Source organism: Cherax quadricarinatus, chromosome 2 (genome assembly GCF_038502225.1).
Source record: "Cherax quadricarinatus isolate ZL_2023a chromosome 2, ASM3850222v1, whole genome shotgun sequence".
Taxonomy (NCBI): Eukaryota; Metazoa; Arthropoda; class Malacostraca; order Decapoda; family Parastacidae; genus Cherax; species Cherax quadricarinatus.
In genome coordinates this window covers 13308886-13380974 of record NC_091293.1, presented here as the reverse complement: position 1 = coordinate 13380974, position 72089 = coordinate 13308886, and the positions used below count along the sequence as shown (strand labels likewise).

At 44.5% G+C, this 72089-nt stretch overlaps 1 pseudogene; it reads left to right on the top strand.

Annotated features, from left to right (window-relative positions):
* Nucleotides 1-28852: 28852 nt before the first annotated feature.
* Nucleotides 28853-62210, top strand: LOC128703891 (uncharacterized; annotated as a pseudogene).
* Nucleotides 62211-72089: the final 9879 nt, after the last annotated feature.

Below are 72089 nucleotides of genomic sequence, written 5' to 3'. Positions count from 1 at the left end.
TGGCAAATGTAATACCTATTTACAGGGCAGGTGACAGGTCCTTAGCTTCGAACTCTAGACCAATAAGTCTTACCTTCATAGTGGGAACATTTATGGAATCAATAATTGCCGAAGCAATTCGTAGACATCTTGAAAGGCATAAATTGATAAATGAATCACAACACGGTTTACTAAAGGGCGTTCCTGTCTTACGAATTTACTAACTTTTTTCACTAAGGTGTTTGAGGAGGTAGATCATGGTAATGAATATGATATTGTGTATATGGACGTCAGTAAGGCTTTCGATAGAATTCCACATCAGAGGCTATCGAAGAAACTTAAAGGAGGAGAATTTTTTTCCTGGGTAGAGGCATGGTTGACAAATAGGCAGCAAAGAGTTTGCATAAACGGGGAGAAATCAGAATGGGGGCACGTCACAAGTGGTCTTCCGCACGGGTCAGTGTTGGACCCGTTGTTGTTCACAATTTACATAAACGACATAGATGAGGGAATAAATAGGGACATAAGCAAATCTGCTGATGACACCAAAATAGGCTGTCCAATTCATTCTAATGAGGACACTAGAGCACTCCAGGATGATTTGAATAGACTGATGCAGTGGTCGGAGAAGTGGCAGATGCAGTTTAATATAGACAAATGCAAAGTTCTAAATGTTGGACAGGACAATAACCATGCCACTTATAATCTGAACAGTGTAGATCATAATACTACTGATTGTAAAAAGGGTTTAGGAGTTCTGGTTAGCAGTAACCTGAAACCAAGACAACAGTGCATAGTTGTTCGCAATAAAGCTAACAGAATCCTTGGCTTCATACCAAGAAGTATAAATAATAGAAGTCCTCAGGTTGTTCTTCAGCTCTATATATATTTGATTAGGCCTCATTTAGATTATGCTGCACAGTTCTGGTCACCATATTACAGAATGGATATGAATGCACTGGAAAACGTACAGAGGGGGATGACAAAGTTGATCCCATGTATCAGAAATCTTCCTTATGAGGATAGGCTGAGGGCCCTGAATCTGCACTCTCTAGAAAGGCGTAGAATTAGGGGGGATATGGTTGAGGTGTATAAATGGAAAACAGGAATATATATAAAGGGGATGTAATTAGCTTGCTAAAAATATCCAGCCAAGACAGGACTTGCAGCAATGGTTTCTAGTTGGAAAAGTTCAGATTCAGGAAGGATGTAGGAAAGCACTGGTTTGGTAACAGAGTTGTGGATGAGTGAAACAAACTCCCGAGTACCGTAATAAAAGCTAAGGCCTTGTGTAGTTTTAAAAAGAGGTTGGATAAATACATGAGTGAGTGTGGGTGGGTGTGAGTTAGACCTGACTAGCTTGTGCTACCATGTCTGATGCCGTGCTCCTTCCTTAAGTAGAAGTGACCTGACTAGGTGATCATTGTTCTAAGCCGGGGGGTGGCATCTGTTTATCTGGAGTTTATCTGGAGAGAGTTCCGGGGGTCAACGCCCCCGCGGCCCGGTCTGTGACCAGGCCTCCTTAGGTCAGTGTCCCAGGATGCGACCCACACCAGTCGACTAACACCCAGGTACCCATTTTACTGATGGGGAACATAGACAACAGGTGGAAAGAAACACGTCCAATGTTTCTACTCTGGCTGGGAATCGAACCCAGGCCCTCACCGTGTGAAGCGAGAGCGTTAACCACCAGGCCACCAGAGCCTAGACCAGAGCATAGACCTGCTTCGCATGGGTCAGTAGGCCTGTTGCAGTGTTCCTTCTTTCTTATGTTCTTATGAGATACTTGTGCAGCCTTTGTGTATCTTCCACCGTTCTTCTTTGTACTGGACTCAAGAAGTCACTGGCTGGCGAAATGTTTCCACAGTAAAGATACCCGATTGACTCACGAAATCGTAATGATACGGTTGCAAACAAACCCTACCAAGGGCGGGTTCTATCGCCGGTTCTATCCCCCCCCCCCCCCGTGGTATTTTTTTTTTATGATACCCGATTGTTGCACAAGTGTCTCATTCATCATCATCTTCTGAGTCTACTTTCTCCAAAGATGAAAGACTTAACGTCTTATTCCATACTCACACAGCAAATTAGCCTGGCAGTAACAGCCTGGTTGGCCAGGCAGCAGTCTAGGAAATCTAGTCCCAAGCCCGACTGAGAGTGTAGAAGAACTTAAAATCATGGGCACATGTAAGAGGAAAGGTTGATGTGGGTGCTATAGTAGAAGTAGAGTGGAATGGACAGGTTTCCTTCCACAGACTGCCACTGTTTATTATTAGTCAGTACTCTTGGAGTCATCTTAGTGAAGAGGAGCAAACGTCCTCACTGGAAACATGCCACACTGCTTGTCGTTCCAGAGTAACTGGGCGAAGAAACTTAAAATATGACAGTGTTCGACTTTATTAGTCTATCCTCAGTTATATATACATATATACATGCGCACTGGGATAGCCTTGCAAATTTTTCAAGCATACCAGCTCCTCCCAGAGATAACAAACACTCCTATTGGGACAGTCCCATCGTAGGAAAAAAAAAATCACCCAAACAACGCTCATCAATGTCTCAGGAAAAGACAAAACTCCTCTCCTAGCAGTGAAGGTACCATTTTCTGGAGATTCTCTTTTGACTGTCCCTAATTCCTCAGGCCATTCGAATTGGTGTAGGTCTTCGCTTAGCCGCCTCCATACTCATTGAACACAGGTACACCCGTGGCAGGGCGTTAACTGATCAATTTGGGCTACATAGTTTCGTCTGTCATATATCAGAAGGGAAGTATACGAGGCACAAAGAGGTCAGTAACATCATCAAGTGATGACTCATCACAGCCCGTTGCCCAGCACAACGAGAACCTCAAGTACTGAGGCTCGAAAGCAGCCAAAAGTACCCGGATGCGCTTACCATTCCACCCTGTGAAAATGGTATCCAGACTTTGTGGTCTTTTACCTGTACGTCTACACTGGCTGACACCTACCTACAGTACTGTGAAGGTGAAGGGGGTGGTGCTGCCAGTTACAGGGAGACCCAGAGAATCAATAAATATTGTGGGCTGGAACCATGCTATAACTTCATCTGAATAGGATCGGAGACCCTCGGAGCGTTAGGTAAGTGTACTCTCAGATTTCTTGAAGAGCTGGGTGACAAACTCATCACAGAAACCTAGGACCTCAGAGTGACCAGCTTTCCATTCCAGAGACTCCGTGTTGCGATCCAGAGAGGACATGTCTACAGCATTCTGGGAACACGACCCCATGGTGGGGCGCTGGATGAAGTGTTGAAGATGTTGGCTCTGTAATGCTATACATGTTGTTCTTCCCAATACATTTCTTAAATGAGTTTGTTACTTAAATAAAGTTCAGTGACATAGGAAAAGAAAATACTCAAACAACTCAGGGAAGAAACCTCCAGATTTTTCCTGAGGAACGATTATTCTCATTTTTCCGAGGCTGTGGGCCCTAAGTCAGCACTATAGATGGTACTTTCCTTTATATGTTAATATATATTACGAAAGCAGGTACACAAATAAAGGCCTGTTGTACATGACCATAAATCAAGTCTCTAGATACGGTACAATCCAAGTAAATAAAGACAAACCCAAGAGGGTAGTTTTTCAGCACATTTACAGTCCCTTCATAATATTAATTTACAGTATGTACAAAGTGTATATTATCAGCATAGTAATAATAAGCGGGTGAGCAAAGAGTCTCTACATTTGATTTTATACTTCAGGATAGACCAGTGAGTATGAGTGTATTCGACCAGCATTAGTCATGCGTCGAGTATGCAACATTTTAATTCGAAGTGTGGCACACAGTCATTGTGGCAGGTCCTCTCGACCAGCGAACTAGCAATTAAGACTGCAGCAGTTCTGGGATCCCACTACCATGCTAATTACTGGTTCAAAATAACCAATTACATGGAAACACTCCGCAAAGTGACGTCTATAATACACCGAGCAGGATTAGTAGACCACCAGCTTCTCTGGTCTTGTCCACTATGCTTACAGTGGCTCTCACATGTACCATTCTAATCATGCTATTTTCTCTCTGTACACAGTGTACATAAATGAAGTGAAGGAATACACGGGTAAAGAATCTACTCCTGCTTGTTTGCATTTGCCCTCGTTTGCCCTGCTAAGTTTGTTTGCTTGCTGACTTATTTACGACCAAGAGGTACAGGTCATTTGACTACCAACTGTGTTCGTAATAGGGTTTGAAGAGAACAGCGAATAAAAGCAGTATGACCCCTGATAAATTTCTCTAACCTGACCACCAGTTTGGGTGATCTAGAGCAGTGGTTTTCAACCGCTGGTCCACGGACCGGTGCCGGTCCGCAAAAATTTTCTGCCGATCCGTAACAAAGTTATTGCCGGGGCCTCAGTCATGAGCGAGACAGCACAGCCTGCGACGACGAGCGAGATAGCACAGCCTGCGACGACGAGCGAGATAGCACAGCCTGCGACGACGAGTAAAGATACACACGTCGTTTAGCGTTTAGTCAGTTTTGTGTCGAAAACACGTATTAGTCACTTCCCGCATGTATTGTATTGTGGTACAGTCACACTTTTCTATAGCGGACACTGGTGAAGATGCAATAACTGTCCGTTATGGAGGCGTTGGTATATAAAAAACTGTTCAGATGAAACATTTATATACAATGAACATCTGAACATTATCCGAACAATTTTTTATATACCAAGGCCTCTATAACGGACACTTATTGCGTCTCCACCAATGTCCGCTATAGAGAAGTTTCACTGTATTTCGAAAAGCAAATTATGTCTTGTGTCGCTGTGTTGTAGAATTTGAAACCCTACAAAATAGAGACAAAAAAAGTCAAACAGCTAAACCTTGTAACTTTCTTTAAAAGCAAAAACAACAGTCATGAGAAAAGTAGTGACAACAGCGAAAGTAAGACAAGCACGAATGTTGCAAGTTTAGAAGAGACAAGAAAAGGAAATTTTGTTAGGCATTACGATACGGAGTACTTAAAGTTGGGTTTGACTGTAGCCGCTAGCAGTGAACCATCGTCATGGTCAGTGTGTGTAATATGTTCCGAAATTCTATCAAATGACGCCTTGAAATCTTCCAAAATTGCTCGTCATGGGCGTTCCAAGCCTAGCGATCTTACACATAAGCCACTGGATTTTTTTTTTTTTGAAAGATTACACAAACAGATGAAAAGTCAGAAAATTCGAATGGAGGAGATGACAACTAGTGACAAGTCGCTGCTTAAAGCGTCTTATATACTTGTTCCTCGAATATCTAAAGCGAAAAACGCGTTCGCTATTGGTGAATAGTTAATAAAGTCTTGCATCGTAGATGTCGCTAGGGAAATTTTGGATTCTCAAGCCGCTCAAGAACCAGAGGCTACACCACTTTCGGAAAACACCATTCAGTGGAGAATTGTTGACATTGGCACAGATATTGAAGATCAAGCTGTAGAGGATATAAAGAAATCGAAATGTTTCGCGATTCAGCTTGATGAATCAACTGATGTGCGTGATAATTCTATTCTACTTTGCTTTATGAGGTATATGAAGATGAAGACTTACCTGGATGGACCACGAGTTCAGAGATATTTAGTGCCCTTGATGAGTATTTTCAAGCGCAGGGTTGAGACCGGAGCAAATGCGTCGGAGTGTGTACGGATGGTGTTGCGAGCATGACTGGACATCGCTCAGGTTTAGTTGCGAAAATAAAGGACGTTGCTCATCCATAAATTTTGTCCATTCACTGTGTGATCCACCGGGAGAACTTAGCTGCAAAGAAGCTTCCTACTGAACTAAACGCTGTGATGAATGACGCGTTGAAGATCATAAATGAAATCCGTAGTCGAGTTATGAACTCTAGGTTGTTCACAAAACTGTGTGAGAGTATGGACTCGCCACACCAACATCTCCACGCAGAAGTCAGTCAGGTGGCTATCGAGAGGAAAGGTTCTTTCACGCCTTGTCGAACTGAGTGAAGAAGTAAAGCAGTTTCTTCGAGAGCGAAACTCTGCCTTAGTAGATGAAGAATGGATGACTACGTTTGCATATATGGCAAACATATTTAGCCTCCTCAGCGAACTTAATATTTCTCCTCAGGGGTCGAATCGAATCGAATCGAAGACGACGAGAGCTGTCGTGAGATGGGAAGGAAGAAGGATAAGGAAGGATGGAAATAACTGGAAAAGGATGGGAAGGAGGGGAAGAGGAGGAATCAAGGCAAGTGGCCCAAACCACTTTGGGACATGTGGTACCGAAGTACTAGAGGCGTAGATGGAGAGGCTTGAATGATGTTACTTGGCTCTCTAGGAGAGGATGGCGAAGGCAGCGGCAGGAGCTGAGAGTGTCAGTAGGCAGCAAGCAGGATGATTTAGTTATTCTCTTGATCCGGTTGTCAATGCTTTGAATTTTGTTTTAGAGAGTTGTGTCACACATATGGGAGAGCTGTAGAAGAGTTCGTTGGTTTGGAGTTGGTGGATTATCTGGTTGACGGTAGGGAATGGCTTTTCGTCGGTGGTGTACGTTGCAGTGTTGCCTTGGAGATGTTGGATAAGTTCTAGGCGAGTCATTGGGCTGGGGTATTGTGTCGTGGTGAAGAACATGAGTCCTTTGTGTTTAACCCATAGTGTTCCAGGTAATCGACGTGAGATCGAGAAGGCGGTGGTGGAGTTGGGGAAGGTGGTGCTGATGGCGGAGGTAGGGTGTTGAGTGGTGTTGAAGGTGGAATTGAAGATTCGTTGTCATCTTCAATAGACGAATAGGAAGATGTTTCTGGTGGCAAGGTTTCTGATTGGTTGGATTCAGTGAGGTGTGGTGGCGGTGGAGGCTTCTAATTGGACGTTGTTGGAATGACGTCACTAGTTGGTGGTGGTGATGGAGCTTCTGCAGCAGAGGTGGTGATTAAGTCCTTGGTGAATTTGAGAATTTCTTCAGAAGGTGGAGATGCTGGAAATGTAAATGATGGCATGTTATTTAATGCAAATAACTCGTTGATGGTAGAGTTAAAGGATCCAGGTACAGCCATGTTCTGCATGTGAGCGTATAGTAGACAATAGTGGATCTTCGTTACGTCACATGTTGGAGGAATGATGGTGATGGAGGCGGGCTGCGTAGATGCTTGAAGTAATTTTGTAGTGTCTGCTTGCAACTTTGCAATTGTGGCATACGTTGGTGTGTTGTTGGAAATTTTTTTCTTTGCTGCATCTTGTGTTTTCTTCATAATATCCTTTCTAGTGGGACATTTTGCTGCCAGTGTATGGTGATCATTACTTTTGCAGTTTAAACATGCTGGTTGCGTTGGAGCAGCAGCAGTACAGGAACTGAAGGTGTGTCCCTCACTACCACATGTAGTGCAGAACTTCTTGTCTTTTACTGGACATGCTTTGGTGGTGTGAAGATAAGAACAGCAGTTCCAGCAATGTTGGATGTAGTGGTATCTCTCTGCTTTTATGTAGGTGGGACTGATGTAGTAGTAGTAAACAGCAAGACCTTCGTTCAGAGCAGTGGCAGCCATGTTCACGTCGGTAAAGGTGACCTTGAGCATAGACGATGCATTCGGGATTTTGGTAATACTGTCAACAGTAGCCCGAGTATTTTGAGTTTCAGTAGATGACTTGAGTTCAGCAATTGGTTGAGAAGTCAGAATCTTATCCAGTTTTTTCAGGAATACTGATGGGGATGCCCGGGTGTTGTGCATGTGTCTTAATTTCATCTTGTCGGTATTATATACAATTCTTGTACTACTACTACTACTACTACTACTACCACCACCTCTTCCTGCCTATATATAGCCGTCCTGCTCCACCTCTGGTTAGTGTGACTTTGTCAATGGTCCAAGTCGGACCGAAACGTCGTCGTAAGCTTCTCTCTTTTATGTGCGGGTTATTTGTGTATCGTTCCAGTCACGGTATTGTGCCTTTTTGTTATTTGTGTACTGATTTCCTTGCCCTGAGGGCAAGAGAAGATATAACAGTAAACTCTTTAGCAGTAAGAGTAGTGGTGGCTTCTGTAGTGAGTAACTTCTCTGCTTCAGCATCATCTTAACACACAACAACGAATGCTTCTTTGAATGACAGAATAGCGTTCAATTTCACATGCAATGCTCCCTGCACAACAGTTGCAAGAGCAAGCTTCGTTGAATCATCAACGGTACCACTGTTTGGCTTGATCTTTACACGATTTGCGTAGCTCATCGTGCAAGTCAAGGTGAAGACAACGCTGGTAAAGGTTCCCCTCCCCAACGGGAATCGTAGGGAGACTGAGTAAGTAAGGAGAGTTGCTATGACCTGCCGAGGTGAGAGTCAAATATTTTTACGTGTTCAAAAAGAAGAAGGTGTTTTGGGATAATTTTTGGTTACTGCTGACATCAATAGAAAAGACATCTTCAGTATAATAAGTCAACATTTAAGGGCGTTAACCGAAAGCTTTAATGATTATTAACCTGCGAATGAAGAACCTGGTAAAGGCAACCTCTGGATTAATAATCCCTCCATGGACGATATGAACTCATGCGCTCTTATTACTCATAAAAAAGAAAACCTGGTCGAGTTGTCTTCTGATGTCACTCTGGTGTCCAAACAAAAAATACAATCATTGTCTCAGTTTTGGATATCAATGGAAAAAGAACGTCCATCTCTCAGTTATAGGGCTATTAAGTTTTTGGTCGTATTTTCGACTACTTATTTGTGTGAGAAGACTTTTCCAGCCATGTCAGTGATAAAAACCAGAGAAACCGAATGTATGTCAATACAGCTCTTCATCTTTCAGAAACAACGCAGGAGCCACGGCTGGAGCCACGGCTGGAGCCACGGCTGGAGCCACGGTTATCAAATATTCTAGGAAAGAAGATGCAACAGAGTTCCCAATATTTTTGCTTGAATTAAATAACAATAAAAATTTGAATTAAATATTGTTTTCTCAAAAGTTCAAGACGTTCTATTATTAAATATTATTAGCATTTTTGTTTACTGTTCGGTTTCTGACTATTATAAGTAGCTAAAGAATAATGGTCATTAATTCTGCCTTAGCGGTCCACGAAGTATTTCTCCCATTTTTACAGGTCCGCAGGTGTCGAAAAGTTGAAAACCACTGATCTTGAGAACCCACAAATGAATGTGTGGTGAACGCCACCTAAGGTAACGACACAACGTCTTAGCTTCTATGACGGTACGCGGGAGTTTCTTCCACTCATCCACAACTCTATTACTAAACCAGTGCTTTCTTATATCCTTCCTGAATCTGAACTTTTCCAACTTAAAACCATTGCTGCGAGTCCTGTCTTGGGTAGATATTTTTAGTATGCTATTTACATCCCTTTTATTTATTCATGTTTTCCTTTTATACACCTCAATCATATCTCCCCTAATTCTACACCTTTCTAGAGAGTGCAGATTCAGGGCCCTCAGTCTATCCACATAGGGGAGATTTCTGATACATGGGATCAACTTTGTCATCCTCTTTTGTACGTTTTCCAATCCATATATATCTATTCTGTAATACTGTGACCAAAACTGAGCAGCATAATCTAAATGAGGCTTAACCAAAGATATTAAGAGTTGAAGAACATCCTGAGGATTCTTATTATTTATGCTCCTTGATATGAAACCAAGAATTCTGTTCACTTTAGTGCGAATACTTATGCACTGTTGTCTTGGTTTTAGATTACTGGTGACCAGAACTCCTAGATCCTTTTTCCAATTAGTAATATTAAGATCTACATTATTTAGTTCATACGTGGCATGCTATTTTCTTGTCCAATGTTTAGAACTTTGCATTTGTTAATATTAAACCACATCTGCCACTTCTCTGACCACTGCATCAGTCTATTCAAATCTTCCTGGAGTGCTCTAATGTCCTCATCAGAATCAGTTAGGTGGCCTATTTTGGTGTCATCGACAAACTTGCTTATGTCGCTATTTATTCCTTCATCAATGTCGTTTATATAAATCGTGAACAACAAAAGGCCCAACACTGACCCCTGTAGAACACCGCTCGTGATGCGCCCCCACTCTCTGCTGCCTATCTGTCGACCATGCCTCTACCCAGGAAAAAAATTTTCCTCCTGTTCCTTGTGTCTTAATTTTTCTCAGTTGCCTCTGATGTGGAACTTTATCAGAAGCCTTACTGAAGTCAATATATACAATATCATATTCATTGCTATGATCAACCTCCTCAAACACCATCTTGAAAAATGCTCTTCTTGCCGAATAAGGCAAGCGAAAATTTGTGCATGTAATAATTTCGCAAAAATCATTCCGAACCTAACGAGAAAATATATTTCATTGTGTTTGTTTATTATTAAATAATTGCAAACTTATCTAAAATATATTTAGTAGGATTGGGCTAAATTAAATTGCGCTTGTTATAATAAGGTTAGGTAGGTTTTATAAGGTTCTTTTGGTACAAAATTATTAATTTTTACATTAACATAAATGAAAAAATGAATCTTTAAATGTATAAGAGAAAATTTTAGAAAAGACTTAATTTTAAATGAGGTCTTGCTAATTGACTAATTTCACCTATTCGGCACGACATAAATATATATATATATATATATATATATATATATATATATATATATATATATATATATATATATATATATATATATATATATATATATATATATATATATATATATATATATATATATATATATATATATATGTATATATAGAAACAAAGGAATCATAATACAATCATTTATTGACAACGTCTCGCCCTCACAGTGACTTTTATCAAGTCAAACACATTCTGTTTGTGTCTATTTCCAGGTGTTGGTATTTTTTTTTCCATTTCACTCCATCTGTAGCATGGGCTCTCAGAATCATGTCATGCATTTATACAACTCTCTGTAACTTCATATGTAGATTTCCTGAATGAAGCTTATCATGAGAATATCATTTTTACAAGGATTTACGCTATACACAGAGGTATGTATGTTTCTATCAGTGTATATGCACTGATATTCGTGTATCTCTCAGTATATATACAGGGTGTTTCAAAATTGATGGACCCGATTTGAAATATATACTACTCTGAAATTGGGTCCATCATTTCGAAACAGAATACACAGCGGAAGATGTGTGTCCTTCAGAGTATATATACTGAGAATTTGTTTTAAATCCAAATGTTACGGATTGAAAAAACATTTTTGACCGGCGGTGTACAGGCGGCACGCAGCCTTAATGGTTCTCGCGTAGTAAATAGATTTTAAAACCAATTAGCTAATGAGAGTATTTTTTTTCTTTCACTGACCTCCTCCTTCATGTTGGAAGTTATAGGGCCACTGACAGCTTGCACTGTATCGAGCCTTTAAACCCTGGCTCACTCTGACTTTCACTGCAACACTGGTATACACTACCGATGAGACGAAGAATTATGACACATTTGAAATATTTGGGTATATTTATTCGAAGACGTTTTGCCAACCAGTGTTTTTTTTTTTTCATTCAATGCCGGCGAAATGTCTTCAGATAAAGATGCCAAGGTGTTCCACATTCCTCTGATTTCTCAGGAATTCCCAAACATCTCACGCTGTGGTGTCGCCTCACACTTGTTCATATTTATACAGAATTATGTTTTTCCACTAGAGAAATTACCTTATATTTTCGCATAAATATTTACATTACGTAAATGCAGCTCATTACTTATATTAACGGAACGTTAAGCTTTAATAATGTCATTGGTCGACATTCAGTCTGGTCCTGGGCTCAAATTTTTTAATGATTCGTTCCGTTAGTGGCTCAGTGAATTCCCAACGTCCCATGATGAATAATGAATAATGATGTTGTAGTTAACTAACTAGTACTGACTCGTATTAACTCTTCATTGGTCGTAGAATGGTAGGTGAGTGAGTGGGACACAGTGACAGGTAGCTTCACTGCAGCTGAGATTCTCTGCTTCTTTATAAAATAGGTTGGATAGTTACGTGAGTGGGAATGGGAGGAGTGTGAGTATGACTTGTCTAGTATGGGCCAGTAGGATCATCCTGGCAAGAACCGGTTGTTCCCACTTATCCATATTTCGTTGCCAAACTGACCTTTAGTGTGGGTCTCTGTGAAGGCTGCAAACATCGCATTTGACTCCTCTAGAAGTCCACTGATAAAAGGTATTGTGTTGTTGGTGGATGGTTTAAGGTCCTGTATATTAGCAAATATAAACGTGGTTGTATTTTGTGTTTGTTAGGGGGATTTTGTTATTGGCATCAGTAGTTGTGATCCTGGAGGGCCATCGGGGGAGGGGGCCACTGGCTGTGTGTCCAGTCCAACAAGGCTCCAAGGTTGTGGCCTATTTTTGCTATTTCCTTTCATTTTCTTGTTTTTGTTTCCTGCCACTAAAAGAATCACTTGAAGTGGGGTTGTCATAACTACTATTGTTTGTCTTGTGAGGTCTGTACCTCCTGGTCCCTTTTAGATGGTATGCAGGGCAGCTGGTGTTGTAGCACTGTGTTTGGAGGACCGAAGAGTGGCACATTTCTGGGTGAAAGAATTTACAGGAGGGAGAACGACGCACTCCTTTAGACAGGCTGTCACGACATTTTTTGGGATGCTCAAAGTTGCATTTCCCATTTGTTTATCCTGATATTCCATGCTTACAGATGCCCCAAACATAGAATTTGTACAATTTCGCTTTTGGTTGGGTAGAATTTATGGTAGGTGTGTTCTCAATTAGTGCAGTTTCTAGGACTGCACTATAATCCTCAATATCCAAGCCAGGGCCACCCCGTCCAGCTTCCGGGAACTACTTTCCCCACAAGAAGAAGAAGACTCCTCTCCTACACTTGTAATGTGGGCTATGATCTTGTGCAATGATGGTTGTATATTTAAGGTTTTAGAGGTGACTGTGGTAGAGTTCCCAGCAGAGTTTGGACTGGCACTAAGGCTGGGGACTGAGTCTGAGTCAGCACTGGGGCTGGGGGCTGAGCCTGGGCCAGCACCAGTGCTGTGTGCAGTAGTGCTAGGACTGGGAGATGGGTCTGGGTTAGCACTATGTGTGTGAAGTTGCGTTAACTGATGTTTTTTGTTTCCTGTGTTTTTTCAGTGATTGATTATATAGTTTCGAGTCATATGTTGTGGTATGGGTATTCTGCATTTTTTGGTTCACTCCTCCTATCTCTTCCTCCCATGTTTTATATATCTTTTGTAATCTGTCCAAGAGTTGATCTTTATTTTCATGAATATTTTTTACTATTTATTACCCTCATCAGTACCTTTCTGATACTTGCCCAAAGTTATATATCTTTATTGCACAACCAGAAGTGCCTTGCTAGTTTGAGGTCATTTTTTGAGGCAGTATTTATTCTTGCACAAGAGATATGATGCTTGGAAAAGCACAGGTTGCATATGTTCCTGGATTTCCTGTAAAGGATTTTTTACATGTCCCACAGGTATGCTGTACTGACATCCTGCCTGTATCCTACCTCACTCTGTATGCCACGAAAAAAAATGATTTCCAGTTTACCTTTCTCTGCACTGGTGACACTGGTACACTAAGAGAAAACACCGTAAGTGCCTGGGGCCCAAGATTCTTCAACAGCCTCCCACCATGAATAAGGGGAATTACCGATAGACCCCTGGCTGCCTTCAGGAGGGAGCTGGACAGATACTAAAAGTCAGTGCCGGATCATCTAGGCTGAGGTTCGTACGTTGGACTACGTGCAGCCAGCAGTAACAGCCTGGTTGATCAGGCTCTGATCCACCGGAAGGCCTGGTCGTGGGCCGGGCCGCGGGGATGTTGATCCCTGGGATACACTCCAGGTTGACTCCAGGTAGCGTGGAACAGTAGGACCATCCAAGCATGGAACAGTGGGACCATCCTAGCATGGGACAGTAGGACCATCCAGCATGGAACAGTAGAACCATCCTAGCATGGGACAGTAAGACTATCCTAGCATAGAACAGTAGGACCATTCTAGCATGAGACAGTCGAACCATCCTTGGATGGGACAGTAAGACCATCCTAGCATGGAACAGTACGACTATCCTAGCATGGGATAGTAGCATCACCCTAGCATGGGACAGTAGTATCATCCTATCATGGAACAGTAGTACTATCCTAGCATGGGACAGCAGGACCATCCTAGCATGGGACAGTAAGACCTGGCTAGCATGACAGTACAACCATCCTAGCAAGGAACAATAAAGATAAAGATAAAGATTTATTTCTTTGTAAAAATTACAGTGTGTAATTACCAGTTGTGGGTCGGCTCCGTTAATCCTCTAACCGCTAATTAGAGGAACTAAATTTTTGTTTAATGGATTAGCATTTCCTCTAACTTTGGAAACCGTTAGCAGACCAAATAGCATCTGCTAAATAAAGTTCCGCTAACTTTGAGTCCGCTAAAAAAAATCATACATTGTTGGTACTCGCAGGGTTGCCAGATTGTCCATTTTATTGCATTTTTTTAGAAATTTGGCCATTTTTACAAATATTTCAGATCATAGGCATTATTTACTTTGTTTAATATTGTTATCACATTGTAAGGCTACCTGTTGGTATCCCTTGACGAGGCGTTTGGTTGGCGGTGACGCCGCTTGATGCCAATGATTGTTACTGAAAAATGTTTGCTCGATGACGTCATAAAGATTCTTTAGTAGGTGGGTTATAGTTTGTTACTGTGACTCCCTCAGTAACACCTAGCACGCTTGAGCTTCCTTCTGTACTTGTATAAAACAAGTACACAAAGCTCCCGCTCGCTATTGTTGCTATAAATTTGATCCAGTTTTGTTGATAAATACCACCAAACACGCTGCAGCTTCGTTTTGTACTCGTATAAAACATGTAAGCAACAGCCATACCGGCTTGGGTCTATGTCTGTTTTGATCGTCTCTAGTTAGTTACAGCGTAGACTTTGTGTTGCAAGTGTTGTTCTGTTGTGTGATACCAGATATTTGCTGATCTTTACTGAAAGTTCTATATCATAATCTTTGATACTGGAATATTTTACATAAATTTTACCCACATTGTGATACAGTACAAGTTATATATGTTCAATTTCGTAGGAATGTTGATTAAGTGATTTTAGGATAATTATTGAATATTTTTTTTTTAATGTTTATAAACTCGATCTTTATCTTTCTTATATTTTTGCTATTTTTCCTTAACCAGACTGTCGTTTGTTGTGCCAGATTAGTATTTGTATTAATATAATTCGTTTTTAGTTTCTTCATTTTCTGAATTGAGATATTTTTTTTTTCAAGCCCTTTAAAATGCCTAAGTACAAAAGTGATAATAGAGGTGGAAGAAAATATAAAAAAAGAGTGGGAAGTAAAATATTTGTGGGTGAAATGTACTCCCAAAATGCTACAAATGGACAACATCAAAACCATTTACGACTCGACTGCAGAAAAAGAACAAGATATTCATAATCTTGAAGAAGTACTGTCAGTTTAACAGCTGCATTTCACTGTACGGTATTTTAAGTTTAATTAAAAGTATTTTTGGTAATGCGTAATCGAATATATATGCATAATTTATGTACACTTAATTGTTGATATATTAATTCACGATTTCAATAATTTTTATCTTTGAGCATATTTTGGGCCTAATACTTTTCCAAAGTGCTCATTTTTAGCCATATTTTCCTTAAATTTTGGCTATAAGCTGTTGTGTTCATCTGGTATGGAATATTAACATTATCTGGATGAACCTCATAAGGTACATACCAGTAATTGGTAACAAAGATAATTATTCTTTATCAAGGTTACAGAGACATGTAGGAATTTTAGAACATCCTAGGTCGCAAAAAATGTCCCCCTTCGATACCTACCCCACTCATATCTCCACAAGTCACTCTGGACCCATATTAATCTCAAATGAAATATACATCACCAGGAATTCTGATAAAACATTAATATAAATATGTGGACTGTACATTAAATTTAAAAAATGACTACATATATATTGAAGGAGAATTTATCTTAATACCACTCACCAATTTGTCTGGAGATTACTTGGTGTGTCACCCAAACCCCTGTCAAAATTATGAAGAAAATACTGGCCAGAATTTCAACATAAAATATAGACATGACTTAGCTCGGGTTCCCTGATTGTCCTGTCCACTCGCCTTCCCAAGTTCTGCAGGACTGCATTTCCAACAATTTCTGCTCCTATTTGGGAGGTTTCAACCACAATTTAACCTCCAGAGTGACGAAATTTATGCACATTTCACTAGCGTGCCTTTGCCCAGTTCAAAACAATGGCGTCTCTCCCAAGCGACGCTAACCCACCGTCGCTGGTTCATTTTTCTATTTACAAATTAATTTTTATTACTACAATGTATTTCACTAATTTACATACAAAATGCACTGCATTTTCGGCAAATGTACAGTATTTTCCACACTGCGGCCGAGCGGAGTTCGTTGCTAAATGACTCAAGTTGCTCCTTCCTCTAGGAGATGATTCCAGCCAGTTCTGGCTTGAGTGGCTGTTCTCCTAGTAGGCCTTACTACAATTTCATCTTTTTGCATCGCTTGGTCAACACTATTTTCAATATCACTCGTGTCACTTTCCCTTAGATTTTCATTTACATTTGATTGAATACCATTTAATTCCAAGGAAATCAATTTATTAATCATGCATAAACTTTCCTGGCCACGACACAATACTTTGACATTCCGGACAACACCTTGTGCATCTGGATAAAATGTCAATTCTTTGCCCAAAGGCCACAGTGTTCGATGCTGTTCAGTATCAATTAATACAATGTTCTGTTGATTTACTGCCTCTGTCACACAATAAAAGTGTTCACATTGTGTAAGAAGATATTCCTTATGCCACACATTAGACCAATGATCAGTTACTTTATTTAACATCTTAAATTTATCACACAACACTGCCGCATCATTGTAATCTTCATCACTTTCTTCCAGATTATCTCTATAGACAGGGACAGCTTCCAATTTCCCTCCACATATTAGGTGAGAAGGTGTTAATACATCTGCATCAGGTGTATCACTCATGTACGAGAGAGGCCTATTATTTATCCGATTCTCCGCCTCCACTAACACTGCACGGAATTCTTCCCAATTAATTCTCTTCCGGTGTAGTACTTTACGGAGACACCTCTTCACTGTGCCTATCAGTCTTTTGTACGGCCCCCCCTGCCAAGGGGCTCTAGGAGTAATAAACTTCCAGGTACACCCTCGCTGGGTTAGCAGAGACTGAACATTGTTACTCTTATTTAATTCTGTCAAATGTTGAACACCCGCTTCAAAATTAGTGGTATTATCCGAAATCATCAATCTTGGACAGGATCTCCTAGCTGCAAATTTTCGAAACAGCTGTATAAGCTGTTCTGCAGACAAGTCTGAGCCACTTCTCAATGAACTGCCATAGTAGCAGTACAAGTGAACAAGCATACATACGCTTTCAGTTGAACACCATCTGAAGTACCTGTTAAAATGATTGGACCACTATAGTCTACACCTGTTACATCAAATGGTTTCACTAATTGTACACGCTCCTTTGGCACTGGTGGAGGACCTGGGTACATATAGAATCTGGCATCCACGTGGCAACATATTACACAAGATTTAATAACCCTTTTTACACTTTGCCATCCTTGTGGAATCCAGAAAGTTTTCCTAATACAATTTAAGGTATCTTGTACCCCACCATGCATTACATTTTTATGGGCATTTAAAACAATTAAAATTGTTAGATGATGAGTTTTGGGCAGTAAGATAGGGTGTTTAGCATAATCACCCAATTCAGCATTTTGTAACCTACCTCTGCACTAATTACATTGTTCTCTAAATACAGCCCCAATTTCTCTATTATGGAACCTTCCACAATTTTTCTTTCCATCATCAGTTTAATCTCATTTCCATAGATTTCTTCTTGTACCCTCTTTATCCAATATTCAAGAGAATGTGAAAACTTATATGAGATATTCATCTTGTTTAGAAATTTAAACACCACCTTAGTTACATTGATTAGTTTGGGTAAAGAAGAATATCTATTTATATCAATGGCTAAGGAAGGACAAATTATTGGAGCGGTGGTCACAGTAATTTCAACAGGAGCAATATACGCCTTTTGTACAGGCCAATTAACTTTGTTGACCAGCCAGCTCGGTCCTTTAAACCATGATACAGCATTTACAAATTTAGCATAAGGTAAACCTCGAGACAAGAAATCAACTGGATTCTCCTCACCAGGTATATGATTAAATGTTAACATATGCTGACCCAAACTATTATACTTCTCTTGTATCTGATTAATTTCCGCGACTCTGTTTTGTACGTACACAATTTTACTGTTTCCATTACGAATCCATTGTAAGGATACCTCATTACCAGACCAAATTACAGTGTCGCTAATATTTGTCTCCTGCAACTTATTTCTTATATAATTAGCTAATTTAACACCTACATAAATGGCTGTTAATTCCAACTGAGGTAAGGTATGTGATTTAATTGGAGACACTTTAGCCTTAGACATAACAAGAGAAATAACACTATTACATTGAAAGTAAGCAACTGCTCCATACGCCAATTTTAAAACATCGCAAAAAATGTGGAGTATATTTTTCCCATCTGGATTTACCACCTGGCGTGGGAACTCCAACATTGGATTTTTTTTCATAATCACCAATTAATTCATCCCACCTGTTAATGAATTCCTCAGGCAGAGTTTCATCCCAAGCACATTTAAGCTTCCATGCTTCTTGTATTAACAATTTCCCTCTTATAGTAAGGGGTGACACTAAGCCTAGTGGATCAAAACATTTGGAAACTTCAGCAAGCAAGACTCTCTTGGTTAATTTATTGGGCATACTGTAATTATTAGGTTTTAACATTAACGAATCTCTCTCAGTATCCCAAGTTAAACCCAATACATAACTACATTTTGGTACTTCATCTCCAGGGTAATCTTTACTTATTTTGTCCATTAATTTGGAAGAATTACTATTCCATTCCCTCAGAGGCATATTTGCACTTTGCATTATTTTATTAGCCTCTCCATAAGCCATTAACAGTTCCTCTTCAGTTGACGTCACACCCAGGAAATTGTCAACATAAAATTGTTTGCTAATTATTTTACTCAATGGACTTTCCATACATTTAAGGTGTGCATTTATCATCGCTTGAAGTAGGAATGGACTGGATGTAGCACCAAATAATACGCTCCTAAAGCGAAAGGTTTTCAGAGGGCTACGTGGGTCACTAGGAGTCTCAGGCCATAAGAAGCGAGTACAATCCCGGTCAGCCTCTTGCAAACCCACTCTTAGGAAAGCTTTACTTACGTCAGCTGTAAAGGCATAATTCTTCACCCTGAAATTTAATAAGACATCTCCTAATTTTTCTGTAACAATGGACCTGTCATCAAACAGTCATTTAAACTAGGTACATTTTTGTTACTCCTGGCACTACATTTAAACACAATCCTCAGAGGAGTGGTCTTAGAATCCTTCTTCACTCTGTGATGTGGCAAATAGTGACCCAAATTTTGGCTTGCTCAGGTGGTACCTCTTCTATAAATTTATTAATTAATTGTTCAGTAATTATATCATTATAGGCAGTCAACAATTCTGGTGTCTTACTCAGTTCATGGAGCTGAGCCTTTAATTGTCCATTTGCCATTCTGTAATTAGTGGGCAATTCTGGATGGTTCAGTCTTCACGGAAATCGTACCCAGTATTGTCCAGACTCAAATTTTACATCTCTCAGGTACTGTTCCTGAGTAAAGATAAGATAAGATTTCGTTCGGATTTTTAACCCCGGAGGGTTAGCCACCCAGGATAACCCAAGAAAGTCAGTGCGTCATCGAGGACTGTCTAACTTATTTCCATTGGGGTCCTTAATCTTGTCCCCCAGGATGCGACCCACACCAGTCGACTAACACCCAGGTACCTATTTGCTGCTAGGTGAACAGGACAACAGGTGTAAAGAAACGTGTCGAAATGTTTCCACCCACCGGGAATCTAACCCGGGCCCTCCGTGTGTGAAGCGGGAGCTTTAGCCACCAGGCCACCGGGCCACCTGTAAAAGAATCGTCTGGACTTTCTTCATTTACATTTATTCCAATGCTGTCTAATACCCACAATTTATGCACTGGCTGAACACCATCCTCTATGGAAGAATTATATTGGGGCACGATTTCATGAGTAAGACACACAGTGATAGTATTTATAGTTTCCTCTAGTCATGCATTGTTATTACGAGGAATCCTGCCATACATTACACGGCCTCCTGCAGTCTTTAAAAGGTTGACACCACATTTCTTTACCATACCCTTTACAAAGGAGGCATAATAGTCACTACCTATCAAAATATTTATTGGGCCTACAGAATCATCATTTACACCAGAAGGTGCTAAATTTACATTATGTGAAAGTCTTTCTGTAGCTTTACTTAGCCCTATTGTAGATATTTTCTCTGGGAGCCTATCTACAATTACTGCTTTAATACGTTTTTTCTCATTGCCCAAACTGAGAGTTACTTAAACAGTGTCATACAACTGAGCCCTTTGATCTGAGAGAAAACCAGATAATTTTAAAGTTGTAGGATCTCTCATTTGTACTTTCATCCCATTAAGACATTTACATTTTATGAAAGTACGCTGTGATCCCAGGTCAAATAATGCAGTTACATTTTTTATTTATGCCCTTTATCATCAATTTTTACCTGTAACACAGGTAAGGCTACTTCAGGAAAGCCATCATTATTAACATTAGCAGCAATTTTTACATTAGCTACTGTTGTGTCAGGATTGTCAACATTATCATTATTATCAACATTATCATATAGACCCTTACACATGACTATATGGTGTCTTCCTTTGTGACATTGATAACAGTTGTTTAATTTGGCATGACAATCCTTTACATTGTGATTACCTAGACATCTGATACATCTGTCAAGTTCTTCCAATATTTCAACTTTATCATTCCATGAATTGTATGCATTGCAATTCTTAAAAAAATGAGTACCCTTGCAGAAGAGACAGTCTCTCTTTTCTTTGACTGGTTTCTTATTAACTGGGCTAATCTTAGGAGGGTACTTATTCTTCTTACCTTGTGGAGAATCATTATTTCTGATTCCTGCTACTTGATATGTACCTATGCAACTCTTTTTAGGAGATGAATTTTGATTATTAACATTGGGATAATTTTTCTCTTTGTGAAACTTGACAGATACCTCAGAGTTATTATGTGTTGGATCTTTAAAATGAGTTTGTTGGCTGGTCTGCAACTGAACAATTAATTCTTGCAGACCTAGTCTTATTTCCTCCAGACCAAAATAACCTTTGTGATACTTGTTTGAGAACCACTCAACTGTTTTACAGCTTAATTTACTCTGTACAATGGCACTCAATAACCAGTCTGATTCCTTCAGATTATATCTATTACTTCAAGTTTTGTGAGTACTCTCTAGTTTAACTCTAAACTGCTGTAAACCTTTGTAAGTGTGATCTGGAGTTTTTAAATTAACAATAATAGTTACTAGATCCAACCTACTTTGTTCTATATTGCCATAAGTGACCTTCAACAAGCCAATTGCTTCCTTGTAAGGGTCATCTACATTCTCAAAGACTTGTATGAGCATGTGAACATCTCCTCTTATCTGCCCTTTGAGGTAAAATAATTTAGTAACACATGCTAGATTACTCCTATCATGCACACCTGCTTTAAAAATTGACCAAAACTCTTCCCAATTTTCTCCAGGATTAAATACAGGTAAACATAATTCTTGGAGTTTTGGCAAAGACATCTTATTTATTGGAATAGATTGATTAACTGCCTGGTTTACACTTTTTAATTTATTCAAAGCCTGACTTTTACAAGAAAGATTTTTTTTCTTCTAATTCATAATACTGGTTAATCATAAGATTTATTTCTGTCTCATCTGCACAATTTACTAACAAATCTCCTTCATATTTTTTTATAATATAATTTGTATGAATCATATCTATTCCCTAAAGCATCTAAATACAATTTTAAATCATCAGTATTCACAGTCCCCTGATTCATTAATTCCAAACATTTATTGTATGCCTTTGTTACGTGACCCTTTCTAGCCTGTAATGATGCTTTCTTGGCTCTAAATTCCATGGGCTTGTCCTCTACATTAATTTCCTCATTTTCACCCATGGTACAATGTATTAAATTCAACTTAATTAATAACACTGATTATGTACTTAATTATGCACTTTATAAAGGTAAATATTACAATTTACCTTTGAATAAATCCTAGCTACATTTGAGCTTAGCAGTTACATGTAAGGAAATTATAATATAAATTTTAAATACATTAATATAAATCCTAGCTACACTTGAGCTTAGCAAAATTATTATTGTATTAATTATAATCCACTACACATTTAGTAAATCTGTGGACTTAACATCCACCTCCTTCTGTCATTTCACATATAATTATTAAGTAATTAATTCACTAATTAATGGCTTCACTAATTACATCTGGTTTGATCAAGGACCAACGGGCAACTCTATGGAATATTAACATTATCTGGATGAACCTCATAAGGTACATACCAGTAATTGATAACAAAGATAATTATTCTTTATCAAGGTTACAGAGACATGTAGAAATTTTAGGACTTCCTAGGTCACAAAAAATGTCCCCCTTCGATACCTACTCCACTCATATCTCCACAAGTCACTCTGGACAAATATTAATCTCAAATGAAATATGAATCACCAGGAATTCTTGTAAAGCATTAATATAAATATGTGGACTGTATATTAAATTTAAAAAATGACTACATATATATTGAAGGAGAATTTATCTTAATACCACTCACCAATTTGTCTGGAGATTACTTGGTGTGTCACCCAAACCCCTGCCAAAATTATGAAGAAAATACTGGCTAGAATTTCAACATAAAATATAGACATGACTTAGCTGGGCTTCCCTGATTGTCCTGTCCACTCACCTTCCCAAGTTCTGCAGGACTGCAATTCTAAGAATTTCGGCTCCTATTTGGGAGGTTTCAACCACAATTTAACCTCCAGAGTGACGAAATTTATGCACATTTCACTAGCGTGCCTTTCCCCAGTTCAAAACAATGGCGTCTCTCCCAAGCAACGCTAACCCACCGTCGCTAGTTCATTTTTCTATTTACAAATTAATTTTTATTACTACAATGTATTTCAGTAATTTGCATACCAAATATTCTGTATTTTTGGAAAATATACATTATTTTCCACATCTGGCAACCCAGGGTTGCCAGATGTGGAAAAGCAATGCCTTTTCAATGGCGCACATGTATGTTCCTATTTGTTCTGGGTGTTTTCCCGACAGTAAGTCAGGCACGCTATTGGCTGACTATGTGTAAACATAACTTGTCATCGCAGCAGCAGCAGCAGCAGCAGCATCTGAGCAGCATTGTTATAGTCTTACAGTTCACAAATTACCAACTAATAGGACTCGTACTACCACCTCCTACCCCGCTGCCACTGAAGTGATACTCCACAACATTCACCCATCGCCTATTATTCACCCGAAGCCACAGCCAATGGACAAGGGTCAGAGCAATAAAAGAAGATCCAGTAACCAGCTAAGGACTCCTAACATCAAAGGTGAGAGCAGTAATAACACGAGGAAAACTTGTGGTACTGCCAGCCAGGACACAACCCTCATCACCCACCGGCATCACCACAACACACGACAGACAACAACAAACATGGCCGCCGCCACAGTCCAAGATAACTCCTTCCCAGTATTTGATGTCAAGAAGATCACCGACCCAGAAATAGCTAAACTCCTTACGATTCAGAACCAAACGATCACCAAACTAACTCAAGAAATGCAGGAACTAAAAGCTAGCAATGCAGATTACCTCAACAAGATCACTGCTCTTGAACATAAACTAGACACTCTGGAACAACAAAGCAACACCCACACCCAGTCCCTAGACACCATCAACACTCTAAAAGACCAAGTCACCCTACTTACTACCAACATTACAGAGGAAAGATCAAGAGTGGACCAACAACTTACCAATGTCATAACCAACTTCCAAGACCATAATGACCAACAGCAGCTATCTGACGCTGTTGTAGTTAACAGCAAACATCTCCCATCCACAGTCACCCAAGAGACCTGCATGGAGACCACCCTATAGCTTACCAAGAACCAACTTCGCCTTAACATACGTAGTGATGACCTAAAGGATTGCAAACTGATGGGCTACCAAGCAGGTAAAAAAACAGTGCTGTTAAAATTCCAAACTAGCCTACAAAGAAACAATCTACTAAAAACATCTATTTCTATGAAAACTGATGTTTACGTCAATGAGTGCCTTACCAAAATAAGACAAAACCTTCTTTATCGGCTAAGAAAATTACGCTATGCCCAAAAAATCCACCAGTGCTTTGTGAGGGATGGAAAAATCGCAGTTAGGAAACAGCCCACTGGGAAGAGATACTTCATCTCTACATGACCTTAAAACATTCCTAAGTGAGGCTGGACTAACAGAAGCAGAGTAAAGTGCAGATAATACCCACAGTCCACAGTTAGTGTTATATTGTCATAAATTTGTGCCCCCCCTAAAATTCTAATGCCCCAACTACTTTTGATTGTCATTGTTGTATTCAACGACCATTCTACCTCATAGTCTTAATTTGTTTAATATCTACAGAATCTATCTCCTTTTTTTACAACTTACCGCATCACTGTTCCATCTTATTTTATTATAAACTAGCCGTAACTTGTCCTCAATAATTCTACCTCACTTTAAGAAATACTCAATTGCCCAATTATATTCTAAAATCCCTATTATTGCCCAATTTTGCTTTAAACTATATTGATCAAACTTATTGTAAACTTCTTTTATTGACCATTTTATTCTATACTTTTTTAAACTAGTATTTCAACTACAACTTTTATACTATCCTGACTACCATCTTACTAGCATATTATAACCAAGTCATTGCCATTTTTATTTTTATCATTTTTTTATTATTATTCTTTTGCTACCTTAACTTGTGTATTTTATCTTGTCAATTTAAATCTAGTTATACTCTAATTCTTGTAAACAACTTATATAACACCTTAGTGCAATTACAATTGAGAGTCTTGTGCCTTTTTTATATTATTAGATTAAACTCAATTGTACTATAGTCAATACCAAATTCATCATATTAGACCATAGTGCAATTACTAGTGAGAGACTGGTGCTATTTTTAATTTGTATTTTTATATTATTAGATTAAATCTAGTTGTACTATAGCTCATTCTAGCTCAAAACATAGACTCCACAAAAGTCATTATATTAGACCTTAGTGCAATTACAAGTGAGAGTCTTGTTCTATTTTAAATTTGTATTTTTATATTACTAGTTTATACCTAGTTGTACTTTAGTTCATTCCAGCTCAACGCATAGACAACATCAACTTCATTATGTGTAGTAGTGACTATACTCTATATGACCAAAATACTCTAGCTATATACTTATCCAAACTTCCCACCACTACAGATATCAGTACTAGAACTCAACACATAACTCAGGATATAAATAACCATAATTTAAACCTAGAAGATGATCACGTTGACCCTGATCTAAACCTCCATAATCTGACACCCAATCAAAACCTATTGGAAAGTAACTGCCTTTATTACACAGCATCACAAGCCAGCACTATCCTAAACAATGCTAAAAGTCTATCAGTACTTAACTACAACATCAGGTCCTTAAGCAAACACTATGATGACCTCCTGGCACTCCTTGAATCACTAAAGACACCCTTCTCCTGCATTATTCTTACTGAGACATGGATTAAGCAGGACACAATAGATATCTACCCTCTACCAGGATACACAGCAATTCACAACTGCAGACCAAACCAAGTTGGGGGTGGTATTGCAATCTATTACTCTAACCAATTATCTTGTATTAGCACCACTTGCTTTAGTGATGAATATGGGGAAAACATTTTTGCTAATTTTACTGTAAAAAACCTTAAGACACCTATAACAATCGGTGCCATTTACTGGATACCTCACACAAACATCCCAAATTTCAGTGAGAAATTAAAGTCACTAATAACAAACAGACAAATGAATAAGCACCACCTTCTCTTAGCTGGAGACTTCAACATCAACCTTGGCTTACTAGATGATCAGCCTGTAACTGATTTCATCAACAATATGAACAACACACTTCTCATACCAACAATAACTAAACCAACCAGGCTCACTGAGACAAGTGCAACCACAATAGACCACATATGGACCAATATACTAGCCCCCCTTAAATCAGGGATAATCACAGATAGCACTAAAGACCACTACCCTACCTTCCTCCTGACAAACATTAGTAAACCACCACTTGAATACAACAAAGTCTCATTTAGACTCCATGACGAGGCCTCAATAAGGAAGTTCACAGCTGACCTAGAGATTGTTGACTGGCCTACAGAATTCTCCAAGGCCAATGGTATTGATGACTGGACAGACATTTTTCTTAACAAATTACTTAGACTATACAACAAACATTGTCCTATAAAAACGAAACAGATCACAAACAAACAGCTTGGTTGCCCATGGCTAACCAGCACCATTCTGAAATCCATTGACAAGAAACACCAATATGAAAAGCAATATAGACAGGGCTTAATACACAAAGATATTCTTAAACACTATTTATCAGTTCTCACCAAAGTAATAAAGAAAGTCAAACAACTATACTACTCCAGTAGATTCACAGACACTAGAGGAGATATAAAAAAGACCTGGAAAACACTCTCAGATTCTAGGGACCCACAAACTGAAAAAAAACAAGAATATTGTCCTAACTAAACCTAATGAAACACCACTACATCCCACTGACACAGCTAACAAGATAAACGACTTCTTCTCAACCATAGGATCTAATTTCACCAATAAAATCCCACATACCAGTGCCCATGCCGGGGACTACCTAGATGGGAATTTCCCAAATTCCTTCTATCTTGCACCAACTGAGCCCTCGGAAGTCACCGAGATTATAAAGTCACTTAAAAACAACTCAGGGAATCTGTCTAATGTCCCACCATTACTGTACAAGCGAGCGGCCCATATCTTTTCGCATGCTATTTCATTACTTTTTAACAAGTCACTAGAAACTAGCACCTTCCCGAAACTACTCAAGATGGCAAGGGTTACACCAATACATAAAGCTGGTGACCCTACAGACTTAAACAACTATAGGCCAATATCAAACTTACCATTGCTATCCAAAATCTTTGAGAAACTCGTGCACAGGAGACTATATTCATTTATAACAGCACAAAACATACTCAACCCCTGCCAATTTGGATTTAGGAAAAATAAAAGCACTAATGATGCAATCATAAAAATGCTAGATCTGCTTGACACAGCATTGGAAAATAAGGAATATCCACTAGGAATTTTTATTGACCTAAGAAAAGCTTTTGACACAGTAGACCATGACATCCTACTCCACAAACTGGACCATTACGGTATAAGAGGCCATGCGCTTGCTTATTTCAAATCTTACCTTACTAATAGGTATCATTATGTTACCATTAAAGACACAGCATCAACAACACGGCCACTTGATACTGGAGTTCCGCAGGGAAGTGTCCTTGGTCCCCTGCTCTTCCTCATATACATCAATGATCTTCCAAACGTATCCCAACACCTGAAACCCATTCTCTTTGCTGACGACACGACTTATGTCATCTCTCACCCTAATCTTGCCACCCTCAACACCATTGTTAACGAAGAGCTGATCAAAATATCGACTTGGATGACAGCCAATAAACTTACGCTTAACACTGACAAAACCTACTATATTATGTTTGGTAGCAGAGCAGGAGATGCACAAATTAACATTAAGATCGACAACACTCTAATTACCAGACATAATGAGGGCAAATTCCTAGGCCTATACCTTGACAACAACCTGAATTTCAGCACCCATATCCAACACATAACCAAAAAAGTATCCAAAACAGTTGGGATCCTCTCCAAGATACGATACTACGTGCCGCAAAATGCCCTTCTCACACAATACCACTCACTTATTTATCCATACCTCACCTATGCTATTTGTGCTTGGGGATCAACTGCAGCAACACACCTAAAGCCAATAATCCAACAAAAAGCTGCAGTAAGAATAATCACTAAATCCCATCCCTGGCAACGCACGCCCCCCACTCTTCATAGATCTAAATTTACTCCCTGTTCAGTACATCCACACTTACTACTGTGCAATCTACATCTACAGGACCTTAAACTCCAATATCAACCTTGACCTAAAACGCTTTCTTGATAGTTGTGACAGAACCCACAGGCATAACACCAGACACAAACATCTCTACGACATTCCCCGTGTCCGACTAAACCTTTACAAAAATTCAATGTATGTCAAAGGCCCTAAAATCTGGAACACCCTACCTGAGAACTCTTGAACTGCAGACACATTCATCACCTTCAAAACTACCTTTAGAAAACATCTTATCTCCCTGATACACCCCATCAACTAACTACACGAATACCACCTGGTGGTTCACACTTTCACTCACCCATTTGACCATAAACAGAAATATTAATCTCAATCTTAAAATAATGAATCCTATGATACTCCAATACTGAAACTATGTACTGTGCCAAAACAAAAGCATTCACATTGCTAAACTCACAAACTAGTATTTAGTCACTTAGCCATAATACCAACTTACCTCATAATTTGTAATATTTTAAAATAAAGAATTAAACTAAGTCTGCCCGAAATGCCTAGCCATGCTAGGCGCTCTAGTGGTACACTCTGTAATCATTATTTAACTACCTGTAAACCACACAACAACCAAATTCTGTAAATTCAACATTGTAATCTTTATAGAGAATAAACTTTGAATTTGAATTTGAATTTGAATATCAGCGATCACCGTGGTGCGTTGTCATTTAATGTTATGACTGTTTTATCCTCAAGTCAAGGGATACAAAGAACGCCAATGTTTTGTACCTCCTGTGCGTCATGTGCCAGCCCAAGGAGACCATCATCAAGGGACAGGTGATGAGCCTCTACAATTTGAAGTTGCATGTTAAGAAGAAAGAAACACCCAGCGCATCAAGTTGAGGAGAGAATCAAGGCCGGATCTTTCCGTGGAAAACACGGGCAATCTTCTTGTGGCAGCACCACTAGCAGAAGCAGCAGCCAGTCGTCACAGCTGCCTTCAAATAAAGCACGCCACACCACCATTGGCGAAACGTTTGTTGCTGCTGGCACTAGCGTCCGTCAGTCTGTGGTGGACAAAAAGATCGTGAACCTATTCGTATGCAACATGATACCGCTGCATGTAGTGGAATCCCCCACTTTTATCAGCCAGATCAAGACGCTGAACCCCAGCAAGACGTTGATATCCCGCTGCACCCTAGGCAGGAGGATTTTGGTCAGCCATAAACAGCTGGAGGAGAATTTAATAAGGTATTTATGATTTATAAGCGCTTGCTAAACTACTACTATAGGTTTCTTTTATATTTTCATAATTTTCGTGGGTATTGAAAGTTATGACAGTATAGAAGTACAGTACCTTGCCCAGTGTTGTAAAGTAACCAAGTAAAACTACCGGCGTACTGTACTTGAGTAATTTTTCTCGGTGTTTAGTTTAAAAAATTACTGATGATGTAATAAGTAACATATCGTTATCAGATTGTAGTGAAGAAAAAGTAATAACAGACATCTGTACTTAAATAAAAGTAAAAGTAGTGAGCAATTTTAGTACTTTTTTAAAAATAAATACCGAAAAAAAGTTAATTAAGTACAGTATTCGAGTAGTTTTACTTCGTTAATTTACAACACTGGTACTTATACACGAGTATTAAAGATGAGTGCTGTTTGCAATACTTGTGAGCCCGTGGCCTGCTGGGAAAACTCTCGCTTCACACACGGAGGGCCCGGGTTCGATTCCCGGCGGGGTAGGAATATTTCTACGCTATTCCTTACACCTGTTCACCTAGCAGCAAATAGGTACCTAGGTGTGGGTCGCATCCTGGGGGACAAGATTGAGGACCCAAGTGGAAATAATACAGACAGTCCTCGATGACGCACTGACTTTCTTGGGTTATCCTGGGTGGCTAACCCTCCTGGGTTAAAAATCCGAGCGAAATCTTATCTTATCACTGTCCTTTTCATTGGCCTACAAAATAAACAAAATTTTACATTTTATTAGGAAGTTCTCCAGGTCTGTTCTAGAAATGTTAAAAGACCAAAAAACTAAACTGAATATGAATTCATTTGAAAAAGTTAGCGGATAGCGTTAGTTTCTACTAATTTTTTAGGTTGTTTAACGGTTTAGCGTTAGCAGATTAGCGGTTAGCGAAGCTAACTTTTCGGTTAGCTGTGCCCACCAGTGGTAATTACAATTCTGGTTTGCCTTTGCTAAGTACAAACAAAGCCACTAATAATGCCGGGGCTTGATAGTGGCATGGGACAGCAGGACCATCCTAGCATAGGACAGTAAGACCTGCCTAGCATGAGCCAGTAGAACCTTCCTGTCATGAGCCAGTAGGTGAGAGGCTCTTGATTCGAGGAACTGGAACTGCCTTCCTCCTTCCTCGGATGGAATTTAAATGTCTCCCATTTCCACCTCCTCAGGCACTGTATGATCCCTACAAGTTTAGCGCTCCCATGTTAGTGTAATTCTTTCCGTCTTCTTCTTTCCTTTCTTTTCCTATTTTCTTCTTTTCTTCTTCTTACTCTTCTCTTTCTCATTCTTTTTCTTTTACTTGCTCCCCTTTCAACATATTTACTTTAGTTTCCACCTAAAATAAACATCGTTTTCTTTGCTTCGTTGACGTTAAAGAAAACTTAACTAAATATTGATTTTTTATTTCTATGGTAAGTAAGTTAGTGTATTGGATATTATTTAATATATTATAGGGATAATATAGTCTGTTTAGAGTACATATAATATAGGATTCACTTCCAGGTAATAACTGGATTTAGAGCAGCTGAACTGATGATAGAAGAGTATATAAACTGTTATCTGTACATATACATGGTATGTGCATGACACGAACATGTTACAAACATGTGCAGATCGTGGAAAAGCAGATGTCAATTTAGGCACCATCACTTCATTGGCCTTAGACTAGTTATAAACATCTCTTATATAAAAGTTTCAGAGATTTCGTTTCTTATGAGGGATGACAAATGAATATAATAAGAAGACTTTAAAGTCTTATTAAAAGACGTCTGGAATAAATCAAGAAATATTACTGTAAGTAAGTTAGGTTAGGTGTCAGGCCTCTCACTGCCTGGGTGACGAGTGTTCACGAGACTGCCTGGGTGAGTGAGAGTGTTCACGAGACACTGCCTGGGTGAGTGAGAGTGTTCACGAGACACTGCCTGGGTGAGTGAGAGTGTTCACGAGACACTGCCTGGGTGAGTGAGTGTTCACGAGACACTGCCTGGGTGAGTGAGCGTGTTCACGAGAAACTGCCTGAGTGATGATAGTGTTCACGAGACACTGCCTTGGTGATGAGAGTGTTCACGAGACACTGCCTGGGTGATGAGAGTGTTCACGAGACACTGCCTTGGAGAGTGAGAGTGTTCAAGAGACACTGCCTGGGTGAGAGTGTTCACGAGACACTGCCTGGGTGATGAGAGTGTTCACGAGACTGCCTGGGTGAGTGAGATTGTTCACGAGACACTGCCTGGGTGATGAGAGTGTTCTCGAGACACTGCCTGGGTGATGAGAGTGTTCACGAGACTGCCTGGGTGAGTGTGTTCACGAGACACTGCCTGGGTGATGATAGTGTTCACGAGACACTGCCTGGGTGAAGAGAGCGTTCACGAGACACTGCCTGGGTGAGTGAGTGTTCACGAGACACTGCCCGGGTGATAATAGTGTTCACGAGACACTACCTGGGTGAATAGAGTGTTCACGAGACACTGCCTGGGTGATGAGAGTCTTCACGAGACACTGCCTGGGTGAGTGAGAGTGTTCACGAGACACTGCCTGGCTGAGTGTTCACGAGACACTGCCTGCGTGAGTGAGTGTTCACGAGACACTTCCTGGGTGATGAGAGTGTTCACGAGACACTGCCTGGGTGACAAGAGTGTTCACGAGACGCTGCCTGGGTGAGTGAGAGTGTTCACGAGACACTGCCTAGGTGACGAGAGTGTTCACGAGACACTGCCTGGGTGAGTGAGAGTGTTCACGAGACACTACCTGGGTGATGATAGTGTTCACGAGACACTGCCTGGGTGAGTGAGAGTGTTCAGGAGACACTGCCTGGGTGATGAGAGTCTTCACGAGACATTGCCTGGGATATTGAGAGTGTTCACGAGACACTGTCTGGGTGAGTGAGAGTGTTCACGAGACAATGGGTGAGTGCGAGTGTTCACGAGACACTGCCTGGGTGAGTGAGAGTGTTCACGAGACACTGCCGGGGTGATGAGAGTGTTCATGAAGCACTTCCTGGGTGATGAGTGTGTTTAAGAGATACTGCATGGGTGATGATTGTGTTCACGAGACACTACATGGGTGAGGACAGTGTTCGCGAGACAATGCCTGGGTGAGGAGAGTGTTAGAGATAACTGCCTGGGCGAGGAGAGTGTTAGCGAGACACTGCCTGGGTGAGAAGAGTGTTAGCGAGACACTGCCTAGGTAATGAGAGTGTTCGTGAGACATTGCCTGGGTGATGAGTATGTTCACAGGACACTGCCTGGGTGACAAGAGTGTTCACGAGACACTGCCTGGGTGAGGGAGTGTGTTCACAAGACACTGCCTGGGTGAGTGAGAGTGTTCACGAGACACTGCCTGAGTGATGAGAGAGTTCACGAGACACTGTCTGGGTGAGTGAGAGTGTTCACGAGACACTGGGTGAGTGAGAGTGTTCACGAGACACTACATGGTTGACGGAGAGTGTTCACGAGACACTGCCTGGGAGACGAGAGTGTTAACGAGACACTGCCTGGGTGAGTGAGAGTGTTCACGAGATATTGCAAGGGTGAGTGAGTGTTCACGAGACTCTGCCTGGGTGAGTGAGCGTGTTCACGAGACACTGCCTGGGTGATGAGAATGTTCACGAGATACTGCCTGGGTGATGAGAGTGTTCACGAGACCCTGCCTGGGTGATGAGCGTGTTCACGAGACACTGCCTGGGTGAGTGGGAGTGTTCACGAGACACTACCTGGTTGAGAGTGTTCACTAGACACTGCCTGGGTGAGTGAGAGTGTTCAGGAGACACTGCCTGGGAGATGGAAGTGTTCACGATACACTGCCTGGGTGAGTGAGAGTGTTCACGAGACACTGTCTGGGAGATGGAAGTGTTCACGTTACACTGCCTCTGTGAGTGAGAGTGTTCACGAGACACTGCCTGGGTGAGTGAGAGTGTTCACGAGACTGCCTGGGTGAGAGTGTTCACGAGACACTGCCTGAGTGAGTGAGTGTGTTCACGAGAAACTGCCTAGTTGATGAGAGAGTTCAGGAGACACTGTCTGGGTGAGTGAGAGTGTTCACGAGACAATGGGTGAGTGCGAGTGTTCACGAGACACTGCCTGGGTGAGTGAGAGTGTTCACGAGACACTGCCGGGGTGATGAGAGTGTTCATGAAGCACTTCCTGGGTGATGAGTGTGTTTAAGAGATACTGCCTGGGTGATGATTGTGTTCACGAGACACTACATGGGTGAGGACAGTGTTCGCGAGACACTGCCTGGGTGAGGAGAGTGTTAGCGATAACTGCCTGGGCGAGGAGAGTGTTAGCGAGACACTGCCTGGGTGAGGAGAGTGTTAGCGAGACACTACCTATGTAATGAGAGTGTTCGTGAGACATTGCCTGGGTGATGAGTATGTTCACAGGACACTGCCTGGGTGACATGAGTGTTCACGAGACACTGCCTGGGTGAGGGAGTGTGTTCACAAGACACTGCCTGGGTGAGTGAGTGTTCACGAGACACTGCCTGAGTGATGAGAGAGTTCACGAGACACTGGGTGAGTGAGAGTGTTCACGAGACACTGGGTGAGTGAGAGTGTTCACGAGACAATGCATGGTTGACGGAGAGTGTTCACGAGACACTGCCTGGGAGACGAGAGTGTTAACGAGACACTGCCTGGGTGAGTGAGAGTGTTCACGAGATACTGCAAGGGTGAGTGAGTGTTCACGAGACTCTGCCTGGGTGAGTGAGCGTGTTCACGAGACACTGCCTGGGTGATGAGAATGTTCACGAGATACTGCCTGGGTGATGAGAGTGTTCACGAGACCTTGCCTGGGTGATGAGCGTGTTCACGAGACACTGCCTGGGTGAGTGGGAGTGTTCACGAGACACTACCTGGTTGAGAGTGTTCACTAGACACTGCCTGGGTGAGAGTGTTCACGAGACACTGCCTGGGTGAGTGAATGTGTTCACGAGAAACTGCCTAGTTGATGAGAGTGTTCAGGAGACACTGTCTGGGTGAGTGAGAGTGTTCACGAGACAATGGGTGAGTGCGAGTGTTCACGAGACACTGCCTGGGTGAGTGAGAGTGTTCACGAGACACTGCCGGGGTGACGAGAGTGTTCACGAGACACTGCCTGGGTGAGTAAGAGTGTTCACGAGACACTGCCTGGGTGATGAGAGTGTTCACGAGACACTGCCTGGGTGAGTGAGAGTGTTCACGAGACATTGCCTGAGTGACGAGAGTGTTCGCGAGACACTGCCTGGGTGACTGAGACTGTTCACGAGACACTGCCTGGGTGAGTGAGCGTGTTCACGAGACACTGCCTGGGTGATGAGAGAGTTCACAATACACTGCCTGGGTGAGTGATAGTGTTCACGACACGCTGCCTGGGTGAGTGAGAGTGTTCACGAGACACTGCCTGGGTGATGGTGTTCACGAGACACTGCCTGGGTGAGTGAGTGTGTTCACGAGACACTGCCTGGGTGATGAGAGAGTTCAGGAGACACTGTCTGGGTGAGTGAGAGTGTTCACGAGACAATGGGTGAGTGAGAGTGTTCACGAGACAATGGGTGAGTGAGAGTGTCCACGAGACACTGACTGGGTGAGTGAGAGTGTTCACGAGACACTGCCTTGGTGAGTTAGAGTGTTCACGAGACATTCCCTACGTGACGAGAGTGTTATCCAGACACTGTCTGGGTGAGTGCGTCTTCACGAGATACTGCATGTGTGAGTGTTCACGAGACACTGCATGGGTGAGTGAGCGTGTTCACGAGACACTGCCTGGGAGATGACAGTGTTCACGAGACACTGCCTTTGTGACGAAAGTGTTCACGAGACACTGCCTGGGTGATGAGTGTTCACGAGACACTTCCTGGGTGATGATAGTGTTCACGAGACACTGCCTGGGTGATGAGCGTGTTCACGAGACACTGTATGGGTAATTGTGTTCACGAGACACTACCTGGATGAGAGTGTTCACGAGACACTGCCTAGGTGAGTGAGAGTGCTCACGAGACACTGCCTGGGCGATGAGAGTGTTCACGAGACACTGCCTGGGAGAGTGAGAGTGCTCACGAGAGACTGCCTGGGTGACGAGAGTGTTCACGAGACACTGCCTGGGTGGGTGAGAGTGTTCACAAGACACTGCCTGGGTGAGTGAGTGTTCACGAGACACTGACTGGGTGAGTGAGCGTGTTCACGAGACACTGTCTGGCTGATGAATGTTCACGAGAAACTCCCTGGGTGATGAGAGTGTTCTCGAGACACTGCCTGGGTGATGAGAGTGTTCACGAGACACTGCCTTGGAGAGTGAGAGTGTTCAAGAGACACTGCCTGCGTGAGAGTGTCCACGAGACACTGCCTGGGTTAGTGAGCGTGTTCACGAGACACTGCCTGGGAGATGGTAGTGTTCACGATACACTGCCTGGGTGAGTGAGAGTGTTCACGAGACACTGCCTGGGTGAGTGAGATTGTTCACGAGACACTGCCTGGGTGAGAGTGTTCACGAGACACTGCCTTGGTGAGTGTGTGTGTTCACGAGACACTGCCTAGCTGATGAAAGTGTTCAGGAGACACTGTCTGGGTGAGTGAGAGTGTTCACGAGGCAATGGGTGAGTGAGAGTGTTCACGAGACACTGCCTGGGTGAGTGAGAGTGTTCACGAGACACTGCCGGGGTGACGAGAGTGTTCACGATACACTGCCTGGGTGAGTGAGAGTGTTCACGAGACACTGTCTGGGTGAAGAGAGTGTTCACGAGACACTGCCTGGGTGAGTGAGAGTGTTCACGAGACACTGCCTGGGTGACGAGAGTGTTCACGAGACACTGCCTAGGTGATGAGAGTGTTCACGAGACACTCTCTGGGTGAGTGAGAGTTTTCACGAGACAATGGGTGAGTGAGAGTGTTCACGAGACACTGCCTGGGTGAGTGAGAGTGTTCACGAGACAATGCCGGGGTGACGAGAGTGTTCACGATACACTGACTGGGTGAGTGAGTGTGTTCACGAGACACTGCCTGGGTTATGAGAGTGTTCACGAGACACTGCCTGGGTGAGTGAGAGTGTTCACGAGACACTGCCTGGGTGACGAGAGTGTTCACGAGACACTGCCTGGGTGAGTGAGCGTGTTCACGAGAAACTGCCTGGGTGATGATAGTGTTCACAATACACTGCCTGGGTGAGTGAGAGTGTTCACGAGACACTGCCTGGGTGATAGTGTTCACGGGGTTGGCCTGTACATTGCAGAGTCACTTGTTTGCACAGAACTGCTAAATGCCTCAAATGATGTAGTAGAAGTTTTAGCAGTAAAGGTCGAGAACCAAAACCTAGTCATTGTGATAGTCTACAAGCCTCCGGATGCAACATCCCAGCAATTCCAGGAACAGCTGTTAAAAATTGACCACTGTCTGGAAAATCTTCCAGCTCCTGCACCCAACATCTTGCTCCTGGGGGATTTCAACTTAAGGCACCTAAAATGGAGGAATATAGCAAATAATATTGTTGCAGTAATAACACCAGGAGGCAGCTCTGATGAAAACTCACACTCACGCGAGCTTTTAAATCTCTGCACAAAATTCAATTTAAACCAGCAAATAATAGAGCCTACTAGACTGGAGAATACACTAGACCTCATCTTCACTAGCAATGATGATCTGATAAGAAATATCACCATATCAAAAACAATATACTCAGATCACAACATAATTGAGGTTCAGTCATGTATGCGCGGAGCCCCAGACCGACATAATGAGACTAGTCACGAGGGAGCATTCACCAAATTCAACTTCAATAACAAAAACATAAAGTGGGACCAAGTAAACCAAGTCCTAACCGATATAAGCTGGGAAGATATACTAAGCAACACAGACCCCAACTTATGCCTAGAACAGATTAACTCGGTAGCACTCGATGTATGCACAAGGCTTATTCCTCTAAGAAAAAGGAGGAGTAGATGTAAAACAGAAAGAGACAGGCGCTCCCTTTACAGGCGACGGAAAAGAATAACAGAGCGGCTAAAAGAGGTCAATATATCTGAAATGCGTAGGGAGACACTGGTCAGAGAAATAGCAAGCATCGAACTTAAGCTAAAAGAATCCTTTAGGAGTCAGGAATCGCGGGAAGAACTAAAAGCCATAAATGAAATCGAAAGAAACCCAAAGTATTTCTTCTCCTATGCCAAATCAAAATCGAGAACAACGTCCAGTATTGGGCCCCTACTTAAACAAGATGGGTCCTACACAGATGACAACAAGGAAATGAGTGAGCTACTCAAGTCCCAATATGACTCAGTTTTTAGCAAGCCGCTAACCAGACTGAGAGTCGAAGATCAAAATGAATTTTTTATGAGAGAGCCACAAAATTTGATTAACACAAGCCTATCCGATGTTATCCTGACGCCAAATGACTTCGAACAGGCGATAAATGACATGCCCACGCACTCTGCCCCAGGGCCAGACTCATGGAACTCTGTGTTCATCAAGAACTGCAAGAAGCCCCTATCACGAGCCTTTTCCATCCTATGGAGAGGGAGCATGGACACGGGGGTCGTCCAACAGTTACTAAAAACAACAGACATAGCCCCACTCCACAAAGGGGGCAGTAAAGCAACAGCAAAGAACTACAGACCAATAGCACTAACATCCCATATCATAAAAATCTTTGAAAGGGTCCTAAGAAGCAAGATCACCACGCATCTAGAAACCCATCAGTTACACAACCCAGGGCAACATGGGTTTAGAACAGGTCGCTCCTGTCTGTCTCAACTATTGGACCACTACGACAAGGTCCTAAATGCACTAGAAGACAAAAAGAATGCAGATGTAATATATACAGACTTTGCAAAAGCCTTCGACAAGTGTGACCATGGCGTAATAGCGCACAAAATGCGTGCTAAAAGAATAACAGGAAAAGTCGGTCGATGGATCTATAATTTCCTCACTAACAGAACACAGAGAGTAGTCGTCAACAGAGTAAAGTCCGAGGCAGCTACGGTGAAAAGCTCTGTTCCACAAGGCACAGTACTCGCTCCCATCTTGTTCCTCATCCTTATATCCGACATAGACAAGGATGTCAGCCACAGCACCGTGTCTTCCTTTGCAGATGACACCCGAATCTGCATGACAGTGTCTTCCATTGCAGACACTGCAAAGCTCCAGGCAGACATCAACCAAATCTTTCAGTGGGCTGCAGAAAACAATATGAAGTTCAACGATGAGAAATTTCAATTACTCAGATATGGTAAACATGAGGAAATTAAATCTTCATCAGAGTACAAAACAAATTCTGGCCACAAAATAGAGCGAAACACCAACGTCAAAGACCTGGGAGTGATCATGTCGGAGGATCTCACCTTCAAGGACCATAACATTGTATCAATCGCATCTGCTAGAAAAATGACAGGATGGATAATGAGAACCTTCAAAACTAGGGAGGCCAAGCCCATGATGACACTCTTCAGGTCACTTGTTCTATCTAGGCTGGAATATTGCTGCACACTAACAGCACCTTTCAAGGCAGGTGAAATTGCCGACCTAGAAAATGTACAGAGAACTTTCACGGCGCGCATAACGGAGATAAAACACCTCAATTATTGGGAGCGCTTGAGGTTCCTAAACCTGTATTCCCTGGAACGCAGGAGGGAGAGATACATGATTATATACACCTGGAAAATCCTAGAGGGACTAGTACCGAACTTGCACACGAAAATCACCCACTACGAAAGCAAAAGACTTGGCAGACGATGCACCATCCCCCCAATGAAAAGCAGGGGTGTCACTAGCACGTTAAGAGACCATACAATAAGTGTCAGGGGCCCGAGACTGTTCAACTGCCTCCCAGCACACATAAGGGGGATTACCAACAGACCCCTGGCAGTCTTCAAGCTGGCACTGGACAAGCACCTAAAGTCAGTTCCGGATCAGCCGGGCTGTGGCTCGTATGTTGGTTTGCGTGCAGCCAGCAGCAACAGCCTGGTTGATCAGGCTCTGATCCACCAAAAGGCCTGGTCTCAGACCGGGCCGCGGGGGCGTTGACCCCCGGAACTCTCTCCAGGTAAACTCCAGACACTGCCTGGGTGAGTGAGTGCGTTCACGAGACACTGCCTGGGTGATGAGAGTGTTCACGAGACACTGCCTTGGTGAGTGAGAGTGTTCAAAAGAAACTCCCTGGGTGAGAGTGTTCACGAGACTCTGATTTTGTGAGTGAGAGTGCTCACGGGACACTGCCTGGGTGATGAGAGCGTTCACGAGACACTGCCTGGGTGAGTGAGTGTTCACGAGACACTGCATGGGTGAGTGAGCGTGTTCACCATACACTGCCCGGGTGATGATAGTGTTCACGAGACACTGACTGGGTGATAAGAATGTTCACGAGACACTGCCTGCGTGAGTGAGTGTTCACGAGACACTTCCTGGGTGATGAGAGTGTTCACGAGACACTACCTGGGTGACAGGAGTGCTGACGAGACACTGCCTGGGTGATGAGAGTGTTCACGAGACACTGCCTAGGTGAGTGAGAGTGTTCACCAGATACTGCCTTGGTGAATGAGTGTTCACGAGACACTGCCTGGGTGAGTGAGCGTGTTTACGAGATACTGCATGGGTGATCATAGTGTTCACGAGACACTGACTTGGTGATGAGTGTGTTCACGAGACACTGCCTCGGTGATGAGAGTGTTCACGAGACACTGCATGGGTGAGTGAGAGTGTTCACGAGACACTGCCTGGGTGACGAGAGTGTTCGCGAGACACTGCCTGGGTGAGTGTTCACGAGACACTGCCTGGGTGAGTGAGAGTGTTCACGACACACTGCCTTGGTGACGAGAATGTTCACGAGACACTGCCTGGGTGAGTGAGAGTGTTCACGAGACACTGCCTGGGTGGCGAGAGTGTTCACGAGACACTGCCTGGGTGACGAGAGTGTTCACGAGACACTGCCTAGGTGAGTGAGTGTTCACGAGACAATGCTTAGGTGAGTGAGAGTGTTCACGAGACACTGCCTGGGGGACGAGAGAGTTCACGAGACACTGCATGGGTGAGTGTTCACGAGACACTGCCTGGGTGTTGATAGTGTTCACGATACACTGCCTGGGTGAGTGAGAGTTTTCACGAGACACTGCCTGGGTGAGTGAGAGTGTTCACGAGACACAGCCTGGGTGACGAGAGTGTTCACGAGACACTGCCTAGGTGAGTGAGTGTTCACGAGACAATGCTTAGGTGAGTGAGAGTGTTCACGAGACACTGCCTGGGGGACGAGAGAGTTCACGAGACACTGCATGGGTGAGTGAGAGTGTTCACGAGACACTGCCTGGGTGTTGATAGTGTTCACGATACACTGCCTGGGTGAGTGAGAGTGTTCACGAGACACTGCCTGGGTGAGTGAGAGTGTTCACGAGACACAGCCTGGGTGACGAGAGTGTTCACGAGACACTGCCTTGGTGATATGAGTGTTCACGAGACACTGCCTGGAAGATGAGAGTGCTCACGAGACACTGCCTGGGTGATATGAGTGTTCACGAGACACTGCCTGGAAGATGAGAGTGTTCACGAGACACTGCTTGGGTGAGTGAGAGTCCTCACAATACTCTGCCTGGGTGACGAGAGAGTTCACGAGACACTGCCTAGGTGAGTGATAGTGTTCACGAGACACTGCCTGGGTGAGTGAGTGTTCACGAGACACTGCCTGGGTGATGAAAGTGTTCAAGAGACACTGCCTTGGTGAGTGAGAGTGTTCAAGAGAAACTGCCTGGGTGAGAGTGTTCACGAGGCACTGCCTGGGTGATGAGAATGTTCACGAGACACTGCATTGGTGAGTGAGAGTGTTCACGAGACACTACCTGGGTGATGATAGTGTTCACGAGACACTGCCTGGGTGATGAGAGTGTTCACGAGACACTGCCTGGGTGATGAGAATGTTCACGAGACACTGCCTGCGTGAGTGAGAGTGTTCACGAGACACTTCCTGGGTGAGTGAGAGAGTTCACGAGAAACTGCCTGTGTGATGAGAGTGTTCTCGAGACACAGCCAGGGTGATGAAAGTGTTCACGAGACACTGCCTTGGAGAGTGAGAGTGTTCAAGAGACACTGCCTTGGAGAGTGAGAGTGTTCAAGAGACACTGCCTGCGTGAAAGTGTCGCGAGACACTGCCTGGGTAATGAGAGTGTTTACAAGACACTGCCTGGGTGAGTGAGAGTGTTTACGAGACACTGCCTGGGTGATGATAGTGTTCACGAGACACTGCTTGGGTGATGAGAGCGTTGACGAGACACTGCCTGGGTGCGTGAGTGTTCAAGAGACACTGCAAGGTTGAGGGAGAGTTTTCACGAGACACTGCCTTGGTGACGAGAGTGTTAACGAGACACTGCCTGTGTGAATGAGTGTTCACGAGATACTGCCTTGGTGAGTGAGTGTTCACGAGACACTGCCTGGGTGAGTGAGCGTGTTCAAGAGACACTACCTGTGTGATGATAATGTTCACGAGACACTGCCTTGGTGTTGAGAATGTTCAAGAGATTCTGCCTGTGTGATGAGAGTCTTCACGAGACAATTCCTGGGTGATGATAGTGTTCAGGAGACACTTCCTGGGTGATGGGCGTGTTCACGAGACACTGCCTGGGTGAGTGAGAGTGTTCACGAGACACTACCTGGTTGAGAGTGTTCACTAGACACTGCCTTTGTGAGTGAGAGTGTTCACGAGACACTGCTTGGGTGACGAGAGTGTTCACGAGACACTGTCTGGGTGGCGAGAGTGTTCACGAGACACTGCCTGGGTGAGTGAGAGTCTTCACGAGACAATGCTTGGGTGAGTGAGAGTGTTCACGAGACACTGCATGGGTGATGATAGTGTTCACGATACACTGCTTGGGTGAGTGAGAGTGCTCACGAGACACTGCATGGGTGAGTGAGAGTGTTCACGAAACACTGCCTGGGTGATGATAGTGTTCACGATACACTGCCTGGGTGAGTGAGAGTGTTCACCAGACACTGCCTGGGTGAGTGAGAGTGTTCACGAGACACTGCCTGGGGAACGAGAGCGTTCACGAGACAGTGCCTAGGTGAGTGAGAGTGTTCACGAGACACTGCCTGGGTGAGTGAGATTGTTCACGAGACACTGCCTGGGTGAGAGTGTTCACGAGACAATGGGTGAGTGAGAGTGTTCACGAGACACTGCATGGGTGAGTGAGAGTGTTCACGAGACACTGCCGGGGTGACGAGAGTGTTCACGATACACTGCCTGGGTGAGTGAGAGTGTTCACGAGACACTGCATGGGTGAGAGAGAGTGTTCACGAGACACTGCCGGGGTGACGAGAGTGTTCACGATACACTGCCTGGGTGAGTGAGAGTGTTCACGAGACACTGTCTGGGTGAAGAGAGTGTTCACGAGACAAGGCCTGGGTGAGTGAGAGTGTTCACGAGACACTGCCTGGGTGACGAGAGTGTTCACGAGACACTGCCTAGGTGATGAGAGTGTTCACGAGACACTCTCTGGGTGAGTGAGAGTTTTCACGAGACAATGGGTGAGTGAGAGTGTTCACGAGACACTGCCTGGTTGAGTGAGAGTGTTCACGAGACAATGCCGGGGTGACGAGAGTGTTCCCGATACACTGCCTGGGTGAGTGAGTGTGTTCACGAGACACTGCCTGGGTTATGAGAGTGTTCACGAGACACTGCCTGGGTGAGTGAGAATGTTCACGAGACACTGCCTGGGTGACGAGAGTGTTCACGAGACACTGCCTGGGTGAGTGAGCGTGTTCACGAGAAACTGCCTGGGTGATGATAGTGTTCACAATACACTGCCTGGGTGAGTGAGAGTGTTCACGAGACACTGCCTGGGCGATAGTGTTCACGAGACACTGCCTGGGTGAGTGAGTGTGTTCACGAGACACTGCCTGGGTGATGTTCACGAGACACTGCCTGGGTGTGTGCCTGGGTGAGTGAGTGTGTTCACGAGACACTGCCTGGGTGATGAGAGTGTTCACGAGACACTGCATTGGTGAGTGAGAGTGTTCAAAAGAAACTGCCTGGGTGAGAGTGTTCACGAGACACTGATTTTGTGAGTGAGAGTGCTCACGGGACACTGCCTGGGTGATGAGAGCGTTCACGAGACACTGCCTGGGTGAGTGAGTGTTCACGAGACACTGCATGGGTGAGTGAGCGTGTTCACGATGCACTGCCCGGGTGATGATAGTGTTCCCGAGACACTGACTGGGTGATAAGAATGTTCACGAGACACTGCCTGCGTGAGTGAGTGTTCACGAGACACTTCATGGGTGATGAGAGTGTTCACGAGATACTGCCTTGGTGAGTGAGAGTGTTGACGAGACTTTGCCTGGGTGAGTGAGAGTGTCCACGAGACATTCCCTGGGTGACGAGAGTGTTCACGAGACAGTGCCTAGGTGAGTGAGAGTGTTAACGAGACACTGCCTGGGTGAGTGAGATTGTTCACGAGACACTGCCTGGGTGAGAGTGTTCACGAGACACTGCCTTGGTGAGTGTGTGTGTTCACGAGACACTGCCTAGGTGATGAGAGTGTTCAGGAGACACTGTCTGGGTGAGTGAGAGTGTTCACGAGACAATGGGTGAGTGAGAGTGTTCACGAGACACTGCCTGGGTGAGTGAGAGTGTTCACGAGACACTGCCGGGGTGACGAGAGTGTTCACGATACACTGCCTGGGTGAGTGAGAGTGTTCACGAGACACTGTCTGGGTGAAGAGAGTGTTCACGAGACACTGCCTGGGTGAGTGAGAGTGCTCACGAGACACTGCCTGGGTGACGAGAGTGTTCACAAGACACTGCCTAGGTGATGATAGTGTTCACGAGACACTCTTTGGGTGAGTGAGAGTTTTCACGAGACAGTGGGTGAGTGAGAGTGTTCACGAGACACTGCCTGGGTGAGTGAGAGTGTTCACGAGACAATGCCGGGGTGACGAGAGTGTTCACGATACACTGCCTAGGTGAGTGAGTGTGTTCACGAGACACTGCCTGGGTTATGAGAGTGTTCACGAGACACTGCCTGGGTGAGTGAGAATGTTCACGAGACACTGCCTGGGTGACGAGAGTGTTCACGAGACACTGCCTGGGTGAGTGAGCGTGTTCACGAGAAACTGCCTGGGTGATGATAGTGTTCACAATACACTGCCTGGGTGAGTGAGAGTGTTCACGAGACACTGCCTGGGTGATAGTGTTCACGAGACACTGCCTGGGTGAGTGAGTGTGTTCACGAGACACTGCCTGGGTGATGAGAGTGTTCACGAGACACTGCATTGGTGAGTGAGAGTGTTCAAAAGAAACTGCCTGGGTGAGAGTGTTCACGAGACACTGATTTTGTGAGTGAGAGTGCTCACGGGACACTGCCTGGGTGATGAGAGCGTTCACGAGACACTGCCTGGGTGAGTGAGCGTGTTCACGATACACTGCCCGGGTGATGATAGTGTTCCCGAGACAGTGACTGGGTGATAAGAATTTTCACGAGACACTGCCTGCGTGAGTGAGTGTTCACGAGACACTTCCTGGGTGATGAGAGTGTTCACGAGACACTACCTGGGTGAGAGGAGTGCTGACGAGACACTGCCTGGGTGATGAGAGTGTTCACGAGACACTGCCTAGGTGAGTGAGAGTGTTCACCAGATACTGCCTTGGTGAATGAGTGTTCACGAGACACTGCATGGGTGAGTGAGCGTGTTTACGAGATACTGCATGGGTGATCATAGTCTTCACGAGACACTGACTTGGTGATGAGTGTGTTCACGAGACACTGCCTCGGCGATGAGAGTGTTCACGAGACACTGCATGGGTGAGTGAGAGTGTTCACGAGACACTGCCTGGGTGACGAGAGTGTTCACGAGACACTGCCTGGGTGAGTGTTCACGAGACACTGCCTGGGTGAGTGAGAGTGTTCACGACACACTGCCTTGGTGACGAGAAGGTTCACGAGACACTGCCTGGGTGAGTGAGAGTGTTCACGAGACACTGCCTGGGTGATAGTGTTCACGAGACACTGCATGGGTGAGTGAGTGTGTTCACGAGACACCGCCTCGGTGATGAGAGTGTTCACGAGACACTGCATTGGTGAGTGAGAGTGTTCAAAAGAAACTGCCTGGGTGAGAGTGTTCACGAGACACTGATTTTGTGAGTGAGAGTGCTCACGGGACACTGCCTGGGTGATGAGAGCGTTCACGAGACACTGCCTGGGTGAGTGAGCGTGTTCACGATACACTGCCCGGGTGATGATAGTGTTCCCGAGACAGTGACTGGGTGATAAGAATTTTCACGAGACACTGCCTGCGTGAGTGAGTGTTCACGAGACACTTCCTGGGTGATGAGAGTGTTCACGAGACACTACCTGGGTGACAGGAGTGCTGACGAGACACTGCCTGGGTGATGAGAGTGTTCACGAGACACTGCCTAGGTGAGTGAGAGTGTTCACCAGATACTGCCTTGGTGAATGAGTGTTCACGAGACACTGCCTGGGTGAGTGAGCGTGTTTACGAGATACTGCATGGGTGATCATAGTGTTCACGAGACACTGACTTGGTGATGAGTGTGTTCACGAGACACTGCCTCGGCGATGAGAGTGTTCACGAGACACTGCATGGGTGAGTGAGAGTGTTCACGAGACACTGCCTGGGTGACGAGAGTGTTCACGAGACACTGCCTGGGTGAGTGTTCACGAGACACTGCCTGGGTGAGTGAGAGTGTTCACGACACACTGCCTTGGTGACGAAAATGTTCACGAGACACTGCCTGGGTGAGTGAGAGTGTTCACGAGACACTGCCTGGGTGACGAGAGTGTTCACGAGACACTGCCTGGGTGGCGAGAGTGTTCACGAGACACTGCCTGGGTGACGAAAGTGTTCACGAGACAATGCTTGGGTGAGTGAGAGTGTTCACGAGACATTGCGTGGGGGACGAGAGAGTTCACGAGACACTGCATGGGTGAGTGAGAGTATTCACGAGACACTGCCTGGGTGTTGATAGTGTTCACGATACACTGCCTGGGTGAGTGAGAGTGTTCACGAGACACTGCCTGGGTGAGTGAGAGTGTTCACGAGACACAGCCTGGGTGACGAGAGCGTTCACGAGACACTGCCTGGGAGACGAGAGGGTTCACGAGATACTGCCTTCGTGAGTGAGAGTGTTCACGAGACACTGCCTGGGTGATATGAGTGTTCACGAGACACTGCCTGGAAGATGAGAGTGTTCACGAGACACTGCCTGGGTGAGTGAGAGAGTTCACGACACACTGCCTGGGTGAGTGAGAGTGCTCACAAGACTCTGCCTGGGTGACGAGAGAGTTCACGAGACACTGCCTGGGTGAGTGAGTGTTCACGAGACACTGCCTGGGTGATGAAAGTGTTCAAGAGACACTGCCTTGGTGAGTGAGAGTGTTCAAGAGAAACTGCCTGGGTGAGAGTGTTCACGAGGCACTGCCTGGGTGATGAGAATGTTCACAAGACACTGCATTGGTGAGTGAGAGTGTTCACTAGACACTACCTGGGTGATGATAGTGTTCACGAGACACTGCCTGGGTGATGAGAGTGTTCACGAGACACTGCCTGGGTGATGAGAATGTTCACGAGACACTGCCTGCGTGAGTGAGAGTGTTCACGAGACACTTCCTGGGTGAGTGAGAGAGTTCACGAGAAACTGCCTGTGTGATGAGAGTGTTCTCGAGACACAGCCAGGGTGATGAGAGTGTTCACGAGACACTGCCTTGGAGAGTGAGAGTGTTCAAGAGACACTGCCTGCGTGAAAGTGTCGCGAGACACTGCCTGGGTGATGAGAGTGTTCACAAGACACTGCCTGGGTGAATGAGAGTGTTTACGAGACACTGCCAGGGTGATGATAGTGTTCACGAGACACTGCCTGGGTGATGAGAGCGTTGACGAGACACTGCCTGGGTGAGTGAGTGTTCACGAGACACTGCAAGGTTGAGGGAGAGTAATCACGAGACACTGCCTTGGTTACGAGAGTGTTAACGAGACACTGCCTGGGTGGCGAGAGTGTTCACGAGACACTGCCTGGGTGACGAGAGTGTTCACGAGACACTGCCTAGGTGAGTGAGTGTTCACGAGACAATGCTTGGGTGAGTGAGAGTGTTCACGAGACACTGCCTGGGGGACGAGAGAGTTCACGAGACACTGCATGGGTGAGTGAGAGTATTCACGAGACACTGCCTGGGTGTTGATAGTGTTCACGATACACTGCCTGTGTGAGTGAGAGTGTTCACGAGACACTGCCTGGGTGAGTGAGAGTGTTCACGAGACACAGCCTGGGTGACGAGAGCGTTCACGAGACACTGCCTGGGAGACGAGAGGGTTCACGAGATACTGCCTTCGTGAGTGAGAGTGTTCACGAGACACTGCCTGGGTGATATGAGTGTTCACGAGACACTGCCTGGAAGATGAGAGTGTTCACGAGACACTGCCTGGGTGAGTGAGAGTGTTCACGACACACTGCCTGGGTGAGTGAGAGTGCTCACAAGACTCTGCCTGGGTGACGAGAGAGTTCACGAGACACTGCCTAGGTGAGTGATAGTGTTCACGAGACACTGCCTGGGTGAGTGAGTGTTCACGAGACACTGCCTGGGTGATGAAAGTGTTCAAGAGACACTGCCTTGGTGAGTGAGAGTGTTCAAGAGAAACTGCCTGGGTGAGAGTGTTCACGAGGCACTGCCTGGGTGATGAGAATGTTCACGAGACACTGCATTGGTGAGTGAGAGTGTTCACGAGACACTACCTGGGTGATGATAGTGTTCAAGAGACACTGCCTGGGTGATGAGAGTGTTCACGAGACACTGCATGGGTGATGAGAATGTTCACGAGACACTGCCTGCGTGAGTGAGAGTGTTCACGAGACACTTCCTGGGTGAGTGAGAGAGTTCACGAGAAACTGCCTGTGTGATGAGAGTGTTCTCGAGACACAGCCAGGGTGATGAGAGTGTTCACAACACACTGCCTGGGTGAATGAGAGTGTTTACGAGACACTGCCAGGGTGATGATAGTGTTCACGAGACACTGCCTGGGTGATGAGAGCGTTGACGAGACACTGCCTGGGTGAGTGAGTGTTCACGAGACACTGCAAGGTTGAGGGAGAGTAATCACGAGACACTGCCTTGGTGACGAGAGTGTTAACGAGACACTGCCTGTGTGAATGAGTGTTCACGAGATACTGCCTGGGTGAGTGAGTGTTCACGAGACACTGCCTGGGTGAGTGAGCGTGTTCACGAGACCCTGCCTGGGTGATGATAGTGTTCACGAGACACTGCCTTGGTGTTGAGAATGTTCACGAGATTCTGCCTGTGTGATGAGAGTCTTCACGAGACAATTCCTGGGTGATGATAGTGTTCACGAGACACTATCTGGTTGAGAGTGTTCACTAGACACTGCCTTTGTGAGTGAGAGTGTTCACGAGACACTGCTTGGGTGACGAGAGTGTTCACGAGACACTGCCTGGGTGGCGAGAGTGTTCACGAGACACTACCTGGGAGACGAGAGTGTTCACGGGACACTGCCTGGGTGAGTGAGAGTCTTCACGAAACAATGCTTGGGTGAGTGAGAGTGTTCACGAGACACTGCCTGGCTGATGATTGTGTTCACGATACACTGCTTGGGTGAGTGAGAGTGCTCACGAGACACTGCATGGGTGAGTGAGAGTGTTCACGAGACACTGCCTGGGTGATGATAGTGTTCATGATACACTGCCTGGGTGAGTGAGAGTGTTCACCAGACACTGCTTGGGTGAGTGAGAGTGTTCAAGAGACACTGCCTGGGGAACGAGAGCGTTCACGAGACACTGCCTGGGTGACGAGAGTGTTCACGAGATACTGCCTTGGTGAGTGAGAGTGTTGACGAGACTTTGCCTGGGTGAGTGAGAGTGTCCACGAGACATTCCGTGGGTGACGAGAGTGTTCACGAGACAGTGCCTAGGTGAGTGAGAGTGTTCACGAGACACTGCCTGGGTGACGCGAGTGCTCACGAGACACTGCCTGTGTGACGAGAGTGTTCACGAGACTCTGCCAGGGTGAGTGAGAGTGTTCACGAAACACTGCCTGGGTGACGAGAGTGTTCACAAGACACTGCCTGGGTGAGTGTGAGTGTTCACGAGACACTGCCTGGGTGATGATAGCGTTCACGAGACACTGCCTGCGTGAGCCTGCGTGATGAGATTGTTCACGAGACACTGTCTGGGTGAGTGAGCGTTCACGAGACACTGCCTGGGTGAGTGAGCGTGTTCACGAGACATTGCCTGGGTGATGATAGTGTTCACGAGACACTGCCTTGGTGATAAGAGTGTTCACGAGAAACATGCCTGGGTGATGAGAGTGTTCACGAGACACTGCCTGGCTGAGTGAAAGTGTTCACGAGACACTGCCTGTGTGAGTGAGAGTGCTCACGAGACACTGCCTGGGTGACGAGAGTGTTCACGAGACACTGCCTGGGTGAGTGAGTGTTCACGAGACACTGCCTGGGTGAGTGAGCGTGTTCACGAGACACTGCCTGGCTGATGAATGTTCAAGAGAAACTGCCTGGGTGATGAGAGTGTTCTCGAGACACTGCCTGGATGATGAAAGTGTTCACGAGACACTGCCTTGGTGAGTGAGAGTGTTCAAGAGAAATTGCCTGGGTGAGAGTGTTCACGAGGGCCTGCCTGGGTGATGAGAGTGTTCACGAGACACAGTAATTGGTGAGTGAAAGTGTTTACGAGACACTGCCTGTGTGATAAAAGTGTTCACGAGACACTGCCTGGGTGATGAGAGTGTTCACGAGACACTGCCTGGGTGATGAGAGTGTTCACGAGACACTGCATTGGTGAGTGAGAGTGCTCACGAGACACTGCCTGGGTGATGAGAGTGTTCACGAGACACTGCCTGCGTGAGTGAGAGTGTTCACGAGACACTTCCTGGGTGAGTGAGAGTGTTCACGAGAAACTGCATGGGTGATGAGAGTGTTCACGAGACACTGCCTTGGAAAGTGAGAGTGTTCAAGAGACACTGCCTGCGTGAGAGTGTCGCGAGACACTGCCTGGGAGATAAGAGTGTTCACAAGACACTGCCTGGGTGAGTGAGAGTGTTCACGAGACACTGCCTGGGTGATGATAGTGTTCGCGAGACACTGCCTGGGTGATGAGAGCGTTCACGAGACACTGCCTGGGTGAGTGAGTGTTCACGAGACACTGCATGGTTGAGGGAGAGTGTTCACGAGACACTGCCTGGGTGACGAGAGTGTTAACGAGACACTGCCTGTGTGAATGAGAGTGTTCACGAGATACTGCCTGGGTGAGTGAGTGTTCACGAGACACTGCCTGGGTGAGTGAGCGTGTTCACGAGACACTGCCTGGGTGATGATAGTCTTCACGAGACACTGCCTTGGTGATGAGAATGTTCACGAGATACTGCCTGTGTGATGAGAGTTTTCACGAGACACTTCCTGGGTGATAATAGGCCTCACGAGACACTTCCTGGGTGATTAGCGTGTTCACGAGACACTGCCTGGGTGAGTGAGAGTGTTCACGAGACACTACCTGGTTGAGAGTGTTCACTAGACATTGCCTGGGTGAGTGAGAGTGTTCAGGAGACACTGCCTTGGTGACGAGAGTGTTCACGAGACACTGCCTGGGTGAGTGAGAGTGTTTAGGAGACACTGCCTGGGTGACGAGAGTGTTCACGAGACACAACCTGGATGAGTGAGAGTGTTCACGAGACACTGCCTGGGTTAGTGAGCGTGTTCACGAGACACTGCCTGGGAGATTGTAGTGTTCACGATACACTGCCTGGGAGAGTGAGAGTGTTCACGAGACACTGCCTGGGTGAATGAGAGTGTTCACGAGACACTCCCTGGGTGACGAGAGCGTTCACGAGACACTGCCTGGGTGAGTGAGTGTTCACGAGACACTGCCTGGGTGAGTGAGCGTGTTCACGAGACACTACCTGGGTGATGATAGTGTTCACGAGACACTCCCTGGGTGACGAGAGCGTTCAAGAGACACTGCCTGGGTGAGAGTGTTCACGAGACACTGCCTGAGTGAGTGAGTGTGCTCACGAGACACTGGGTGAGAGTCCACGAGACACTGCCTGCGTGAGTGAGAGTGTTCACGAGACACATCCTGGATGATGAGAGTGTTCACGAGACACTGCGTGGGTGACACGAGTGTTCACGAGACACTGCCTGGGTGAGTGAGAGTGTTCACGAGGCACTGCCTGGATGATGACAGTTTTCACGAGACACTGCCTGGATGAGAGCGTTCACGAGACACTGCCTGGGTGAGTGAGTGTGTTCACGAGACACTGCCTTAGTGACGAGAGTCCTCACGAGACACTGCCTGGGTGAGTGAGAGTGTTCACGAGACACTGCCTGGGTGAGAGTGTTCACGAGACACTTCCTGGGTGAGTGAGTGAGTTCACGAGACACTGCCTGAGTGACGAGAGTCCTTACGAGACACTGCCTGGGTGAGTGAGAGTGTTCAAGAGACACTGGCTGGGTGACAGTGTTCACGAGACACTTCGTGGGTGAGTGAGTGTGTTCACGAGACACTGCCTGAGTGACCAGAGTCCTTACGAGACACTGCCTGGGTGAGTGAGAGTGTTCACGAGACACTACCAGGGTGAGGGAGAGTGTTCACGAGACACTCCCTGGGTGATGAGTGTGTTCACGAGGCACTGCCTGGGAGATGAGAGTGTTCATGAAACACTTCCTGGGTGATGAGTGTGTTTAAGAGACACTGCCTGGGAGATGATTGTGTTCACGAGACACTACATGGACGAGGAGAGTGTTCGCGAGACACTGCCTTGTGAGGAGAGTGTTAGCGATAACTGCCTGGGTGAGGAGAGTGTTAGCGAGGCACTGCCTGGGTGAGGAGAGTGTTAGCGACACTCTGCCTATGTGATGAGAGTGGTCGTGAGACACTGCCTGGGTGATGAGTATGTTCACGGGACACTGCCTGGGTGACAAGAGTGTTCACGAGACACTGCCTGGGTGAGTGAGTGTGTTCACGAGACACTGCCTGGGTGAGTGTGTTCACGAGACACTGCCTGGGGGATGAGAGTGTTTACAAGACACTGTCTGGGAGAGTGAGAGTGTTCACGAGACACTGGGTGACTGAGAGTGTTCACGAGACACTGCATGGTTGAGGGAGAGTGTTCACGAGACACTGCCTGGGTGATGATAGTGTTCACGAGACACTGCCTTGGTGATGAGAATGTTCACGGGATACTGCCTGGGTGAGGAGAGTGTTCGCGAGACACTTCCTGGGTGATGATAGTGTTCACGAGACACTACCTGGGCGATGAGCGTGTTCACGAGACACTGCCTGGGTGAGTGAGAGTGTTCACGAGACAGTACCTGGTTGAGAATGTTCATTAGACTCTGCCTGTGTGAGTGAGAGTGTTCACGAGACACTGCCTGGGTGAGTGAGGGTGTTCACGAAAAACTGCCTGGGTGAGTGAGAGTGTTCACGAGACACTGCCTGGGTTAGTGAGCGTGTTCACGAGACACTGCCTGGGAGATGATAGTGTTCACTATACACTGCGTGGGTGAGTGAGAGTGCTCACGAGACACTGCCTGGGTGAGTGAGAGTGTTCACGAGACACTGCCTTGGTGAGAGTGTTCACGAGACACTGCCTGGGTGATGATAGTGTTCACGATACACTGCCTGGGTGAGTGAGAGTGGTCACGAGACACTGTCTGGGTGAGTGAGAGTGTTCACGAGACACTGCCTGGGTGATGATAGTGTTCACGATACACTGCCTGGGTGAGTGAGAGTGGTCACGAGACACTGTCTGGGTGAGTGAGAGTGTTCACGAGACACTGCCTGGGTGATGATAGTGTTCACGAGACACTGCCTGGGTGAGTGAGAGTGTTCAAGAGACACTGCCTGTGTGAGTTAGAGTGTTCACGAGACACTGCCTGAATGATGAGAGTGTTCACGAGGCACTACCTAGGTGATGAGAGTGTTCACGAGACACCGCCTGGGTGAGTGAGAGTGTTCACGAGATACTACCTGGGTGATGATAGTGTTCACGAGACACTGCCTAGGTTATGAGAGTGTTCACGAGACACTGCCTGGGTTATGAGAGTGTTCACGATACACTGCCTGGGTGAGTGAGAGTGTTCACGAGACACTGCATGGGTGAGGAAAGTGTTCACGATACACTGCCTAGGTTATGAGAGTGTTCACGAGACACTGCCTGGGTGATGAGAGTGTTCACGAGACACCGCCTGGGTGAGTGAGAGTGTTCACGAGACACTGCATGGGTGAGGAAAGTGTTCACGAGACACTGCCTGGGTGAGAGTGTTCACGAGACACTGCCTTGGTGAGTTAGAGTGTTCAAGAGACACTGCCTGCGTGAGAGTGTCGCGAGACACTGCCTGGGAGATAAGAGTGTTCACAAGACACTGCCTGGGTGAGTGAGAGTGTTCACGAGACACTGCCTGGGTGATGATAGTGTTCGCGAGACACTGCCTGGGTGATGAGAGCGTTCACGAGACACTGCCTGGGTGAGTGAGTGTTCACGAGACACTGCATGGTTGAGGGAGAGTGTTCACGAGACACTGCCTGGGTGACGAGAGTGTTAACGAGACACTGCCTGTGTGAATGAGAGTGTTCACGAGATACTGCCTGGGTGAGTGAGTGTTCACGAGACACTGCCTGGGTGAGTGAGCGTGTTCACGAGACACTGCCTGGGTGATGATAGTCTTCACGAGACACTGCCTTGGTGATGAGAATGTTCACGAGATACTGCCTGTGTGATGAGAGTTTTCACGAGACACTTCCTGGGTGATAATAGGCCTCACGAGACACTTCCTGGGTGATTAGCGTGTTCACGAGACACTGCCTGGGTGAGTGAGAGTGTTCACTAGACACTACCTGGTTGAGAGTGTTCACTAGACATTGCCTGGGTGAGTGAGAGTGTTCAGGAGACACTGCCTTGGTGACGAGAGTGTTCACGAGACACTGCCTGGGTGAGTGAGAGTGTTTAGGAGACACTGCCTGGGTGACGAGAGTGTTCACGAGACACAACCTGGATGAGTGAGAGTGTTCACGAGACACTGCCTGGGTTAGTGAGCGTGTTCACGAGACACTGCCTGGGAGATTGTAGTGTTCACGATACACTGCCTGGGAGAGTGAGAGTGTTCACGAGACACTGCCTGGGTGAATGAGAGTGTTCACGAGACACTCCCTGGGTGACGAGAGCGTTCACGAGACACTGCCTGGGTGAGTGAGTGTTCACGAGACACTGCCTGGGTGAGTGAGCGTGTTCACGAGACACTACCTGGGTGATGATAGTGTTCACGAGACACTCCCTGGGTGACGAGAGCGTTCACGAGACACTGCCTGGGTGAGAGTGTTCACGAGACACTGCCTGAGTGAGTGAGTGTGCTCACGAGACACTGGGTGAGAGTCCACGAGACACTGCCTGCGTGAGTGAGAGTGTTCACGAGACACATCCTGGGTGATGAGAGTGTTCACGAGACACTGCGTGGGTGACACGAGTGTTCACGAGACACTGCCTGGGTGAGTGAGAGTGTTCACGAGGCACTGCCTGGATGATGACAGTTTTCACGAGACACTGCCTGGATGAGAGCGTTCACGAGACACTGCCTGGGTGAGTGAGTGTGTTCACGAGACACTGCCTGAGTGACGAGAGTCCTCACGAGACACTGCCTGGGTGAGTGAGAGTGTTCACGAGACACTGCCTGGGTGAGAGTGTTCACGAGACACTTCCTGGGTGAGTGAGTGAGTTCACGAGACACTGCCTGAGTGACGAGAGTCCTTACGAGACACTGCCTGGGTGAGTGAGAGTGTTCAAGAGACACTGGCTGGGTGACAGTGTTCACGAGACACTTCGTGGGTGAGTGAGTGTGTTCACGAGACACTGCCTGAGTGACCAGAGTCCTTACGAGACACTGCCTGGGTGAGTGAGAGTGTTCACGAGACACTACCAGGGTGAGGGAGAGTGTTCACGAGACACTCCCTGGGTGATGAGTGTGTTCACGAGGCACTGCCTGGGAGATGAGAGTGTTCATGAAACACTTCCTGGGTGATGAGTGTGTTTAAGAGACACTGCCTGGGAGATGATTGTGTTCACGAGACACTACATGGACGAGGAGAGTGTTCGCGAGACACTGCCTTGTGAGGAGAGTGTTAGCGATAACTGCCTGGGTGAGGAGAGTGTTAGCGAGGCACTGCCTGGGTGAGGAGAGTGTTAGCGACACTCTGCCTATGTGATGAGAGTGGTCGTGAGACACTGCCTGGGTGATGAGTATGTTCACGGGACACTGCCTGGGTGACAAGAGTGTTCACGAGACACTGCCTGGGTGAGTGAGTGTGTTCACGAGACACTGCCTGGGTGAGTGTGTTCACGAGACACTGCCTGGGGGATGAGAGTGTTTACAAGACACTGTCTGGGAGAGTGAGAGTGTTCACGAGACACTGGGTGAGTGAGAGTGTTCACGAGACACTGCATGGTTGAGGGAGAGTGTTCACGAGACACTGCCTGGGTGATGATAGTGTTCACGAGACACTGCCTTGGTGATGAGAATGTTCACGGGATACTGCCTGGGTGAGGAGAGTGTTCGCGAGACACTTCCTGGGTGATGATAGTGTTCACGAGACACTACCTGGGTGATGAGGGTGTTCACGAGACACTGCCTGGGTGAGTGAGAGTGTTCACGAGACAGTACCTGGTTGAGAATGTTCATTAGACTCTGCCTGTGTGAGTGAGAGTGTTCACGAGACACTGCCTGGGTGAGTGAGAGTGTTCACGAAAAACTGCCTGGGTGAGTGAGAGTGTTCACGAGACACTGCCTGGGTTAGTGAGCGTGTTCACGAGACACTGCCTGGGAGATGATAGTGTTCACTATACACTGCGTGGGTGAGTGAGAGTGCTCACGAGACACTGCCTGGGTGAGTGAGAGTGTTCACGAGACACTGCCTTGGTGAGAGTGTTCACGAGACACTGCCTGGGTGATGATAGTGTTCACGATACACTGCCTGGGTGAGTGAGAGTGGTCACGAGACACTGTCTGGGTGAGTGAGAGTGTTCACGAGACACTGCCTGGGTGATGATAGTGTTCACGATACACTGCCTGGGTGAGTGAGAGTGGTCACGAGACACTGTCTGGGTGAGTGAGAGTGTTCACGAGACACTGCCTGGGTGATGATAGTGTTCACGAGACACTGCCTGGGTGAGTGAGAGTGTTCAAGAGACACTGCCTGTGTGAGTTAGAGTGTTCACGAGACACTGCCTGAATGATGAGAGTGTTCACGAGGCACTACCTAGGTGATGAGAGTGTTCACGAGACACCGCCTGGGTGAGTGAGAGTGTTCACGAGATACTACCTGGGTGATGATAGTGTTCACGAGACACTGCCTAGGTTATGAGAGTGTTCACGATACACTGCCTGGGTGAGTGAGAGTGTTCACGAGACACTGCATGGGTGAGGAAAGTGTTCACGAGACACTGCCTAGGTTATGAGAGTGTTCACGAGACACTGCCTGGGTGATGAGAGTGTTCACGAGACACCGCCTGGGTGAGTGAGAGTGTTCACGAGACACTGCATGGGTGAGGAAAGTGTTCACGAGACACTGCCTGGGTGAGAGTGTTCACGAGACACTGCCTTGGTGAGTTAGAGTGTTCACGAGACACTGCCTGGGTGACGAGAGTGTTCACGAGACACTGCCTGGGTGAGTGAGAGTGTTCACAAGACACTGCCTGGGTGAGTGAGAGTGTTCACGAGACACTGCCTGGGAGAGTCAGAGTGTTCACGAGACACTGCCTGAGTGATGAGAGTGTTCACGAGACACTGCCTAGGTGATGAGAGTGTTCACGAGACACTGCCTTGGTGAGTGAGAGTGTTCACGAAATACTGCCTGGGTGAGTGAGGTGTTCACGAGACACTGCCTGTGTGATGAGTGTGTTCACGAGACACTGCCTGGGTGATGAGTGTTCACGAGACACTGCCTGGGTAATGACAGTGTTCATGAGACACTGCCTGGGTGATGAGAGTGTTCACGAGACTCTGCCTGGGTGATGAGAGTGTTCTCGAGACACTGCCTGTGTGAGTGAGAGTGTTCACGAAATACTGCTTGGATGAGTGAGAGTGTTCACGAGACACTTCCTGGGTGATGAGTGTGTTCACGAGACACTGCCTGGGTTATGAGAGTGTTCATGAGACACTGCCTGGTGATGAGAGTGTTCACTAGACACTGCCTGGGTGATGTGTGTTCACGAGACACTGCCTGGGTAATGACAGTGTTCACGAGGCACTGCCTGGGTGATGACAGTGTTCATGAGACACTGCCTGGGTGATGAGAGTGTTCACGAGACACTGCCTGGGTGATGACAGTGTTCACGAGACACTGCGTAGGTGAGTGAGTGTTCACGAGACACTGCCTGGGTGATGACAGTGTTCATGAGACACTGCCTGGGTGATGACAGTGTTCATGAGACACTGCCTGGGTGATGAGAGTGTTCACGAGACTGCCTGGGTGAGTGAGAGTGTTCACGAGACACTGCCTGGGTGATGAGATTGTTCACGAGACTCTGCCTGGGTGATGAGAGTGTTCACGAGACACTGCCTGAGTGATGAGTGTGTTCACGAGACACTGCCTTGGTGAGTGAGAGTGTTCACGAAATACTGCCTGGGTGAATGAGGTGTTCACGAGACACTGCCTGGGTGATGAGTGTGTTCACGAGACACTGCCTGGGTGATGAGTGTGTTCACGAGACACTGCCTGGGTTATGAGAGTGTTCATGAGACACTGCCTGGGTGATGAGTGTTCACGAGACTCTGCCTGGGTGATGACAGTGTTCACGAGACACTGCCTAGGTGAGTGAGTGTGTTCACGAGACACTGCCTGGGTGATGACAGTGTTCACGAGACACTGCCTGGGTGATGACAGTGTTCATGAGACACTGCCTGGGTGAGTGAGAGTGTTCACGAGACACTGCCTGGGCGATGAGATTGTTCACGAGACTCTGCCTGGGTGATGAGAGTGTTCACGAGACACTGCCTGGGTGATGAGTGTGTTCACGAGACACTGCCTGGGTGATGAGTGTGTTCACGAGACACTTCCTGGGTTATGAGAGTGTTGGTAGGTAAGACACATAGGCAACAGTTAGGCAACTTTATTCCGAAACGTTTCGCCTACACAGTAGGCTTCTTCAGTCGAATACAGAAAGTAGGCAGGAACAATAGAGATGTGAAGACGATGTAATCAGTCCATCACCCTTGAAGTCGTAGAATTTGAGGTTGTCAGTCCCTTGGCCTGGAGAAGTTCAGTTCCATAGATAGTTCCTGACTATGGAACTGAACTTCTCCAGGCCGAGGGACTGAAAACCTCAAATTCTACGACTTCAAGGGTGATGGACTGATTACATCGTCTTCACATCTGTACTGTTCCTGCCTACTTTCTGTATTCGACTGAAGAAGCCTACTGTGTAGGCGAAACGTTTCGGAATAAAGTTGCCTAACTGTTGCCTATGTGTCTTACCTACCAACCTGTCGGTATTGTGTACCATTTTTGATGTTCATTATGAGAGTGTCCATGAGACAGTGCCTGGGTGATGAGTGTTCACGAGACTCTGCCTGGGTGATGACAGTGTTCACGAGACACTGCCTTGGTGATGAGAGTTTTCACGAGACACTACCTGGGTGATGAGAGTGTTCACGAGACACTGCCTGGGTGATGACAGTGTTCACGAGACACTGCCTTGGTGATGAGAGTTTTCACGAGACACTACCTGGGTGATGAGAGTGTTCACGAGACACTACCTGGGTGATGAGAGTGTTCACGAGACACTGCCTGGGTGATGACAGTGTTCACGAGACACTGCCTTGGTGATGAGAGTTTTCACGAGACACTACCTGGGTGATGAGAGTGTTCACGAGACACTGCCTGGGTGATGACAGTGTTCACGAGACACTGCCTTGGTGATGAGAGTTTTCACGAGACACTGCCTGGGTGATGAGAGTGTTCGAGAGACAGTGGAAACAAGTACTTGTTTATATCTAGTAAGAATACCTTTAGTTGACGGAGTTTGCAAAGATATTGACCTATCGTAGTTCTTTGAGGAGTAATATGAAGTACAGTGGCTCATTGTAAATGTGATACAGTTGATGCCGCAAAATGAGAGTTAGACTTGTTGACCTTGTACAAGTTCGTGTAGAAATAAAAATACTGTGGAAATTTTTGAATTTTTACAAATTCAGCATAGGTAAATTTGAATAATACAATAATTGTATACCTGGAGAGGATTTCGGGGGTCAATGACCCCGCGGCCCGGTCTGTGACCAGGCCTCATGGTGGATCAGGGCCTGATCAATGAGGCTGTTACTGTTAGTCGCATGTAACCCGACGTACGAACCACAGCCAGGCTGGTCAAGTACTGACTTTAGGTGCCTGTCCAGTGCCTTCTTGAAGACAGCCAGGGGTCTATTAGTATTATGTATGCTGGGAGGCAGTTGAACAGTCTTGGGCCACTGACAGTTACTGTCTTGTCTCTTATCGTGGCACCCCTGTGCAATTTAGTACTAATTCCTCTAGGATCTTTCAAGTGTATAACAATCATGTATCTCTCCCGCCTGTGTTCTAGGGAGTACAGGTTGAGGAACTTCAAGCGTTCCCAGTAACTGAGGCGTTTTATCGCAAAGAGTTCTAAGAAGCAGGATAGCAAACCACCTGGACTCCCAAAAATTGCACAACCCATAGCAACATGGTTTCAGAGCAGGTCGCTCCTGCCTTTCACAACTGCTTGACCACTATGACATGGTCCTAGATGCACTGGAAAACAAACAGAATGCGGTTGTAGTATACACAGACTCTGCAAAAGCCTTTGACAAGTGCGACCATGGTGTAATAGCACACAAAATGCGTGCTAAAGGGATAACCGGCGAAGTAGGCAGATGGATCTTCAACTTTCTAACCAATCGCACACAAAGAGTAGTGGTAAACAGAGTTAAATCAGATGCTGCCATAGTGAAGAGCTCTGTCCCACAAGGCACAGTACTCGCACCTATCCTGTTCCTTATTCTCATATCAGACATAGACAGAGATGTAAACCACAGCACTATATCATCTTTTGCAGACGATACTAGGATCTGCATGAGAGTGTCATCCATTGAGGACACGGCAAAGCTCCAAGAAGATATAAACCAAGTTTTCCAATGGGCAACAGAGAACAATATGATGTTCAATGAAGACAAATTCCAACTACTCCGTTATGGAAAACTGGAGGAAATAATAACTAGAACTGAGTATATTACAAACTCCAATCACACGATAGAGAGGAAAAGTAATGTGAAGGACCTGAGTGTGGTAATGTCCGAAAACCTCACCTTCAAGGACCACAACAATGCCACTATCACATCTGCTAGGTAACTGATAGGATGGGTAATGAGAACATTCAAGACAAGAGATGCTAAGCCAATGATGATCCTTTTTAAATCACTTATTCTTTCTAGGCTGGAATACTGCTGTACATTAACATCCCCATTCAAGGCAGGTGAAATTGCAGAGCTAGAGAATGTACAGAGAACCTTTACTGCACGTATAAGTTCCATCAAACACCTTAACTACTGGGAGCGCCTGGAAGCACTTGACTTGTACTCACTAGAGCGCAGGCGAGAGAGATATATCGTAATCTACACCTGGAAGATTCTGGAGGGACTGGTCCCTAATATGCACACAGCAATCACTCCATACGAAAGCAAAAGACTTGGCAGGCGATGCAACATACCCCCAGTGAAAAGTAGAGGCGTCACTGGTACACTAAGAGAAAACACAATAAGTGTCCGGGGCCCAAGACTGTTCAACAGCCTCCCACCAGCAATAAGGGGCATTACGGGAAGACCCCTGGTTGTCTTCAAGAGGGAGCTGGACAGATACCTAAAGACGGTGCCGGATCAGCCGGGCTGTGGTTCGTACGTTGGATTGCGTGTGGCCAGCAGCAACAGCCTCGGTGATCAGGCCCTGATCCACCGGGAGGTAGACTCCAGGTAGGTATGTGTGCCGTGAAGGTTCTCTGTACGCTTTCTAGGTCTGCAGTTTTACCTGCCTTGAAAGGTGCTGTTGGTGTGCAGCAATGTTCCAGCCTGAATAGAACTAGTAACCTGAAGAGTGTTATCATGGGCTTGGTATCCCTAGTTTTGAAGGTTCTCATTATCCATTCTGTCATTTTTCTAGCAGATACAACTGATACAATGTTATGAGACACGTAAAATGGAGGAGTGTAGCAAATAATATTTTAACAGAGATCACCCCAGGAGGCAATTCAGATGAAAATTCACATACGCATGAGCTTTTAAATCTTTGTACCAGATTCACTTTAAACCAGCAAATATTAGAGCCTACATGACTAGAGAATATGCTGGACTTCATCTTCACTAACAACGACGATCTGATACGTGATATAACCATATCAAAGACAATTCACCCAGATCACCATATAAAAGAGGTACAGACATGTGTGCACAGGGCTCCTGACCAGCAAAATGTGATCACTTACGAGGGTGCCTTCACAAAATTCAACATCAGTAACAAAACTATTCAATAGGAACAAATCAACCATGTTCTAAATTAAACAAGCTGGAAAGATATCCTAAACAACCCGTATCCGAATCTTTGTCTAGAAAAAAATAATTCTGTGGCACTTGAGGTCTGCTCAAGGCACAGTTCATTAAGGAAAAGAAAAAGAAGATGTAAACTAGAAAGAGAAAGATGCTCCTTATACAGGCGAAGGCGGAGAATCACAGAGCTGCAGACAGGAGCCAATATATCTGTAATACAAAGGGAGGAACTGGTTAGAGAAATAGAAGATATCGAACTTAAGCTTAAGGAATCTTACAGGAGACAAGAATCTCAGGAAGAACTAAAAGCCATAAAGGAAACTGAATAAAAGAACACTGCTTCTCTTATGCCAAATCTGAGGGTAAAACAACATCCAATATTGGGCCCCTTCTTAAGCGAGATGGGACCTACACAGATAACAGCAAAGAAATGAGTGAGATAATAAAGTCCCAGTACGACTCATTTTTCAGTGAGCCGTTAACCAGACTAAGGGTCGACGATCTAAATGAATTCTTTGTGACTGAGACCCAAAATCTGATCATCTCAAAAATCTCTGATATTATCCTTACACCCCAAAACTTTGAAAAGACAATAAATGGCATGCCCATGCACTCTGCCCCAGGCTCAGACTCATGGAATTCCGTGTTCATCGAGAACTGCAAGAAGCCCCGTCATGTGCCTTCAGTATTCTAAGGAGAGGGAGCATGGACACGGGGGTCATCCCACGTTCGCTAAAAGCAACAGACATAGCCCCACTCTACTGAAAGTGGCAGTAAAACATTTGCAAAGAACTACAGACCGATAGCACTCACATCGCATATCATTAAAATCTTTAATATGGTTTTAAGTAGCAACATCACCAACCACCTAGATACCAATCAGTTACACAACCTAAGGCAACACGGGTTTAAAGCAGGTCGCTCCTGCCTGTTTCAGCTTCTAGAACATGCCAAGGTCCTGGATGCTGTAGAGGATAAACAAAATGCAGATGTAGTATACACAGACTTTGCGAAAACCTTCGACAAGTGTGACCATGGTGTAATAGTGCACAAATGCGTGATAAAGGAATAAGAGGAAAAGTTGGTTGATTGATCTATAACTTCCTAATAAATAGAACACAAAGAGTAATAGTAAACAGAGTAAAGTCTGAGGCAGTTACGATGAACAGCTCTGTTCCACAAGGCACAGTACTCGCTCTAATCATATTCCTCATCCTCATATCTGACATAGAGATGCAAACTGTGTCTTCCTTTACAGATGACACCCAAATTGCCATGACAGTGACCTCCATCGACGACACCGCAAGACTCACAGCGGACTTCAACCAAATCTTCAAATAATATGAAGTTCAATGGAGAAATTTCAACTACTCAGATATGGAAAACTTGAGGAAATTAAAACTCTATCAGGTTATACAACAAATTCTAACCATGGTATAAACCTTGGTAATAAATACCGACAAGTTGGTTTAGAAAGACACGTAAGCAAACACTATAACATATTTATTAGAAAACGTTTCGGTCCTGGAACCTTGATCACTTCTATAATAAATATGTTATAGTGTTTGCTTACGTGTCTTTCTAAACCAAATTCTAACCATACACTAGAGCGAAGGATCTGGGAGTGATAATGTCAGAGAATCTCACCTCCAAAGACCACAACAATGTATCTACCGCATCTGCTAGAAAAGTGATAGGAGGGATATTGAAAACTTTCAAAACTAGGGACGCCAAGCCCATAACGATTCTCTTCAAATCGCTTGTTCTCTCTAGGATGAATACTACTGAACACTAACTGCCCCCTTCAAGGCAGGCGAAATTACTGACCTGCAGAGTGTACAAAGAACTTTCACGGCACACATAATTACAATAAAGCACCTATATTACTGGGAACGGTTGAAGTCCCTTGATTTGTATTCCCTGGAACGCAGGCGAGAAAGATACATGATAATATACACTTGGAAAATTCATGAGGGATTGGTGCCAAACTTTCACATGAAAGGAAAAGACTCAGTAGGAGATGAAACATTCCCCCAATGAAAAGCAGGGGCGCCACGAGTATGCTGAGAGACAACACAGTAAGTGTCAGGGGCCCAAGACTGCTCAACTGCCTATCAGCATACATAAGGGAGATTACCAATAGACCCCTGGCTGTCTTCAAGAAGGTACTAGACAGGCACCGAAAGTCAGTAACTGACCAGCCGGGCTGTAGTTCGCACGTCAGTTTGCGTGTGGCCAGCAGTAACAGCCTGGTTGATCCGACCCTGATCCACCATGAGGCCTGGTCTCAGACCGGGCAGCGGGGGCGATGATCCCCTTCAGGTATACTCCAGGTATACGCTGAAGGCTGCAAGATTTAAACGTTAAAAGAAGGCAAGCAAATTTAGATTCAAATTACAGAAACCATTAAAACACCGAGAATAAGAAACAAAATCTGACTACTTCCTAGACATATTTACTATTACGGAGACGCAAGTCTATAAGTCTTCGTGCAACACACAGGAAGTCCTTCTCCTGAAAGCAAAACACCTGTCGAAACACTAAAGCGTTAAGCATACCGCTCCGAGACTGCAGCGTCCCGGGTTCGAGCCCCGCCTGTGCCCAAGTTTGTGATGAGTGAGTTTAAGACAATGGATAAGCCAGTAAGTTATACAGCTCCTGGGAAATAGAAGGTTATCAGATTCATCCGGGAAAAGCACCTAAAGGTGGTTCGATTAAGTGACCTTTAAAACCAGCATCAAGGCAAACCCATGAAGGTTTACTTGCTAAACCAACAGTGTTGATAAAGGTCCCAGGAGAAAACAGACAGTCATGAAGTTGAGTAGACTTGTTTCAGTCTCGGCACTGCTCGGTACTGCTGGGTACTGCTCGGCACTGCTCGGCACTGCTCGGCACTGCTCGGCACTGCTCGGCACTGCTCGGCACTGCTCGGCACTGCTCGGTACTGCTCGGTACTGCTCGGTACTGCTCGGCACTGCTCGGTACTGCTCAAAAATGTTTTAATACACGTACTTAATTAATGTGTATATTGCTGATAGGAAGGGGTAATGAGAACTGTTTTTAATTAGTATTGCTTGAACAGTTTTCCTTTGTTTTTGTATAAAGACATTTTACATGTATCAGGTGTGTGCAGTGTACTAGGTGACATATTATTGTAAATTGAAATGATTTGATTGATGTCGGGTATAATATTGTGTAATGTTATTCACACACGTGTTGGCGGTTGTGCTGAGTCATGTGAAGAGGAATTTTTCTAAAAGCAGTGTAACACCTGCAGTATTTTGATTATGAGGACATAATTGTTTTTGTATGTGAAATATCTGACACTGTATACTTTTATTCATTTATTGTAATGTGTGTTTTAAATAAAATATAAATAAAAATTCACACGGAACTTTTGGAGGAAGGAGAAAAAAGGGGAAGACAATAGATTTCTTACTGTCACAATTGGTATCTTTTATTGTGTTATTCCTAATTTCTCTGATTTTATTAATTCCTCTTCTTAACTGGTCAGCGTCGTTCATTTTATGTCGTAAACTGTGAGAGAATATTAACATAACTCAAGAATAAACCCATGAATAGCTTTACTTTACTAATTTAACAACAACATTAAGGAAAAATGAATCTTGTCAAATATAATTGTAAAGTTACCTGCCTTGCAGAGCAGTTCCTTATGAGACCTGACAACCAGTGAAAAAAAAATAAAATACCGGGAGCAGTGTACAGTATGCCAGAGCCAGGAGGGCATAAATACTTGATGTCACCTCTCATTTTGCTCGTGATGCAGAACAAAATTACAAATGAGTTCCAGAGTTAATAATCATTTTCTTGTTGCACATGGTTCACGTGTAAAGGTTACACGAGTAGTTTTCTCTAATATGCCATGTTATTTGTAGACTGATAACACAATCATGGGTACATTCCTGAACAATTAGACATTCAACAATAATATTATTATTGTTATTATATATATATATATATATATATATATATATATATATATATATATATATATATATATATATATATATATATATATATATATATATATATATATATATATATATATATATATATATATATATGTCGTGGCGAATAGGCAGAACTTGCGATCTTGGCTTAAATAGCAACGCTCATCTTGCCATATAAGTCAAGCGAAAATTTGTGTATGCAATAATTTCGCCAAAATCATTTTGAACCTAACGAAAAAAATATATTTCACTGTGTTTGTTTAGTATTAAATTATTGTAAACAAATCTAAAATATATATAGTTGACTTAGGCTAAAATAAATTGATCTTGTTATAACAAGGCTAGGTAAGTTTTCTAAGATTCTTTTGATGCAAAATTAAATTTTTTTACATTAACGTTAATTAATAAAATGTGTCTTTAAACGTATAAGAGAAAATTTTAGAAATGACTTAATTTTAAATGAGTTCTTGCTAATTGACCAGTTTTACATATTCGGCACGACACACACACACACACATTATATATATATATATATATATATATATATATATATATATATATATATATATATATATATATATATATATATATATATATATATATATATATGTAGTAGGTTGGTAGACAGCAACCACCCAGGGAAGTACTACCGTCCTGCCAGATGACTGTGAAACAAAAACCTGTAACTGTTTTGCATGATGGTAAGATTGCTGGTTTCTTTTTCTGTCTCATAAACACGCTAGATAACAGGGATATCTTGCTACTCCTACTTACACTTTGGTCACACTTCACAGACACGCACATGCATATATATATATACATACATCTAGGTTTTTCTCCCTTTTTCTAAATAGCTCTTGTCCTTTTTATTTCTTCTATTGTCCATGGGGAAGTGGAAAAGAATCTTTCCTCCGTAAGCCATGCGTGTCGTATGAGGCGACTAAAATGCTGGGAGCAATGGGCTAGTAACCCCTTCTCCTGTATACATTTACTAAAAAAGAGAAGAAGAAAAACTTTATAAAACTGGGTTGCTTAAATGTGCGTGGATGTAGTGCGGATGACAAGAAACAGATGATTGCTGATGTTATGAATGAAAAGAAGTTGGATGTCCTGGCTCTAAGCGAAACAAAGCTGAAGGGGGTAGGAGAGTTTCAGTGGGGGGAAATAAATGGGATTAAATCTGGAGTATCTGAGAGAGTTAGAGCAAAGGAAGGGGTAGCAGTAATGTTAAATGATCAGTTATGGAAGGAGAAAAGAGAATATGAATGTGTAAATTCAAGAATTATGTGGATTAAAGTAAAGGTTGGATGCGAGAAGTGGGTCATAATAAGCGTGTATGCACCTGGAGAAGAGAGGAATGCAGAGGAGAGAGAGAGATTTTGGGAGATGTTAAGTGAATGTATAGGAGCCTTTGAACCAAGTGAGAGAGTAATTGTGGTAGGGGACCTGAATGCTAAAGTAGGAGAAACTTTTAGAGAGGGTGTGGTAGGTAAGTTTGGGGTGCCAGGTGTAAATGATAATGGGAGCCCTTTGATTGAACTTTGTGTAGAAAGGGGTTTAGTTATAGGTAATACATATTTTAAGAAAAAGAGGATAAATAAGTATACAAGATATGATGTAGGGCGAAATGACAGTAGTTTGTTGGATTATGTATTGGTAGATAAAAGACTGCTGAGTAGACTTCAGGATGTACATGTTTATAGAGGGGCCACAGATATATCAGATCACTTTCTAGTTGTAGCTACACTGAGAGTAAAAGGTAGATGGGATACAAGGAGAATAGAAGCATCAGGGAAGAGAGAGGTGAAGGTTTATAAACTAAAAGAGGAGGCAGTTAGGGTAAGATATAAACAGCTATTGGAGGATAGATGGGCAAATGAGAGCATAGGCATTGGGGTCGAAGAGGTATGGGGTAGGATTAAAAATGTAGTGTTAGAGTGTTCAGCAGAAGTTTGTGGTTACAGGAAAGTGGGTGCAGGAGGGAAGAGGAGCGATTGGTGGAATGATGATGTAAAGAGAGTAGTAAGGGAGAAAAAGTTAGCATATGAGAAGTTTTTACAAAGTAGAAGTGATGCAAGGAGGGAAGAGTATATGGAGAAAAAGAGAGAGGTTAAGAGAGTGGTGAAGCAATGTAAAAAGAGAGCAAATGAGAGAGTGGGTGAGATGTTATCAACAAATTTTGTTGAAAATAAGAAAAAGTTTTGGAGTGAGATTAACAAGTTAAGAAAGCCTAGAGAACAAATGGATTTGTCAGTTAAAAATAGGAGAGGAGAGTTATTAAATGGAGAGTTAGAGGTATTGGGAAGATGGAGGGAATATTTTGAAGAATTGTTAAATGTTGATGAAGATAGGGAAGCTGTGATTTCGTGTATAGGGCAAGGAGGAATAACATCTTGTAGGAGTGAGGAAGAGCCAGTTGTGAGTGTGGGGGAAGTTCGTGAGGCAGTAGGCAAAATGAAAGGGTGTAAGGCAGCCGGGATTGATGGGATAAAGATAGAAATGTTAAAAGCAGGTGGGGATATAGTTTTGGAGTGGTTGGTGCAATTATTTAATAAATGTATGGAAGAGGGTAAGGTACCTAGGGATTGGCAGAGAGCATGCATAGTTCCTTTGTATAAAGGCAAAGGGGATAAAAGAGAGTGCAAAAATTATAGGGGGATAAGTCTGTTGAGTGTACCTGGTAAAGTGTATGGTAGAGTTATAATTGAAAGAATTAAGAGTAAGACGGAGAATAGGATAGCAGATGAACAAGGAGGCTTTAGGAAAGGTAGGGGGTGTGTGGACCAGGTGTTTACAGTGAAACATATAAGTGAACAGTATTTAGATAAGGCTAAAGAGGTCTTTGTGGCATTTATGGATTTGGAAAAGGCGTATGACAGGGTGGATAGGGGGGCAATGTGGCAGATGTTGCAAGTGTATGGTGTAGGAGGTAGGTTACTGAAAGCAGTGAAGAGTTTTTACGAGGATAGTGAGGCTCAAGTTAGAGTATGTAGGAAAGAGGGAAATTTTTTCCCAGTAAAAGTAGGCCTTAGACAAGGATGTGTGATGTCACCGTGGTTGTTTAATATATTTATAGATGGGGTTGTAAGAGAAGTAAATGCGAGGGTCTTGGCAAGAGGCGTGGAGTTAAAAGATAAAGAATCACACACAAAGTGGGAGTTGTCACAGCTGCTCTTTGCTGATGACACTGTGCTCTTGGGAGATTCTGAAGAGAAGTTGCAGAGATTGGTGGATGAATTTGGTAGGGTGTGCAAAAGAAGAAAATTAAAGGTGAATACAGGAAAGAGTAAGGTTATGAGGATAACAAAAAGATTAGGTGATGAAAGATTGAATATCAGATTGGAGGGAGAGAGTATGGAGGAGGTGAACGTATTCAGATATTTGGGAGTGGACGTGTCAGCGGATGGGTCTATGAAAGATGAGGTGAATCATAGAATTGATGAGGGAAAAAGAGTGAGTGGTGCACTTAGGAGTCTGTGGAGACAAAGAACTTTGTCCTTGGAGGCAAAGAGGGGAATGTATGAGAGTATAGTTTTACCAACGCTCTTATATGGGTGTGAAGCGTGGGTGATGAATGTTGCAGCGAGGAGAAGGCTGGAGGCAGTGGAGATGTCATGTCTGAGGGCAATGTGTGGTGTGAATATAATGCAGAGAATTCGTAGTTTGGAAGTTAGGAGGAGGTGCGGGATTACCAAAACTGTTGTCCAGAGGGCTGAGGAAGGGTTGTTGAGGTGGTTCGGACATGTAGAGAGAATGGAGCGAAACAGAATGACTTCAAGAGTGTATCAGTCTGTAGTGGAAGGAAGGCGGGGTAGGGGTCGGCCTAGGAAAGGTTGGAGGGAGGGGGTAAAGGAGGTTTTGTGTGCGAGGGGCTTGGACTTCCAGGAGGCATGCATGAGCGTGTTTGATAGGAGTGAATGGAGACAAATGGTTTTTAATACTTGACGTGCTGTTGGAGTGTGAGGAAAGTAACATTTATGAAGGGATTCAGGGAAACCGGCAGGCCGGACTTGAGTCCTGGAGATGGGAAGTACAGTGCCTGCACTCTGAAGGAGGGGTGTTAATGTTGCAGTTTAAAAACTGTAGTGTAAAGCACCCTTCTGGCAAGACAGTGATGGAGTGAATGATGGTGAAAGTTTTTCTTTTTCGGGCCACCCTGCCTTGGTGGGAATCGGCCAGTGTGATAAAAATAAAAAAAAAAAAAAAAAAAAAAAATATATATATATATATATATATATATATGTATATATATATATATATATATATATATATATATATATATATATATATATATATATATATATATATATATATATATATATATATATATATATATATATATTGGTGTATCTCTAGAAGTATATGAGCAGATTATTTCGGATATTGTGGTATTGTTTTCTGTAGATCAGAGAGAAACATATCAAGGTATGAAGAGGTTAACATCATCAAGAGGAGCCTTGCAACATCATCCAGATGCCCAGCAATAACAGTTCCACTCCAACTATGCTGATCAGATAGTAGCTAACAGCTTCCAAATATATGCCTTGCAATCAGGATTAAAGAAAAGCTGACTGGTGAAATTACACATGTACAACCACTGGCTGACACCACTCTCTACTTCAGCAGTAAAAAAGGAGGTGCAGCCAGCAGTTTCAGGTTGCCCCAGAAGTCTAGAAAATATAATGTACTTGTTAATACACATTTTTCTGATAGGCTCTGAGACCCTCAGCTTATCAGGGAAAAATATGTTTAAAATGTACAATACAATTTACACCTAAATGGTCTGGATTGATTTACTTCTGCAGACACACCTGTATTCGGTGAGAGTAGGGGAAGCAAGGCAAGGTGCTACATCAGTTCAAACTGTCTGAGGATAGAGGTGAGGGCTTATACAGAAGTTAGGAATAACTGGTAAAACATCCCCTGCATGAGGGACTTTCACCGGTATGGGGTGAGCTCTGCTGCTCTTCCCAATAATTTTCTTAAGCATTTTTGAGGTAATATTCTTTACTGTGGTGTTATCTGATTGCAACTGTTTCTAGGATTTAAAAGCAGTTGATCTGGTTGAGGAACCTGCATGTAATTTGGATCATGGACAACTACGTTGTGAATGAGGCAGCCAGGCAGAATTTCTGCATCTACTTCGTTGAATGCCGCACATGAAGACAAGAATAGAGGCAATGTTGTCTCTGTTGCCTTGCGAATACCTTTACCTTCCCGATTTTGATTTGAAGAACAGCATGACCTGAAACAGTACTGAGTGCTTTGTCGTTATCGGCTTCAGAAGATAGTTGTATTCCTTTTGTTTCTGATCGTTGAGTAACTCTTCACACCTCAGGCAACACGTCACTGTGCATTGTATTGAAACACTCAATTACCTGGGTGACCTGTGGACCTTGATTTACACAAACAATAATATTAATTAGGTCTTAACCAATGATCCAGTGACAATGAGTTACATAGATAATTTAATGAGAAGTCGGATAATGGAAAGGAATTAATAAAATAATATGTAACTGCAGTCTATCTATTTTCACACATTCACTATACAGAGAACTGCACGAATGACATCGTCAAACATTACATGTTAGTCAGAGGTGATGGTGTTACCAAGGCTCCAAGTATATGTATACTGGAAATATTACTAGTCTTACGAGGTTTCTTCTATATGTTCGTTTTTATATTTTTATGGGATTGAACATTTATGTGATCACGCTAGATAGCTGAGAAAACCGTACCCTAGGGTAATCATGGTGGTCTTGAAGACCATCTGTGCGATAGTGGAGTACGGTCTTCAGGTCTAGACTTTAGAAGACCAAGTCTTTTATCATTGAAATTGGTCTTTGAAAACAACCTAGTGACCCCAAATGATGGTCTTCATGATCTCTTCGAAGACGCTCTTCAGGGCCACGTCGAACTCCACCTGAGGCTCCCAAAAGCATCTCTATTAGCAGGATGGTGATGGCAGTCAACATACCTACCAACCACATCCAGAACACACCCTGAAGCTGCCACAGTGTCAGGCTCCTGAATTCCTTTCTGTATTTCCTAACCCTCTGCAGACGACACCCAGGAGGGTTGAACTGTTTATAGAGGTAAGTGATCACCCCGTAGGACCGCAGCCAGCGGATTCTGCAAGACAGTGAAGGACTATTATGACGGCAACAACATCAATAATAATAACAGCAATAATAATAATAACAATAATAATAATAATAATAATAATAATAATAATAA